At 42.4% G+C, this 72,089-nt stretch overlaps 1 protein-coding gene across 6 annotated transcripts; it reads left to right on the top strand.

Moving 5' to 3' along the window:
• Window positions 1-16,893: 16,893 nt before the first annotated feature.
• QDPR (quinoid dihydropteridine reductase) lies at window positions 16,894-48,933 on the top strand. 6 transcript variants are annotated; one of them, XM_083366952.1, is made up of 8 exons: window positions 16,894-17,039; window positions 17,421-17,513; window positions 20,189-20,285; window positions 21,890-22,030; window positions 38,849-38,957; window positions 40,194-40,277; window positions 41,553-41,592; window positions 48,774-48,933. In XM_083366952.1, the coding sequence occupies exons 1-8, from the start codon at window positions 16,947-16,949 to the stop codon at window positions 48,783-48,785; spliced, it is 669 nt and encodes a 222-aa protein (XP_083223078.1). In that variant the 5' UTR covers window positions 16,894-16,946; the 3' UTR covers window positions 48,786-48,933. The 6 variants fall into 6 exon arrangements, with proteins under 6 accessions (XP_083223078.1, XP_083223077.1, XP_083223076.1 ...); XM_083366951.1 differs by lacking the exon at window positions 48,774-48,933 and adding an exon at window positions 44,068-45,209; XM_083366950.1 differs by lacking the exon at window positions 41,553-41,592 and having other exon boundaries at window positions 21,890-22,000.
• The last annotated feature ends 23,156 nt before the right edge of the window (window positions 48,934-72,089 follow it).

The following is a 72,089-nucleotide window of genomic DNA, read 5'->3' as shown; positions in this document are numbered from 1 at the left end:
AAGAGAATAAAATATAGCAAATTGATTTAAAATAAACTGAGCATCTGCAAAAACTTGGTTTTTTGGATTAACATAAGCATAACTAGAACTTTACCGTGTAAGAGCATAAACTCCTTGACCTGCTAAGAAAAATCTAGGACTATGCATGTTTGAATAGCAAGTGGAGACATGGAGGAAACTCCAGTTTTGTAATCTGCTAATGACATCTACTATAACATTTGCATAAATTGCAAGCAATGCTGAAATATTTAAAAAAGAGCATATTTTAATTTAGCAACTCTTAATCCTGGCAAAAATCAAAGAAGGACATAATGGAAGAAGGACTTCCATTCAACAAAAGGTTTGCACAGAGTTCACGTAGCATAAAAAATTAGATTTTATTCTGAAACTAAGTTGAATAGGTATAACTAAAATTGCCAAGGTGCAAATACCAGACCATATGGAAGGCAAAATTGTATATGTCACAGTCCCATAAATCTAATACCAACCATCCTCAGGTATTATCTAGGGCAGGGCTTTTCAATCTTTTCACATATTGTACCATTTTTAGGACATGACAATATTTGAGTAACACCAATGATTAGCAAGGTGTCAAAAACTTGATGAATTTAAAAAGGGGGGATTTGGGGCTTTACTGATTAGATTCATTTGTTCTTATAGAAATGGCTTGTTTGTAATTCTTTAGAAAAGTAAAAAGTTGAGGTTCAGTGTTAATGCTTCATTATACTGCAACAAAGGAAGTCAGAAGTCAATGCCTTTTCTTTTTCCCTTCTCCCCCTCACTTTCTCATTTTTCTCTCATCCTTCACTCATAAAAGACCCCCTCTTACTCACCCTTTGCTCCCAAAAACTACTCACTCCCTCTTTCACTAGTAAACACTTTGCTAGCAAAAGCCTCTAGCTCACTCTGTCACTCACTCACACTTTGCTTGCAAAAGCTTGCTCACTCTCTCTCTCACACACACAGAGACACACTTTGCTCACAAAGCCTCTCTCTTTGACTCACTCACACTTTGCTTGCAAAAGCCTCTTGCTCATGCTCGCAAAAGCCTTTCGCTCTCTCACTCACCCACTTTGCTCGCAAGACTCTCTTTCTCACTCACACTTTGCTTGCAAAAGCCCCTCTTTGATTCTTTCACTCACTCACTTTGCTTGCACTCACTTTGCTTACACTTGCTCTATCATTCACTCACACTTTGCTCCAAAAAGCTTCTTGCTTGGTTGTTCTCTCACTCACTTTGCTTGCAAAAGCTTCCTACTCACTCTCTCACTCACATTTTGCTCACAAAAGCCTCTTGCACATGCTCACACACTCACAGTTTGCTCGCAAAAGCCTCTTGCTTGCTTTTACTCACACTTTGCTTGCAAAAGCCTCTCTCTCTCTCTCTCACTTTCACTCACTCACTTTCTTCCCAAAAGCCTCTTGTTCACTTGTTCTATCACTTACTTTGCTCACAAAAGCCTCTCACTTGTGCTCACTCAGTCACACTTTGCTAGCAAAAGCCTCTTGCTTGCTCTTTTACTCAGCCACACTTTGCTCGCAAAAGCCTCTTGCTCACTCTTTCACTGACACTTTGCTCACAAAAAGCCACTTGCTCATTCTTTCACTCACTCACTCACATTTTGCTCACAAAAGCCTTTCTCTCACTCATTCAGAATTTGCTTGCAATAGCCTCTCTTTCTCTCTTGTTCTTTCACTCACTGCTTGCGAAAGCCTTTTCCTCACTCTTTCACTCATATTGCTTGCAAAAACCTTTCGCTTGCACTCTTTTTCATTCACTCACACTTTGCTCAGAAAAGCCTTTTGCTCTCTCTCACTCATACTTTGCTCACAAGACACTCTCTCTCCTCACTCACACTTTGCTCACAAAAGCCTATCTCTCGCTCCTTCACTCACTCACATTTTGCTCACAAAAGCCCCTCTCTCTCTCGTTCTTTCAGTCACTCACTTTGCTTGCAAAAACATCTCATTCACTCTCTTGGTCTATCACTCACTCACACTTTACTCGAAAAAACCTCTCACTCGCTTGTTCTCTCACTCACTTTGTTCACAAAAGCCTCCTGCTCTCTCTGTCTCACACTTTGCTTTCAAAAGCCTCTTGCTTACACTTTTATTCACACTTTGCTTGCAAAAGCCTCTTTCTCTCTTTCACTCACTCAGTTTCCTCCCAAAAGCCTCTTGCTCACTTGTTCTCTCACACACTTTGCTCGCAAAAGCCTCTCGCTAATGCTCACTCATTCAAACTTTGCTCACAAAAGCCTCTTTTTCTCTCTGACTCACTCACTTTGCTTGCAAAGCCTCTTGCTTGCTGTTTCAGCCATTTTGCTCACAAAAGCCTCTCACTTGTGCTCACTCAGTCACACTTTGCTAGCAAAAGCCTCTTGCTTGCTCTTTTACTCAGCCACACTTTGCTCGCAAAAGCCTCTTGCTCATTCTTTCACTCACTCACTTTGTTCGCAAAAGCCTCTTGCTCACTCACTCACAATTTGCTCGCAAAAGCCTCTCTCTTTCATTCACTCACTATGCTCATAAAAACCTCTTGCTCCCTCTTTTAATAACTAATTTTGCAAGCCAAAGCCTTTTACTCGCACTTTCTCTTTCAGTCACTCACACTTTGCTCACAAGTCTTTCACTCACTCTTTCACTCATTTACACTTTGCTGACAAAAGCCTCTCACTCTCGCTCTCACTCACTTTGCTCACAAACATCTTTTGTTAGCTCTTTCACTCACATTTTGCTCAAGAAAGCCTCTCAGTCATGCTCACCCACTCATACTTTGCTCACAAAGCCTCTTGCTCACTATTTCACTCACTCACACTTTGCTCGCAAAAGCTCTTGCTCACTTTTTACTCACTTTGCTTGCAAAAGCCACTTGCTCGCCCTCTTACTCACTCACACTTTGTTCGCAAGCCTCTCACTTACTCATGTATTCTTTGTTCACAGAAACCTCTTGCTCAATCTTTCTTTTTTTATAATGTTTTACTGATTTTCTTATTTTACATTTAAGTATTTAAAAAGCAATGTGATGGCTGAATTAATAGATAATTCAATGACATACAAGTATCTTTAGTATAAGTGTCAGGACCCACCCCAATCCAGGTCTTAGGAAAGAAGAACTCTTGGAGACAGGATTGTCCAAGCAGGAACTTTTACAAAAACATGATTGTCAGTGGATAATCTAGACAGGATCTGGAAACTGTTGCAGATTGATACTTTTAAAGTGTCCCCAAGTAAAAACCCCTCCCCTCAGTCCATTTGGTCAGTCCCAAATCAATTAAGGTTCAGGTGTCAAAATCTTCCATGGGAAAAGGAATCTTCCATGCCTTTACAACATTTACTTCCTCCCCTTCAGATTCCAATCGGAGATACAAACCAGAATCTCTCCCCCCCCACCTCTTTCTTTGTTCTTCTCAGTTCAAAGGTTCTTTCCCTGGTCTTTGATGATGGCCTCCAGGCAGGCTGAATAAACAACCTTGCATCTAATGGATAGGGATGGCCAATTAACATCTTCTCTTCTCCTCCTTGGGAATGGCAGAATCCAGTGAGGGGTGAGATTTAGGGTTGCACAGATAGGGATTTAGGAATGGAATATAAATGGATTCTGACAACAAGACTTAAACTACCACATTAAATATTTCCTCTCTTTTCCCCTTAGTATTTACTCATGCTTAAACTAATACAATTCTTATTATATCAATTAAATAAAAATAACATTCTTACATTTATCAATAATTTTTAGCTTATATACACCCTGGTTATTTTAACATTCAGTCTTTATAGACAATCAATCTCCTAATTAGTTTTTCCTAATTTTTAGTTTCCCGTTAATATTCAAATTTAACATTTAATATTTGTAATTTCCAAGTTTTAAGTAACCAAATTTCCCTTTATCACAGTTCTTCACAAAGTCTAATATTCAGGATACACGTCTTATCTATTTGAATATATTCTATTTCTCATCATCTTACATCATCTAATTAATAATACAGTATAACATTCTTATTTTCTATTAATTTCCAAATGTCTTAAATTTAGTAACCAAAATTTCTTGTTTCAACATCAAATACTTCCTCTTTTTTCTCTTAATGTCTACTATCTCATATTTAAGCTAGTACAGTTCTTATTATATCAGCTAAGTAAAAACATATTTATTACATTTATCAATAGATTTTTAGCTTATATATATCTTAATTACTTTTACATCCAATCTTTAATCAATATTCAAATTTAACTTTTAATATTTATACTTCCAAGTTTTAAATGACCAAAGTTTTCTTTATCTCAGTTCATAACAGAATCTAGTATTCAAAGTACATATCTCGTTTATTTGAGTATATTCTATTTTAATCCTCACTAATAAGTTAAAACCCCAATTTTCTTTAGCCTTATTCTAGCTTTCTTTCTTTGCCAACTCACCTTCCATATCCATGCTTTTAAGTCATCAAATAGATCTCCCTCTGTTATTATATATATTGCTTGAGATAAAAGGCCCTCAAGTCGCCATTTTTTGGAAGGGTTAACAAATCATCTCTCTATTTTTTAGTTCTTCAGTGTCTGAATCTGTCAGTTGGTTTCTTCCTTTAGGTCCTCAATCTTTGGATCTGCTTCCTCTAGTTTTCCTTCTATTTTCTGGGTTGCTAGTTCCTTCTTTGTAGTCATATTCTGAGTTTGTAAATTTAGATTAGAAAATTGTTCTTTTATCTCCTTTGTGTTATTTTTAGTCTCATCACAAGCTAAAGTAATAGTCTTTTATATTTTCTTGGTAGTATGTCAAACTGAAGTCTTTGGGAACAGGTATTAGAGATAGTTTTTTACCATTTCAAGTTGAGTATGGGACATCCATTTCATTTTTTGTAGGTGGTCTTTATAATAAAAATTGTTCATCTATCAAGGATTTGTAATCCAAAATATTCCATCATCTTAAGCAATAAAGTGTATTTCTCCTGCAGGAAAATAGTTACACAACACAGCTCTGAAAGTCAGGTAATATTTATATTCATAGTTCAGGCAAGCCAGTTTCAAAATAGCTCATCATCTCTGCCACATTGATAAGCAGCCCAAATGTTCCTGTATTTTTCCCTTTTCCTAGCTGCAAACTTCAAAAGTGAAAGCTTCCAAGGTCAGCAAGAGTCTTATCTAAATCTAGGCTTCAAGCCAAGTTTCCTTTATATATAACAAATTGTAGTCCCGTAATTCACCACTAGATGTCATTAGTGCCGTTTTCCAGCTTTTTAAATCTCAACTTATAATGTAAGCTTTTCAAATCTCTTTTTTTAAAAAAAAAGTTTCAAAAGCACTTTTAGTCCCCAAATTTAAAGCCATAAATGTATATTAATTCCAAATTAATCTTGTAATTTTCTCTGTTTCTCCCAAGTAATTAATTCACCACTTTTCTTCTCCTGAGGAAATGGGGTGGAAATTCCCCTTCCCTCCTCATTGGGGTGGGTGCTTTGGGCAATTTTTTCCAGGAAGAAGTCTTAAAGTCTTAAAGAGAGGATAGAGTCTCACCCAGTTTCATCCACGTTGCTGTAACTTTGCTTATTGTCTTCCGTTTTCAGCAGCTTCTGACTGGCTATATGAATGTAGCCAGTCTTTCCCCCGCTGGTTTGGAGGGCTTTCTCAGATCAAATGGAAGGGCCGCTGCCCTCCTGCGATCAACGAGGGTCTCCTCCTTGCTTGTCGCCTCTACGGGGTAACTTTCTACCCTTTCCATGGTCCCCAGTGGGGCGAAACCAAACACAAAAGATGGAGCCCCGTCTTACTGTGTCTATTCCACCGCAACTGGAAGCCTCCACTGGTTCTTCTTCATTAGCTCTTTCCTCTGTTTCTTCCTCCAACACTGGGTGCCCCTTCAGCTGGGCTTTTAATTCCTCAAAGGACTTTCTCACATATTCCACAGTCTGCTTTTAAGACTGCTTCCACCAGCTTCAATTTGGGATTTGTTTTCTCCTTTTTGGGAGGGGTAGCTCTGGGTTTTTCTTTTTAGCTTTTTTCTTTTGTCCGCCTCATGTGATGGTCACTTTCTGAGCTCTTCCTTTCCAGTCTTCTTTCTTTCTGACCCCGCATGACCACCTAGCTCAGGGGTCCTCAAACTTTTTAAACAGGGGGCCAGTTCACGATCTTTCAGACCGTTGGAGGGCCGGACTATAGTTAAAAAAAACTATGAACAAATACCTATGCACACTGCATATATCTTATTTTGAAGTGAAGAAACAAAACGGGAATAAATACAATATTTAAAATGAAGAACAAGTAAAGTTAAATCAACAAACTTACCAGTATTTCAATGGGAACTATGGGCCTGCTTTTGGCTAATGCGATGGTCAATGTCCAGTTCCATATTTGTCACTGCTAGTCGTAACAAGTGATGCAAGTGTTCATCCGTTAGTCTAGATCTGGTTGGAGATTTCAGATGTTTCATTCTGGAAAAAGTCTGTTCACAGACATAAGTGCTGCCAAAGATGGTTGCCATTTTAAGTGCATGGTTCCTGAGATGAGGATATGTCTCAGAGGGGAGAGATGCATAGAAACTATGAAGGCTGCTTGACTTGAATGCGTCTTTCAGAGAGTCTTTCAGTGTCGACGCAAATTGTATTCTTTGAACACAGACACTATATTCTGGCATATCAGACACACAGCTCTTTCCTTGTACTGTATGAAAAAGTAATCATAAGTCCACTGTTCTTTGAATATCCTACACTCAGAGTCAATTTTTCTCTTTCTTGACATAATTGTTTCCTAGGGATTCCAAATTGCTATTAGTAAAATACTAATAAATATATACAGCGCTACAAAAACAATATACCAGCAACATTCCCCCCACATTAGGTGCAGTATAGTTCCCCACATTAGTTTGTAGTTCCCCTACATTAGGTTGTAGTTCCCCCACACATTAGGTACAGTATAGTTCTCCCACATTAGGTTGTAGTTCCCCCACATTAGGCTGGCAGTATGTTCCCCCCACATTAGGTGCAATATAGTCCCCCACATTAGGCTGGCAGTATGTTCCCCCACAGGCATACAGCCTCCAGCGATACAGTATGGCTGGAGGCTATATGCCTGTGTACTGCCCCATTTCAGGGTTCCGACCACCGCTCTGGCCATAGCAGGACCGGAGGATTGGTGGTCAGAACACCGAAGGAACGTGCCGCTGGTAAACACTTACCTACCAGCGCGTGTCCTTGCTTCTTCTCTTCTCCTCTCCTCCGCGCTCAGTTGCCATGGGTGCACGCATGGGACGTCAGTGATGTCGCTGCATGCTTCTGCTCCCGGCGGTCCCCGCTTGTGGCTGTAGTTTGAGGACCCCTGGCCTAAAACCACTGTCCTTCCCATGTTCCAGGAAGCCCCTTCTGTCCATATCCTATCTTTCACCATCTAATTTTCTGTTACCACAGTCCATCTCCTGTAGTTGTTTCGATATTTCCTCTTACAATTTGTAACTTCTGCTTTACACATTTGTACCTGTCAATACTTAGATAAAATATTATTTCTGATCTTCAGTTCAGTTCTGCTTCAACCTGTAGACACATTAGAAATTTCTGAATAATACTTTTATTCCTTTCAATCCACCCTTTCTTTTCTTTATCCTTTCAGAAATTTATAAACAAACAAAAAATACACTTTGCATATATGAGCTACGTTATATACTTATATGTTGGCAAGCAAGCTTAAGCTATAATGATCCCAGTTACAAAAGGGTCTGGGATGTTGTTCTTCCTCCTCATTATTCCTCAAACATATTTCCTCATTTTTATATGGTGTAGGGGAGGGGTTTCTCCTAAAGACATTCTTTTAGTAATGGCAGTTTCTATTAATCTCTGTACCATTCAACTTGTATGTTTGATTAGCTTGTATAGACCTTAAATCTATCCATTCTATATCCCGTAGAATTTGAATATCACTATCTCCCAATATAACTGAATTTAAGTTAGGTTGTGTTTCTGCTGCCTAAATTTCAATTTCTCCTATAATTGGGTATGTGGGCTAAAGAGTCTGTTTACGTCAGACCTTTACATATTTTTAACCATCCTCCTCTATTACTATGTCACATGTTTCTTCACAGGGACAGACTGTCCACAATCACAAAAGTGATAAGAACATTCGGTGACACCATTGCAATCACTGAACCAACACATTATGTAGAAGTTTGTAGAATGCAAAGGTCCACAGCTTCTTCTGGAATCCTTGGAATAACATAGGCCACCACTCAGATTGAAAAAGCCATAAAGCTGCTACTCCTGCAATGAGAAAAATCACAAACAAACCCAGGCTATTATTTCTTTACCTCACAATGACCACATCAGTTTTTGTAAATTTTTATTCAGAGCGGGTCTTCTCCAGTAATTATTTTCCACTTTTTTGGCTCCACCCTTTCTTTTCTTTCAAACTGCTGTTTCAGTTGTTAGGAGGACTTGGTAGGGACCACCCCAGGCTGAAGTAAGTTTTTCTTCACACCAGCTTTTTATCAGGACCCAATCACCAATCTGAAACCTGTGGTCAGCAAACTCCAATGGAGGTGTCTGGGCTAACAATCCTTGCTTGCTGAGAAAAGACAAAGCAGAAAACAGCCCCAGTATCTAATTCTTTATAAACATGTCATTAGTTTTATTATGTCGTGCGCTCTAATGAGCAGGAATGAACACACAGCTGAGTACAGAGAAACTCATTCTTTTATTAGCTGGAACTGTACTGAGGACTTGGGTGCACCCCGCCACAATATATAGCCAGACCCTCTGGAAGCAACCAATCGGATTGAACCCATGCTTGCCGCCCAAAGGTGACCAATTGCAGGACCAGAGACGTCCTGTCTGGGTTGCAAGTGGTGAGGTACCAAAAGCCCAGTACATAACAAGTTTCATATTGTGGAATTTCCCACTTAAGGTAATTTAAAATCATCTTGACTGCATTGAAATAGCCTCACCACTAGATATTATAGAGCATTTTATGTATTTATTTACATATCATACTTATCATATAACCAACCATATATTAACCATAGAAACGTATCAACCATCCCTCCGTTCAGTGGCTGCTTCAGTGTCCTAGCTATTGCTTTCTTCAACAATGCTAACCATCAAGACTTCCCCAAATGTCAATTTTAGACAAAAATACCATTGGTTGCCTTTTTCCCTCCACTTCTGCGTAAAAACCCCTTCCTCTAGCCATTCCTTTGTCCGTATTTACAAACAAATTGCTTAGAAAAGAGCCAACAAAGGAATGCTCACCAAACTCTGCTTGAGTTTGTTTGCACACAAATCTTTACTTAAAACAACATAGCTCATTTATAATCCCAATTTTTTTCTCAACTCCTTCGTTTTAAACAAGGGTTGAATTACAATTCCTTCAATTCTCTTAGGTATTATTTTCTATCAGTGTGTCCTGCACACAGACATAAAAACATTAAAAAATAAAATAAAATAAAATAAAATAAAATGACAACAACAAAAAGCAACTCCACAAAAAATAAATAAATAAACAAGCTTAATAAGATATTCTGAATTACTGAAATAGTTTTGTATCAAACTCTAGTATCAACTCTTTGTTTTTAATATAAATTTAGTCAAATTTCAATTTAATCAGATTCCATTCAGATGGAAACAAATTTCCATTAAGGAGGTTAAAACATTAAATTTCACATCCACCCAGCTTCCTCAAACCAGAATTCTAAACAGAGGGGGGGAAATAGTTTAAAAGATCAGATCCCCCCTTTTCCTTTCTCTCTCTCTTGCTCTTAAAGCAACACAACCAGAAAAGGGGGGGAGGAGACAGAAAAAGAAGAATTACACAAAAATCTCACCATTAACAAAATAGTTTTCTCTTCTTTACATGTATTTCCATGAATTCTCTCACACATCCTCCATGAGACTCTTCTCATGCAAATGCTTATATTGCTTTTTCATTTCACTTTTACAGTAACAATAGACAAACAAAAAAATTCTGCAGTTTACTGTTTATTTCACAGTCTGTGGTGGGGGAGAAACTCTCTCACACACACACAGACAGAGGGAAGCAGGGCTTTTTTGTCATAGAACGCTCAGAACGGAGTTCCGGCACCTTTTTTGGATGGAACCTTGTAGGGTAGGCAAGGTGGGTTGTATGACATGTGTGAGTTCCGGCACCTTTTTCTTTTACAAAAAAAGCACTGGAGGGAAGATTAGCATATCCACACATTCACTTCCATTCAAACTGCTTGCATAAACAATTTCACATACAGATATTTTATTTCATACTTTCTTCTGACAAATCAATAACTATTATTATAATTTCAAGGAGCTGTTCACAAGTCAATGAGGTCTTTCTTTTTTAAAAAAATCTCTTTCTTTGTTTGTAAATAAGGCCTTTTTATTAATTATTATTATTATTAGACACAACACAGACACACATACACTACCTCCACACTCCTCTAACAAAAATGTACTATATATTGCCTGGGATCCAACAGGCATATAAATTTCTTTTATTAACCTATACAGTATGTTTAGTGCTTGACATAGCTAATTTTTAAAACTTCCATATTTTGAGCAAAAATGCACTAGTGCTTTTAATAGGATTTCTTGGCCACTCAAAATAACAATATTGAGTCATGGTACCTTTACTCTTATCCCAGGTGTATTTTCCAGATGACTCCATCCCATCCTGCTAACATTTAAAACAGCAATACTTTATCATAATACTTTTACCTCAAGTATATAGTTTATTCTGCCAACCTTGCCTTCAAATGAAGTAATTAAAGCTACCTAATTGTGGCCACTGAGTTCCCTCATCTATTTGTTTCTGTCCCCAAATAAATCTGTCCCCAAGTATTGAATCATCAGGTCTTTATCTAAATCTTTTACCATTCTACTATAAGGAGGATGATTGCATCCAGCCAGGATCTTCCCCAGGGGACTGTGAGGAGGGATGAAAATATTATGTCCCTTTCCCACATCTTTATCTCCTTTTCCCTGACCTTGGGAGTCCCCTCTTTGATCCTTTTGTGGCCTCTTGGAAGGCCTCTTACCCATCAGTGGTTACCGTCTGGTTCTCTTATCCTTACCAACCTAGTGAGACCATCTCACTTCCTCCTTTTCGCTCAGGAGTCCACTCTCACTTCGTCTTGCCAGCCCTTATGGCTCTCGGGGTGTCTCAGTCACCTTCTCACAGGTCTCAGATTCACACCACCCTACCCACTCAGCCACCTAGGTAACTGTGAAAATGCCCTGATTTTCTCACCTGGGTCTGTGTACAGAGTTTCCCAGCAGTTGGTATTTGACCCACCTCCTTGCCTTGCCAGTCCTTCAGACCCTCAGGACATTCACACCTAGTGTATGTATGTCTTGCCAGTCTTCCAGGACCCTCGGGGCATCCCAAAAAAAAATTTGACCTGACTTCCTTTGTTCCTGGAATCCACTATTTAGTGTTTGGTTCTTCACGGGTACTGGGCCAGGGGTGGTCACCTTTCAGGAAACTGTGAAAATAGACATGGTGCCTGTCCCCTTAGGGGTGGCCACTCCCGGTGATCCAGGGACTGTTTAGATATCCCGGACAAGCCCCCAAGTTGTTTGGAATGTGGCTCAAGATCCAAAACAAATAAACTCACTTGGAATTCCAGCAACAAAGTTTTATTTCAAAAGAAGCGTTTGCAAAGGCTTGGTAGACTGAAACACACACAAGAGTTCAGCCACTCCTTACAGAGCTCTTTGACACATTTTTATAAACTATCCCCGACACAGATTGCCCCTCCCCTATTGCACTCAATGCCCCTTCCCTAATCATCCGATAAACTTTCTGGACCACCTAAAACCATTGTTGTTCCCATGTTCCAGGAAGCCCCTTTGTCCATATCCTATCTTTCACCATCTAACTTTTTGTTCCCACAGTCTGTCTCCTATAGTTGTTTCGATATCTCCTCTTACAATTTGTAACTTCTGCTTTTCATATTTGTACCTGTCAATACTTAGATAAAATATTATTTCTGATCTTCAGTTGGCTTCTGCTTCAACCTTGAGACTCATTAGAAATTTCTGAATAATAATTTTATTCCTTTCAATCTGAAGGTAGAACAAGAAGCAATGGATGGAATATCATTAAAGAGAGATCCAACCTAGAATTAATGAGAAATTTCCTAACAATGAGAACAATTAAATGGAATAGCTTGTTGTGTGGTGAGTTCTTTGGAGGCAGGAAGCAAGATGAGAGGTTGCAAACAGGAACATTGTTTTATTGAGACAAACAGAAACAGAACTGGAACAGAGGCTTCTGCACAGCTATTTATACAGTTGGCCACTAGGTGGTGGCCAATAGGTTTAAAGGAACCCATTCCCGCCCCAAATCATCCAATGATCTTTTTGGAGACCACATGTCTGGCTAATCAGTGACCATTACACAGACACCTCAATTGACCAACCTTAAGCAGCATTCAAAAGACATGTGGAAGCAGTTTAAGTAAAATCCCAATACATTACATAGCTTGTCTTCCAGAGTTGTGGGTACTCCAGTGCTGGAAGTTATAAAGAAAATACAGAATAACAAAGGGACTTTAGAGGTCTTCTAGTCCAACTCCCTACTCTAGCAGGATTACTGTACCATTTTGGACAAATGACTGTCCAGTCTCTTCTTGAAAACCTCCAGTGATGGAGCACTCCTACCTTCCAATGATTAATTGTTTGCACTGTTAGGAAATTTCTACTTAGTTCTAGGTTGGTTCTCTCCTTAATTAGTTTCCATCCATAGTTATTTTTCCAGAATGGTATAAGGACTCCTGCCTTGGAATGGGGGTTGAACTAGAAAGCCCTATGATTCTAAAGCGATATTGCTAAAGGGGTCAAAGGTCAGCTCTTCAAATGCCTCTTTTCTTTCTGGGAAAGATTGAACCTGTCTTGATTTTCTTTGAGTCATCACAGCTTCCTTAATTGAATTGAATTGAATTGGACTGAAACCTCAGTTAAGCTCCAGATAATTTGCCATATGTTGGTAACAATACAGAAATAATATAGTTTTGCTTTTGTTCTAGAATCTTTTAAAAAATGACCCTATACAAGAGGGATTCCCTATGGTCTTCCATCCCAGCACTAAGTATTGGATGCCCTATCCCAGGGCTTTTCAACCTTTTCACCCATTGGGAACATCCGAATACCACCAGTCACCTAGCAAGGTGTCAAAAACTTGATGACCGAAAAGAAAAGAAAAGAAAAGAAAAGAAAAGAAAAGAAAAGAAAAGAAACAAGTGATGAAGTACAGGTAGTCCTCAACTTACAACAGTTCACTTAGTGACTGTTCGAAGTTACAATGGCACTAAAAAAAGTGCCCTCCAAGCCACAGCCAAGCAAGACACCTGCCTGCCTGCCCAGCAGTGCTCTTCCTCCTGTCCGAGGTTTTCATTGTTGTGAGCATTTCTGTTGAGGATTGGCAGTGGGGGTGGGGTGGGGATGTGTTTGGTTTTTATTCCCCCTGTCTGCTGGGTGGTTGCAGCAGGTTTTGGTCACTTAACATGACCCTGGGACACTGTGACCATCATAAATATGAATCAGTTGCCAAGCATCTGAATGTAAATCACAAGACCATGGAGATGCTGCAACATTCCAGCTGATCGGTGCTTCTTCTGGGCTCAGCAGAAGTGCCAGGATTGGTGCCGAGCTCCAGCTGATCCTGGTGCTTCCCCCAAGCCCTGACAGCCCTGCAGTTCCAGCCATCTCTCGCTCAGGCTTGTGCAGTGCTGCCATTCCCCTCCACCGCTACCACTTTTCTAGGATGGTCGCGTACCACCTGCCAGGTGCCAATGTACCACAGGTGATACCCAGACCACTGGTTGAAAAGCCCTGCCCTATCCTACTTTCCTGAGGTCCTGTCAGATCCCCAAAGAAATGTATTGCTTCTCTTCCTATAGTTTACATGCTTCTGTAACCATTTTTTGGGGCCTGTCATTTTGTTGGGAGGGCAGATGCTTTGGGGATGCTTCGCACTTTCTTACCACTTTGCCCTTCCCCCAGAAGAAGGAATGCAGCCGAATAACATCACCCTTATCTAAGAGACGGTTTGCGCTTGGAGCCAGAGGGAAATGAAAGCAAGAGAGTACTTGAAGAGCATGCCAAAAGAGTCAGTTACCAAAACAATATGCCACCTGTAGATTGGCTGGGATTCAAATGGATACTGGGACCCCAGGGTTGGAGGAGTAACAAATATTGCTTTTGATATACTGCTTACATGGGCTATTTCCTCTGACCTCACTGTACATCCTTGCTATCACTAACTCCTTTCGAGACAATGCCTGGTTCAAGAGTTCTGCTTTCTTGGGAGACCTAGTTGTGGCAGGTTCTTACATAAAGTGAGGTCTGCATAGTGCCCAGCCCAGAGAGACAGCTACTCTACCAAGGTAGGTCGCAATCAATTTGCCCTTCCTACCAGCAAAATGGAAGAAGGTGAAGTAGAGACCTACAGCAAAGCCGTCACCCTGGCAGACCCTGGGGAAGGCACTTCCAGGGACCTGGAAGATGCTGGACCCTTGGCAGAAGGTGATCGAGCTAGGTCAGGGGTCCTCAAACTACGGCCCGGGGGCCACAAGCGGCCTGCGGAGCGCATTTACCCGGCCCGCCCGGTGTTTTTGTCTCAGGACATCCCTGCGGCCCGCGTTTACTTTAAAAACGCGGGGACCACTGGGAGTAGACGCATGCAGCGACATCACTGATGTCCCATGCATGCGCCCATGGCAACCGAGCGCGGAGGAGCAGAGAAGAAGGGAAGAAGCAAGGACGCGCACTGGTAGGTAACTGTTTACCAGCGGTGCGTCCCTTCGGTGTTCTGACCACCAATCCTCTGGTCCTGCTATGGCCAGAGCGGTGGTCGGAACCCTGAAATGGGGCAGTACACAGGCATATAGCCTCCAGCCATACTGTATCGCTGGAGGCTGTATGCCTGTGGGGGAACATACTGCCAGCCTAATGTGGGGGACTATATTGCACCTAATGTGGGGGGAACATACTGCCAGCCTAATGTGGGGGAACTACAACCTAATGTGGGAGAACTATACTGTACCTAATGTGTGGGGGAACTACAACCTAATGTAGGGGAACTACAAACTAATGTGGGGAACTATACTGCACCTAATGTGGGGGGAATGTTGCTGGTATATTGTTTTTGTAGCGCTGTATATATTTATTGGTATTTTACTAATAGCAATTTGGAATCCCTAGGAAACAATTATGTCAAGAAAGAGAAAAATTGACTCTGAGTGTAGGATATTCAAAGAACAGTGGACTTATGATTACTTTTTCATACAGTACAAGGAAAGAGCTGTGTGTCTGATATGCCAGAATATAGTGTCTGTGTTCAAAGAATACAATTTGCGTCGACACTATGAAACTCAACATAAAGATAAATATGATTGTTTGGTCGGAGAAGTGAGAAAAGATAAAATTTTAAAACTGAAAAATACATTGACAGCTCAGCAAAATACTTTTGTGAAGCAGAAGCAGCTAAATATTTCATCACTGAGAGCAAGTTTTCAAGTTGCCAAGCTAATAGCGTGCACTGGCAGACCATTCGTGGAGGGAGAATTTGTTAAAGAATGCCTTCTTTCTGTTGCCAAAGAGATGTGTCCAGAGCAGGCCGATTTATTTAGTACAGTGAGTCTTTCAGGACCTACAATTACACGGAGGATTGAAGAAATGGGAGACAATCTGTATCAGCATTTGCAAAACCTGACAAAAAAACTTTCCTATTTTTCCTTGGCACTTGACGAAAGCAATGATGTTCGTGATTCTGCACAACTTTAATTTTTATTCGTGGGACGAATGACAATTTTGAAGTCACAGAAGAGCTTGCTGCACTGCAAAGCATCAAAGGAACAACTACAGGAGAGGATATCTATGAAAAGGTTTGCCAAACTGTGAATGGTTTGGAGCTGGACTGGGCTAAACTAGCCAGTGTGACAACTGATGGTGCTCCTAGCATGGTGGGGTCTAAGAAAGGAGTAATTGCTCGCATTAACCAAGAGATGGACAAACATAATTATGCACTTAAAATGGCAACCATCTTTGGCAGCACTTATGTCTGTGAACAGACTTTTTCCAGAATGAAACATCTGAAATCTCCAACCAGATCTAGACTAACGGATGAACACTTGCATCACTTGTTACGACTAGCAGTGACAAATATGGAACCGGACATTGACCATCTCATTAGCCAAAAGCAGGCCCATAGTTCCCATTGAAATACTGGTAAGTTTGTTGATTTAACTTTACTTGTTCTTCATTTTAAATATTGTATTTATTCCCGTTTTGTTTCTTCACTTCAAAATAAGATATATGCAGTGTGCATAGGTATTTGTTCATAGTTTTTTTTTAATTATAGTCCGGCCCTCCAACGGTCTGAAAGATCGTGAACTGGCTCCGTTTAAAAAGTTTGAGGACCCCTGTTTTAGGCAGTCCAGAAAGTTTATCGGATGGTTAAGGAAGGGGTGTTGAGTGCGACAGGGGAGGGGGAATCTGTGTCGGGGATAGGATATAAAAATGTGTCAAACAGTTCTGTAAGGTGCGGCTGAACTGTGTTTCAGTCCACCAAGCCTTTGCAAACGCTTCTTTTGAAATAAAAACTTTGTTGCTGGGATTCCAAGTGAGTTTATTTGTTTTGGATCTTGAGCCACGTTCCAAATAAGATGAAACTCTTGCCAGGTTTACTCTCCCGCCTTTGGAGGATTTGTGCACATCTCCCTGCTAGATTCGCTGAAGCAGCATGCTGGCTGAGGGGATTCTGGGAGATGGCTCCCCGCCGCTTAAAGTTACCGAGACTGACAAGCACAGCTCTTGAAAGTCCGCCCTCCCTGTGCGGATGAGACAAACTAGGTTAGCCTAGCAGGGGGCGTGCCTCTTTTTCCGCCACTTAACCCACCCAGCGGGGGCGGAGAGCTCGGGTGCCCGCCTTCCGCTTTCCTTTCTCCGCAAGAGCTGCTGCTTGTCGTCGGAGTAGCGGTCATGGCAGCAGGGGAGGCCTCCCGGGCGTTGGTTTACGGCGGTAGAGGGGCGCTGGGCTCCGCCTGCGTGCGGCACCTACGGGCGAAAAACTGGGTAAAGACCTGGCGGGGTGCGGAAAGGTTGGCAAAAGCCGCTCTGCGAAGCTCCGGCCTTAATGCAATAAACCTTGGAGACAGCGACTTTCTTGCACCCTCGGATGCAAGGAAGGGGGGCGGCTCGGTGGTGGGGAGGCCGCTGTGCAAAGGAAGGAACGTACACGCAAAGGTGTTGCATGCTTCTGGCCCGGGAGAGAAGCTGCGTTGCCCTTAGCAAAAGACTGGCCGGGCGCGGAGAGGCGGTTGCAACGAAGCCCTTCGCTCTCTGCAGCGTAGCTTTGGGGCAAATGCTTGCCAACATATAAGTATATGTTACAAACCTCAAAACAAAATCTTGGTGTGTGTGTGTGTCTGTGTTTTTCCCCCCCTCCCCCCGCAGTGGGTGCTCAGCATTGATTTAGCAGAAAACCAAGAGGCGAGCGCCAACGTCGTGGTGCAAATGGGCGATTCGTTTGTGGAACAAGCAGAGCAGGTAAAAAAAGGGATTCAAGCTTTTAAGCATTTTGCGATTGGAAAAGAGCCCAGAGAAAACTGCGGAAATATTGACTTCAGTTTCCTACCCAAAGCTTGAAATATTTGCAAGTAGATTCCATTTCTTAGGGCCAGATTAGGAACACAAATGGCAGGTAATCAATCACTGTTCCTAATTGTCCTAAATCCCATTCTAGTTGGGAGATTCTGGGAATTGAAGTCCATGAATCTTAAAAATTGCTAAGGTTGGGAAATCCTGTTCTAAATCATTGCAAAATCAGGTGGAGTCTGGTGGCATCTTTTTCAGAGGAACAAATATGAAGGCATTGAAATGAAAAACCATTGTTCCAAAAATATGCTACTAGACTCCTCATTTTTGACTACCATATACTAACTGCTGTTCTCCCATAATATCCATAAAAATTAGGACGCACTGAAGGGTGGATACTATTCTGATTGAAGTTTTGCCTTTCAGGTGGCTGCTAAAACAAGAGTGCTGGTGTTGGAAACCCTGAAGAAACATTTCACAACTGTTTATTCCATTACAGGAGTTAGGCCTTTAGTAAACCTGAGGATTTTGTATTGATTAGTATATTGGAGAAAAAGGAAAATATCCTAGAGTCCAATTTGTAGACCTCCGTTAGATGTGTTATATAGGTAATCCTAGACTTTACAGCCATTTGTTTAGTGACCATATAATTACAGTGGTACTGAAAAACGGGGGAAATTTCTCATACTTATGACCATTGCTGCATACCCATGGTCATGTGATCAAAATTTGGGCGCTTGGGAACTGCTTTATATTGTATTTATGATGGTTGCAGTATCCCGGGGACATGGGATTCCCTTTTGTGACCTTCTGGCACTTAACAATCATGTTACTAACTTAACAATTGTGGCAAGAAAGATCGTAAAATGGGGTAAAACCTACTTAACTGTAAGTTTTTGGGGTTCAATTGTAATTTTGTTCAACTGTAATTTTGTGTTCAATTATGGTGTAAGTCAAGAACTACAGTAGCGGCCAAAATTATGGAAACCTTTTGGGAAAAGTGTACATTTGAGGTTTGATGGCTAATACCACTTTTTTTGTAGTAGTACATTAAAATTATATATCAATGGAAAGATAATTTAATCAATGCAACATTATTTGTTCAATTGTCTGCACTGTATTCTATGAAAAGTTATAGCCAAATAACCAGAAAAAGGAAGCACAACTTGCTTAAGTTTAGTGAGCTTGTAAAACGGAATAAAATTAAAGTAATGGTGCAAAGAGTTGACTGGTTGCCCAGAAAGTAAAGTAAAATAGTATTATTAAGTGAACAAGGCTACAGTTATAAAGAAATTAGAAGAAAAATTGGTGGAAACTTAACCAAAGGTGACATTTCTAAGTTTTTGAAGAAGTATAAGGAGACTCAGTCACTACAAAACCACACTGGTAAAGGCAGGAAAATGTGCACAACAGCAAGTGATGATAGAAGAATTAAAAGACTGTGCCTATGTGACAGAAGAAAATCATCTGGGTGTATACAAGATGAAACGGCACAATGCAATGTGAAGTTGAGTGCAAGGACTATTCGGCGTAGACTGCAGGAATTTGGCCTAAAATCTAGAATTCCACAAAAGCATTTTTATCTTTCAAATGTTGAAAAAAACTAAACTGGGCTGTACACTTTTCCCAAAAGGTTTCCACAATTTTGGCTACTACTGTATCTGTGTTTTCAGTGCATATTAAAAAAAAAGGATTTCCTGTGTTGCCATCAAAGTCGCCATCCTGACTTTTTTGACAGTCCTCTTGGGAGTAATATTTTTGGTGCATGCTGAGCCACTGTTTGTGAGAGATCCACAGCTGAGAATGGAAAAGAGGGCTAGACCAGCGTTACAAAGCATAGGCTTATATTAAGCATTATGCTTTGCATTCTTGCTCCTATTTAGCGGTAGGGATGTATGGTTCATGCATGTTAATGAGATGAAAATTCAGGGGAAAAGGACTACGAAAAGTTTTGCAAAATTCCCCATTCCATTAGTTACATTAGGGTCTGCTCTGCAGCTTTCTGTCATATTTCACTCCTGAAACAATCAGTCTTATATTTCCCAGTAGCTTTCCAAAACCTGTTTTGTAAGTCTTGCTCAGTCTTAACTCATCCAAACAAATTTTGATGCATTTTGATGTAGGAGGGCAGTGACATCCCTGCCTTCCTACCCCTCACCCCCAAGGAAAAGAAGCCACACTTTCCTCCCTTAGATCCCATTTTCTGTTATTTTCATGTCAGTTATTTTTCAAATTCCCAATGTTGTTAATAAAATGGTGAAAAGAATATGATGATTGCTTTGTCGCAGGTAAGGAAGGAGCTTGGAAAGTTCTCCTTGTTAACCAGGCAAGTAGAGCTCTTTCTACTCCTTTACATCTGAGTACGAGAAGTAAGAAAAAAACTGCAACCTGGCTACTTTAGTTTAATAAAATCTGTGCTAAAGCCGGATGATTTCAGATTACAGGTTACAATCTGCCAAAAGCTTAACACCAACAAAGCCAGGGTTCTAATGATTCCATATGCAGAAATATTTATCTCATTTTAGAGAGTCAGTATACCACTTTGGTGAGGGCTGGTTGAAATATTTACAAATCAAAGTTGCTGGTTCTTGTTCTGTAACTGCTCCCCCAACTCTGACTTTTGAAAGGTGACGGAAAATGTTAGAAAAGTCCTGGGTGAAAACAAGGTGGATGCAATCCTCTGTGTGGCTGGTGGATGGGCTGGAGGCAGTGCCAAGGCAAACTGTAAGTTCACAAAATGCTCTCTGCTTTCTCTTTCCCGTGGTCGTTCAGAATGGCCTCTTTCTGGTCTGTGATGGAGCTGCTCAGCAAAGAATGCTGGAGCTGCCCCATTTAATGCCTTCCTGATGTCTCCAGCTCTGAAATTCCATTGATACAATAGCAGCTGTGAGACAACATCTGTTTCCTGACTTCCAGCAGTGTCCTGGACTGGCTGGCATTGAAAACAAAGCCTGTTGGGAGAAAAATAGACCTCACAGCAGGTTTCTAATTTTCTAAGTTTAAATGCATTTCAGTAGGGCTGTGTTGCACAGTTGAGTCTGCCTTGAAGCTGTGTATGCTTGCCAAGATAGCGACTAGAAAGTATTTGGGATTTCTATTTTACTTATTTGATTTTTATCCCACCTTTATTACTTTATACAGTGCTTTCAGAAAATATTCAGATCCCCTTCACTTTTGTCAATTTTGTTATGCTGTAGTCTGATTCTGCAGTTGTTCGAATTTATTTTTATCATTAATCTACACTTAGTACCCCATAATGACAAAGTGAAAACAGAATTTTAGAAATGTCTAAATTTATTAAAAAGAAAAAAACTGTAAGTAACTCAAGGTGGTGAACATACATAATACACCTTCTTCCTCCTATTTTTCCCACAGTAACAACACTGTGAAGTGGGTTGGTTGAGAGAGAGTGATTGGCCCAAAATCACCCACCCAGCTTTCATGCCTAAAGTGGGACTAGAACTTATAGTCTTCTGATGATTGGCCCAAAGTCATGCAGCCAGTTTTCATGTATAAGGCGGCATTAGAACTCAGGCCTCCTGGTTCCTTGGCCAGCACTACTGGCTCTCAGATATGGATTATATTCCATACGCATAATATTTAACAAAAAGATTTGCATGGGCCATGTAGGGCAGCAATAGGTTAGTGTAGATCTTCCCTTTACATAACCTGATGTTAGTAGAAACAGTTCAGATTGTTCAAATGCATCTTTTGTGTAATGGTTGAACTGCAGACCTGGCATCGTGCTTCCTGCAAAATAAAATGGCCTCCTTTAACTTGCAATCCTAGTATGTAAGAAGATTTAAGTCCCAGTTTGTTGGTTATGGGAAATGGAGTTAGCAACCTATGAAGCTGATCAAAGGCATTGCTGTACATTTTCTGTTTTTCACTCCTGTCTGTCTAGAAACCAGATGGTTAATAGGGGAGTGTGAACTTGAAGCAGGATTGAGTCTCATTAAATTTAAAACAGATTTAAAAAAGTGTTGAGAAATGAGCACAAATATATTGCACTTGACAAATTATGTTTGAACTGGGAGAATGATCTAGATGTTCTGAAGACTTCCTTTGAATGTTACACGTGTCTGAATGCCATCAGTTGTTTTTTAATGTATGCCCATCCCATTGTTAAATCCACAAGTATCTGATTAGGCAGGCTGGAGTTAAATTCCTATTTCATGTCTGGCAGCTAAGCTAGGGAGCAGTTCTCAGGTGTCTTATGCAGAACAAGACCTCATTGGGCTAAGAGAACAGTTGGTGATGCTCTCTGCATAAGGTGAATATGTTTCATGATGTCTAATGTGTTCCATATCTTCTTGTCCATTCATTAGCTTTATACAAAAACAGTGACCTGATGTGGAAGCAAAGTGTTTGGACATCAACCATCTCTACTCACTTGGCTACAAAATACCTGAAGGAAGGGGGCTTATTAACTCTAACAGGTGCAAAAGCAGCATTAGTTGGAACGCCAGGTAAAATGGAAATGTTCCTGGGGTGTGCATGTTGGTTTGGTCAACATTTTCCTTGGCCTTTAATATTCAGACTGGAAATTTCAGTTGTAGAAATTCTGTCCTCCAGGGACAACTTTTAAAATTCTGTTATGATTGAATGTATAGGTTAGGAAGAATGTATGTATGTTTGTGGAAAGCTTTTAGCTTGTACAGAAAGTGCTTTAGCTTGAATATAAGTTGCAAAAAGGCTAAGACCTAAGCTTGTATTTTGTTCCCTAAGTAATAATGGTGATTCTGCTGGTTTACTTTGGATTAGACCTTTGTATTTTCTTGCTTCAAATGACCTTCAAAACTCTGACTCAATCCTTACAAAATAGGGCTGGCCCTATTAGTAGTTTTGTGTTTGTATAAAGTCTATAGAAATGTGCTTTCTGCTAAAAATTTAAATTCCCATTCTGCTATGGGAATCCATATTGAAACAGTGACTAATGTAATCAAATCAATGTTAATAACATTTGAAAAATTGCAAATGAAAAAAATCTGTCTTTGACCATTGAAATACTAACAGTTTTCACCAATCTTTTGCTGAATTGGCAGAGAGCTTCTAGTTCAAATCAGGGAATCTGCTTTTGTATATAAAACTCCAGCTCAAAGAAAAGGTGGAGGATTAAGGATTTCTATTTTCATTAACAGAGTAGTGTCTGAAATATATAGTAGGATATCATTAGTAGGATATCCACATTCAGATAAGGTCTTTGATTCTAAATGAATTTAGATGTCTTTTTTGGTTACAATTCACATTTTACCCTTCATTTAAGAAAAAAAGTACCCAGGGCAAGTAGCAGAATAAGCAGTTTTGTGGTAAGTAGGTAGAAAGGAAGGAAGGGACTTCCAATCTAAATTCATAAATATGGAATAGTTTAATAAATTCATTGGTTCATTTTATAATACAGATAGTCCTCAACTTACAACCATTCATTTAATGACCATTTGAAGTTACTATGGCAATGAAAAAAAAGACTCAGCAGTTCCAAGAAGGTTCTACACCCATTTGCACTATTCCGGACCCTGAAGACACAGACAAACCTCCAAGTGGCCTCAACGACTAAAAGAATGCAAATTACATTCCCCACCGCCCAATCAGAGCTGAAGAAGCTTCTTGGATGAGAAGCAAAACATCTTCAAAGAAAAACAAGAAAGTCCAGTTGCCTCTTGAAAAAAACAGACAAAGTGAGTGGGGAAGCTGGCAGGGGAGATCCCAACTTGCAGTTACATTATGTCTTGCTTAACAACTATTGCAAAAAAGGTTATAAAATAGGTGACATGATACTTCACTTAGTAACTAGATTGCTTAACAACAAATATTGTGGTTGTAAGTCAAAGGACTATCTGTAAAACAAAATTTCAAGCATTGGTATTTATTATTAAATACTAATTTTTAATGAGTTACAAAAAACCACTAAAACAGCAACTTGAAACAGTCCATAATATATTTTAAATTAAAATATATAGTTTAAATTAACATATTTGAAAGTCATTTTTTGAGCCTGCTTTTATATTCCCACGCTGATGCAATGAATGTGGGCTTCAAGAGGCCGATGTCAATGCTGCAAACATTGACATGTTTTGCACTATAAGAGACAGCCTGTTACTTTAATTGCTTCATTTGGGAGGGAGGATTCTACCCGGTTGTTGTGAGAAGATTAGAAAGCCCGTGTACGGAATGGGAAGTGAAACCTCATATGTAAAACTAATTGGATAATGTGATTTATGACGTGTAGATAAGGGCGGGGATTGTGTGTGTGTATGATGGGTTTGTGGGGAGGAGATTTCAGATTCTGGCATCCCTCCACGAGTGCCGATGTTTCGTTTCATTACTAAGACTTTTTAGATAATATGCCTGCAATTTATTTGAATTGTATCATTTAGTGGAACCATGACATCATGCCAGAATCTCTTTCCTTTCAAAGGGGGGTCCTGAACCACCATGGCTGTCTCTGATAAGAGAGATAAGCTGGCAAAGATTCAGGGAAGAATCCTCAGGTTGGAAAGGGAAAGCCTGGCTCCTGGCGAAACTTCTGAAGAGGAAATAATAGATAGTTTTCTGTGGGAAGATGAATTTGGGCCGATCTCCAAACCTCAGTAGATAATTGAGCTTATCTTGTCATCAACCTGGAACCACTCCAGTGCAGAATACGGAGGCCAAACTGTGCTGCAAGAGGCCCCAGAAGCAGAATGGGGGGGAGATGCCAGATCATCAGCCACTGAGAATCTGGGTGAGTGGAAAATCCTGTCTGCAGATCAGACTGCCTACCAGCCCCAGGACTCCCCTGCCAAGCCCTCCAGACCCATAGAAACAGAGGACCCCAGCCTGAGGCCTCTGCAACAATGGGAGGTTGGGAAACCCCACAAGTGATAGGCTAACAACCTCTGAGCTTGCCCCAGCTAATAGAAGCCTTGCACCAGCTGGGGGTGGTGCAGAAGCCTGGAGATCAAGAGCTGGTGGGAGGACAACAGCAAGGGTGACAGCAGCAAGACCCAAACGTGCAACCCCTGAACATACAGCAGGACCAGTGGGGCCAGCAGCAACTGGAGACACAACAACAGCAATGGGGCCCCCAGCAATCATTTAACCAACAACCAGGGTGGGGCCAGCAGCAATGGGGCCTCCAGCAACCAATGATGAGCCCACCCTTCAGAGCAACCTTCGATGGGCACTCAAAGAAACTGATTTTTTCCTCAACCAAGTTCGTTCTCACTTGAATTGCTGGGGTCACCTTTACCCAGAACAAGGTGCGATGGTCGATGTGATTGCATCCAGCTTAGAGGGAGAAGCATCTGAATGGTTGAACAATTTATATAACGAGCAGGCTCCTGAATTGGAGGACCCCCACCTGTTCCTCCTGGGGCTGAGGAAAAGATTTGAAGACCCATCCATTGCCCTCAAAGCAGAAGAACAAATCCATAAGATAAAGCAAGCTGGCTGGCCTGCCCTAGAGTATGTGCGGAGGTTCAAAAGATGGCAGGTCAGATAGAGAGATGGCCTGAGCAATCCATAATTCATCTTTTCAGAGAAGGATTAGACGACCACCTTTCTATGGCATGCATCTACCGAGCTGTACCTGACCAACTGCATGAATGGTACCAGGTAGCAATGAAATTAGACGTTCAGCTTGCCTGCTATAAGAAGCCTCACCAGCTTAACTTGAGCCAAGGTCAGAACAACCTGAATGGCAATCCCCCCCTGAAGATCTCCTACTACTGTGAGGGCTGAAAGACCCAAGCCACCTGTAGACCCGGCAATTAAGTGTTTCCAATGCGGACAGCAGGGACATCAAGCAGCGAAATGCCCGGTCCCCTTCCCCCAATGGCAGAACAGACCAGGACCAGCAGTGAGAGAGACCTGCACAGCGGCTAAATGGAGAGAAATCCAACCAGATGACACAGGAACCTTTTGTCCAGGTCACATCCCCCACACGGGAGGACACCAGAACTCAAACTGGATCCACCCCCATTCTACCCTCTTTGGACAGCGACAATGAAGGGGAGAACGACCCGATGGTGAGTCGACGCATCCTACCCTTTTTATTGCCTGCTAAACTCATAATCCCTAAGTCAGGGGCACAAGTAGACCTGAAAGTGCTAGTCGATACTGGCTGCTCCCGCTACATCATTAGCCTGTCATGTGCCCTGAGACTGGGCATACGGGCTAAGCCGCTCTCCAAACCTGTGAGGTTTGAGCGAACCGATGGCTCCCTAATGGGAGGGACTTTAGTCACGCAATTAACGGAGCCCTTATGCCTGGAAATAGGCGAGCACTGGGAGTTTATTCGCTTCCTGGTAGCTCCAAAGATGTCTGAGATTGTGATCCTAGGACTAGCCTGGCTAGACAAATGAAAGCCATTTATCTGGTGGGGAAAAAGGAATGAGAACTGTGAGATTACCCATAGGGCCCAATCCCCCCATTGATTCAACAGATGTTACAGAGGATTTTAGCCCACCAATGAGCAAGCGCGCATGGCTACGTTATGGCCACCTGGCAAGCTGCTCATTCCCAGCGAGTACCAGGACCTAGCGGAGGCGTTTAGTGAGAAAGAATGCAATACCTTGTCTCCTCACCATCCCAATGTTCTATTGAACTGTTACCAGGGGCCAAACTCCCCCGACCAAGAATGTACGCTATGTCCCCCCTTGAAATGAAGGAGATGCAGCGGTATGTCGATACAAACCTAGCGAGGGGATTCATTGAATGGGCCAAGTCTACTGTGGGAGCCCCTCTGTTATTCAAAGAGAAAAAAAGATAGGTCTTTTCGTCTCTGCGTTGACTATAAAGGCCTGAGTGCTGTGAGTGTCGAAAATAAATACCCTATCCCCCTCCTGAAAGACTTACCCACCTGGCAAAGGGGAGCGTCTTCACCAAGTTAGACCTGAGAGAAGCGTATTAGCGGGTAAGAATAAGGGAGGGGGACGTGTGGAAAACGGCCTTCAATTGCCCCTTAGGAAGCTACCAATTCAAAGTCATGCCATTTGGACTGAAGGGGGCCCCAGCCATGTTTATGCAGTTGATTAATGAGGTCCTACATGATCAATTATACAAAGGGGTTCTGGTGTATCTTGATGACATTCTGATATACAGTACGAATATGACTGATCACATAAGACTGGTCAGAGAAGTGTTAAAGAAATTATTGAATGCCAAAATTTATGTCAAATTATCGAAATGTGAATTGCACCAGATTATCTCAGCTATAGAATTTCTGACGAGGGCATCGAAATGGACCCAGCCAAAGTGAAAAGTATAATTGAATGGCAGCCCCCACAGACTCAGCTCCAAAGCTTCCTAGGGTTTACCAATTTCTACCATCAATTCATTCCCTCTTTTGCTGAGATTTCTCTACCCCTTACAGAACTACTCAAAACAGGCAAGGGAGGGGGAAAACCGTGACCTGGCCAGCCACTAGCATGGACTATGAGTTGTCAGAAACCTTTTGAGAATTTAAAAAGACTATTTGCGGCTGAACTGGTCCTAAAGCACCCCTGCCCCAGGGAGCCCTTTGTAATTCAAGCGGATGCCAGCGACGTGGCAGTTGGAGCTGTGTTACTACAAAAGAATAAAAGTGGAGTCCTACAACTTTGTGACTACACCTCCAAGAAATTCACGGAAGGTGAAAGGAGATGGACAGTCTGAGAGAAGGAGGCCTTCGCAATTAGGTGGGGGCTATTAAACTGGCGACACTATTTAGAAGGGAGCAAGGTGCCTTTTGAAGTATGGACAGATCACAAAAATTTAGAGGCACTAAAAACTCCCTGCAAATTGTCCCCAAAGCAGGTGAGATGGGCACAGTACTTTAACCGTTTTACCTTTACTTTAGAGTACATACCAGGAAGAAAAAATGTCCTAGCTGATGCGCTATCCTGACTGCCACAGTATAAAAGTGAACGCAAAGAGGTCTACGAGGCAATTATCCCCAGTGCGCAACCTGCTGCACAGCTCATGCCACGCAGAAACCCTAATCCTAATGACCCGGGAGTGAAGAAGATAAAACGAGAGCTCCTTACAGATCAATGGTTCAAAGATAATCAAACCTCCCTAACAGGCAAGGATGGTTTGGCATACATGGGGGGAAAATTGTATCTACCTGAAACCCTCCATCTCAATGTTCTCAGATATACCATCATGTAAAACAGGCTGGACACTTCGGATATTTAAAAACTCTACACCTCATCTGCTGGCAATTTTGATGGCCAGGGCTAAAACGAGATGTGGAAAATATGTCAAGAGTTGTACCGTATGTGCTACCATGAAAAGAATTCCAGGGAAAACCCCTGGGCTACTGTAGTCGGTGGCAGACCCTTCTCAACCATGGGAAGAAATAGCTATGGACTTTATTGTAGACCTACCCAACAGTAGAGGAAATAATGTCATATGGACTGTGATAGATCTGTTTTTGAAGCAGGCTTACATTGTCTCCTGTAAAGGACTCCAATCTGCACAACCACTGACTAAATTGTTCCTGAAACATATCTACTGACTGCATGGTGCCCCTAAGTGAATAATTTCAGATAGAGGAGTGCAGTTCATGGCGAAAATTTGGAGGAATTTCCTTAAATTAATTGGATCATCTCAAGGCTTATCTGCTCTTCATCCAGCTACCAATCGGGCTGCAGAATCTGCTAACAAAATGGTGGAGCAATATCTCAGATGCTGTGTTTCCTATCAACAGACAAACTGGACTAACCTCCTCCCCTTCGCCTAGGAGGCCTACAATAATTCTGTTCACAGCAGCACAGGCTACACGCCTTTCAGAGTAGCCACAGGAAAAGATGCCTGACTATCCTCAGGTGCCCTCTGATTCCCAGACACTTGATCAGTGGGTGAGGGGGTGGGAAGAGGTTTGGAGAAAGATGAAAATGGCGTTAAAAAAGACTTCTGAGACTTATAAAAAACAAGGTGATAAAAAGAGGGCTCCCCAAAGAACATTCCAAGTTGGGGAAAAGGTCTGTTTGTTGACCAAATACTTACTCCTTAAACTACCCAATAAGAAATTGGGACCGAAACTCTTGGGGCCTTTCCCCTTTGTGAAAATCATCAACCCGGTCACAGTAAAATTGAAACTACCCAGACTTTTGGGGAAAATTCACCCGTTGTTCCATTGTAGCTTACTGAAACCTTTTCAAGCCTGCGCTTTAAGACCTCCCCCTAAGAAAGCACCTGGACCCCTCATAGTAGTGGGTTAGACCCATTATGAAGTGAAACCTATTCTTGACTCTAGAATCTTTAAGGGAAAATTGCAGTACCTAATACAATGGAGGGGATACCCATTGTCTGAAACCATTTGGGTGAAATCTAGTGATGTGAAAGCTGACAGACTTATCAAAACCTTTTATGAGAAACACCCCAACAAACCAAAAACCAGCTCCTAACTTGTGTTTACATTACAGGATCTGTTCTTTTGTAAAGGGGCCGGATGTCAATGCTGCAAACATTGACATGTTTTTGCACTGACAATATAAGAGACAGCCTGTTACTTTAATTTTTTTTATTTCGGAGGGAGGAATCTACCCGGATGTTGTGAGAAGATTAGAAAGCCCATGAACAGAATGGGAAGTAAAACTTCATATGTAAAACTAATTGGATAATGTGATTTATGATGTGTAGATAAGGGCGGGGATTGTGTGTGTATGATGGGTTTGGGAGGAGGAGATTTCACATTCTGGCATCCCTCCATGAGTGCCAACGTTTCGTTTCATTACTAAGATTTTTTAGATTAATATGCCTGCAATTTGTTTGATTAGTATGATTTATCAAAACCATGACAGCTGATGTGGTAAGCTTCCAGGTAGTGCCTTATATCCACTAAGGTGCATTTCATAACAGGCTTCAGCTGAAAATCAAACTTTATTCTTAACCATGAGATGACTGAGGAAGATACGGTTGCCGTCAAGTCTATTTCTGTGGAAAACAAAACAATCCAATGTCATGGGGTTCAGTTGTTAGGAAATACACAGGTAGTCCTCAACTTACAACACTGTTGAGTCCAAAATTTATGTTGCTAAGTGAAACAAATTTTAAGTGAGTTTTGTTCCATTGTTAAGTAAATTATTATGGTTAAGTTTGTGTCTGTAGGAAGAGAGGGAGAAAGCTAACCATCAGATTACAAGAAAAGCAAGCAGTCAGTTTAGGAGACCTGAACTCATTGGTAACCTCATACTATAATGAACAAGGACACACATTCAATTCTGCAGCTATTAAGTTTGTTGGATGAGCAGGCATAAAACAGCCAGGGAAGTGACTGAAGCCTGCAAAACAGGCCCCTTGTCGGTCAACAGCAGTGCTGGTTTACCACCAATCTATCAAGTACTTAGAAGGCAAGGGCTGGGCAGCACAAGCAAATGACAGCCAATGACTTAAAAGCCATCCATCAACACACCCCAATCAATATCTAAAAAGCCACATACAACAGGCATTATAAATACCACATACAGAACAGCATACATTCTACTAGAGAGAGGTTCCCTGAAGATGGGCTTCAGCATGACTGTCATGGTTCTGAGGAATGAGTCAAATTAAACAAATTGCAGGCATATTATTTATCTAAAAAGTCTTAGTAATGAAATGAAACATCAGCACTCATGGAAGGATGCCAGAATCTGAAATCTACACCCAAACCCATCATAACACACACACAATCCCCGCCCTTATCTACACATCATAAATCACATTATCCAATTAGTTTTACACATGAGGTTTCACTTCCCATTCTGTACGCAGGCTTGCAATCTTATCACAATTTCTGGGTGATTCTTCCCTCCCAAATGAAGCAATTAAAATAACAGGCTGTCTGTTATATTGTCAGTGCAAAAACATGTCAATGTTTGCAGCATTGACATCCGGCCCCACTTACAAAAGAACAGATCCTGTAATGCAAACAAACACAAGTTAGGAGCTGGGGTCCCCATTGCTGAGGCCCCCACTGCTGTTGTTCTGTCTCCAGTCACTGCTGCCCCACTCTAGTTGCTGATTTAATGGCTGCCAGGGCCCCCACTGCTGCTGGCCCCACTGGTCCTTCTGTATGTTCAGGGGTTGCATGTTTGGGTCCTGCTGCTGCCACCCTTGCTGTTGTCCTCCCACCAGCTCCTGGTCTCCAGGCTTCTGCACCATCCCAGCTGTTTGTTTGTTTGTTTGTTTATTTGTTTGTTTATTTATTTGATTTATATACCGCCCTTCTCCTGGAGGACTCAGGGCGGTGTACAGGGCAATAAAATTAAGAATACATTAGATAAATAATTTAAAACCCAAATCCATCAGGCCAGGCCTGCTTGTTCGAATAGATAGGTTTTTAGATCACGCCGGAAGGAGCGAAGGTCAGGGGCCATCCGGAGTTCAGCTGGTAAGCGGTTCCAAAGGATTGGTGCACCCACCGAGAATGCTCTCCCCCTGGGGGTCACCAGCCGACATTCTCTGACCGGTGGTACCCTGAGGAGGCCCTCTCTGTGGGAACGTACAGGACGGAGGGACGTTGACGCCGGCAGTAGGTGCTCCCATAGGTAATCCGGACCCACGCCATGTAGGGCTTTGTATGTCATCACCAGCACCTTGAATTTCACTCGGAAGGCAACTGGAAGCCAGTGCAGCTCACGGAGCAGAGGTGTAATATGGGAGTATCGGGAGACCCCCAAAAGAACTCGTGCAGCTGCACTCTGTACCAGCTGAAGCTTCCGAGTGGTTCTCAAGGGCAGCCCCATGTAAAGAGCGTTGCAGTAGTCTAGACGAGAGGTCACAAGTGCATGGGTGACAGTACGTAAGGCATCCAGGTCCAGATAGGGTCGCAACTGGTGCACCAGACGAACCTGGGCGAAGGCCCCTCTAGTCACAGCTCCTATATGATCTTCTAAGGAGAGCTGTGAATCTAAGAGGACACCCAGATTGCGAGCCTTATCTACGGTGGGTAATAACTCGCCCCCAATATTAAGAGATGGAATAATCTGAATTTCCTGACCTGCCGGTATGTACAGCCAATCAGTCTTGTCCGGGTTGAGTTGAAGCCTGTTCCTCCCCATCCATTCCCGGACCGCTTCCAGGCAACGGGACATCACGTCGAGGGCATCACTGGTGTGGTTTGGGGTCGAGATGAAAAGCTGGGTGTCATCAGCATACTGATGATATCCCACTCCAAAACCACGGATGATCTCACCTAGCAGCTTCATATAGATGTTAAACAGAGGACTGACCCCTGAGGAACTCCATAACTGAGAGGCCTCGGGGTCGATCTCTGCCCACCCGCCAACACTCACTGTGAACGTTCCAGAAGGTAGGAGAAGAACCACTGAAGAACAGTGCCTCCCACTCCCAATCTCCTGAGACGCCGCAGTAAGATACCATGGTCAATGATATCAAAAGCCGCAGAGAGGTCTAATAGGACCAAGACAGAGGAATAACCCCTGTCCCGAGCTCGCCAGAGATCATTCATCAGAGTGACCAATGCCGTCTCAGTGCTGTGTCCGGGCCTGAAACCCGATTGGTACGAGTCTAGATAATCAGTATCTTCAAGGAACAGAGGAAGCTGATGCGCCACTACGCTCTCAACAACCTTCGCAAGAAAGCGAAGGTTGGAGACCGGGCAAAAGTTGTTTAAAATAGCTGGGTCCAGGGAAGGCTTTTTGAGGAGGGGTCTCACCACCGCTTCTTTCAAGGCTGAGGGGAAACTGCCCTCTTTCAATGAAGCAGTTATCACTGCATGGATCCAGCCTCGTGTCCCATCCCGAGCCGCATAAACCAGCCAGGAGGGGCACGGGTCCATTAAGGATGTAGTGGAGCTCAGCTTCCTCATGATCTTGTCTACCTCGTCCAGAGTCACAGGATCGAACTCTTCCCAGATAACATCAACAAGACTGTCCATGTTCTCATCATCAGATTCTGCCCAGTCGGAATCCAGACTGGTCCGGATCTGAGCGATTTTGTCCAGCAGATGTTGGCTAAATTCCTCAGCACGACCCTGCAAGGGATCCTCCTTCACCTCTAGATTAAGGAGGGAGCGGGTCACCCTAAACAGGGCGGTCGGGCGATTATCTGCGGATGCGATAAGGGTAGCAAAGTAATTAGACCTTGCCCTCCTCAGCACCGCAAGATAAGACCTCGTAAAGGACCTTAGTCGCGATTGGTCGGATTCGGATCGGCTGGATCTCCAACAGCTCTCTAGGCCCCGTCTCTGACCTTTCATCTCCCGGAGCTCCGTAGAAAACCATGGAGCCCACTGGGATCTGCACCGGGTCAGGGGCCGCATGGGTACAACTCGGTCGAGTGCTTCTGTGGCTGCCTTTTCCCAGGCTTCCACCATGGCATTGGCCGAGCTATGAGCAAAGGAGGCAGGAGGGGACCAAGCGCAGTTTGGAACCGCCCAGGGTCCATTAGCCGCCTGGGGCAGTACCATTTCGTTGGTTCAGCAACCCCACGACGGGGAGTGGCAAAGCGGAAGGTCAACCGCAGGAGATGATGATCTGTCCATGACAGGGGTGTAACAATTGGGGAACCCCCACCCAGATCATCTAACCACTGTCCAGATAGGAAAATTAAATCGAGCATGTGACTTCCTACATGAGTCGGGCCCTGGATTACCTGCGTCAGGTCCATGGCCGTCATGGAAGCCATGAACTCCCGAGCCAACTCAGATGATCCCCCCAGGGATGGTAGGTTGAAGTCACCCAAGATCATAATTTTGGGGAACTCAATCACCAGTCCCGAGAGGATGACAAGAAGCTCGGGCAGGGCTGCCGCTATGCGTCTAGGTGAAAGGTACACTAGCAGCAAGCCCAACTGAGCCTTAGGGCCACATCTTAGGAGGAGAGACTCACACCCGGCTATTTGGACAACAGTGGCCTCCTGCGGATATAGGCTCTCCCTCACCGCTACCGCCACTCCCCCGCCTCTTCCCTGAGCCCGGGGCCTGTGTAGCACCCGGAAACCTGGTGGGCAAAGATCCACCAAAGGGACACCACCCTCAGGTCCTAACCAGGTCTCCGTAATGCAAGCCAGATCCGCATGTTCACTCTCAACCAAATCTCGGATGAGAGGAGCTTTATTGACTCTGGATCTGGCATTAAGATATACAAGCCTGAGCTCAGGTGGTTGTTTATCTTCGCTCCCGGAACCACGGGCCAAAACCAGAGGGTCGGAGCGCATCACCGCTTGAAGATAGCGGGGACGCACTCCCGGATGTTGATGCGGTCCTCTGTTCGTACAGCTACTGCCATTCCCTACCGTCATTGGAATAGGTAATCCCACACTCCGCTTCGGGGCCCCGGGTGTAGCTAGTCCAAGCTCCCTTTCAGCGTGATCAATCTCAGGCCTGGCCTGAGTAGCGGTTGGTGGATACCTCCCAGTATCTGACCGAAACTCTAATCCCTTCCCTCTCCCTAACCCCACAAAAAATTTAGCCAAAAAATTAACCAGGGACCTCTTATTAGGCTTGTAACCGAGGCCCCTATCCCTGCCCAGCCATCTCTCAGGGTCCCAACAATTGGGCCCTTCATCAAGAGGTAGACTGGTAAGTGAGGTGGGTTGCAACCAGGAAGAGGGGGAACCCCTAAGGGCGAATAAGGCAGTGATGGAGTAGTTGAGACGAGTCATTGATTAAAGAAGTGACTTCGTAGCTAATAATCATGTCCGTGAAAGCCATTATTTACAAGTGGGGATAGATGTTAGTAAGATGTTAAAGTAATAAGGGACTCAATATTAATTAATGTTAGGTATTAATTAGGTAATAGGTATTAGACCCGGGCATTGCTGCCGTTGCCGCCGCCGCTGCTCTGCACCAGAGGGGGGAGGCAAGGCTTCACACCGAAAAACGTTGCAAGTCTGTTGTTTTTGCTCTCCCCCTCCGAGTATGCACATCGGGTGAAGTTGTTCTAGTCCGTATGTAAGGCAGCGGGGATTGATTGAGGCTTGAACGGCGTTTGGTAGTTGATTCTGGTGCCAGCTGATCAGCGGTAGACCCGGTCATTGCTGCCGTTGCCGCCGCCACTGCTCTGCTCCGGAGGGGGGAGGCAAGGCTTCACACCGCAAAACGGTGCTAGCCTGCTGTTTTTGCTCTCCCCTTCCGAGTATGCACATCGGCCGAAGTTGATTTAGTCCTATGTATAAGGCAGCAGGAATCGATTGGGGCTGGTAAAGGCGTTTCATAGTTGCTTCTGGTGCCAGCTGATCAGCGGTAGACTCGGTCATTGCTGCTGTTACCGCTGCCCTGCTCCGGAGGGGGGAGGCAAGGCTTCACACCGCAAAACGGTGCTAGCCTGTTGTTTTGGTACTCCCCCTCTGAGTATGCACCTCGGCTGGGTCCCAGTGAGCCCTTTGGTCACCCATTGTATTGGCTTATCGCGGAGCTCAACAACCGCCGTTCATGGTCGCCGCCATCTTGGGCAAAAAAAAAGGCTTCTATTAGCTGTGCAAGCTCAGAGGTTGTTAGCCTTTCACTTGTGAGGGCTTCTCAACCTCCCATTGGTGCAGAGGCCCCAGGCTGGGGTCCTCTGTCTCTATGGGTCTGGAGGGCTTGTCAGGGGACTGCTGGGTCTGGCAGGCAGTCTGATCTACAGACAGGATCTTCCACTCACCCAGATTCTCACTGGTTGATGATCTGACATCTCCTCCCCATTCTGCTTCTGGGGCCTCTTGCACAGTCTGGCCTCCATTTTCTCTACTGGAGTGATTCCAGCTTGACGACGAGATAAGCTCAGTTATCTGCTGAGGTTTGGATATCAGCCCAAATCCATCTTCCCACAGAAAACTATTTATTATTTCCTCTTCAGAAGGTTCGCCAGCAATCAGGCCTTCCCTCTCCATCTTGAGGATTCTTCCCTGAATCTTTGGCAGCTTATCTCTCTTACTGGAGCCAGTGGCGAGGGTTCAGGACCACCCTTTGAAAGAAAGGTGATTCTGGCATGATGTCATGGTTCCAAGGAATGAGACAATTCAAATAAATTGCAGGCATATTATTTATCTAAAAAGTCTTAGTAATAAAACAAAACATCGGCACTCATGGAGGGATGCCAGAATCTGAAATCTCCTCCCACCCAAACCCATCATAAAGTAAAGGTTTCCCCGCACATGCGTGCTAGTCGTTTCCAACTCTAGGGGCTGTTGCTCATCTCCTTTTCAAAGACGAAGAGCCAGCGCTTGTCTGAGGACATCTCCATGGTCATGTGGCCGGCATGACTAGATGCTAAAGGCGCCCGGAACTCTGTTACCTTTCCACCATAGTGGTCCCTATTTTTCTACTTGCATTTTTACGTGCTTTCGAACTGCTAGGTTGGCAGAAGCTGGGACGAGTAACAGGCGTTCACTCTGTTACATGGCACTCAGGATTTGACCCCGCCAAACTGCCGACCTGATTGACAAGCTCAGCGTCCTAACCCACTGAGCCACCGCGTCCCTTAACCCATCAGTGTTAACACACACAATTCCCGCCCTTATCTACACGTCATAAATCACATTATCCAATTAGTTTTACATATGAGGTTTCACTTCTCATTCTGTACACGGGCTTGCAATCTTATCACAACTTCCGGGTGATTCCTGCCTCCCAAATGAAGCAATTAAAATAACAGGCTTTCTCTTATATTGTCAGTGCAAAAACATGTCAATGTTTGCAGCATTGACAACGAGTTTGAACGCTCGGAAGACAAAACCTCCTGGTGACCGACCTAGATTGGATCCTGCAACATTATATTGGCACACATATATTCGCCTTCATTTGTGGATACAAACTATTCAAAAGAAACAGACCTAATTAAAGAGGAGGTGGAATTGCAATATATGTAAGACATCATTTTTGTATAGAAATGCACAAAACCAAGAATGAAAACCACCTAGAATGCGTATGGGTCAATATAAAAGGAAAAAAGAATGCTATTATATAATACACCCCCCCCAACTAAGCAGAAGAAATAGATGAACTTTTTGCTAGCCAGTTAACAGTAGTAATTAGGTACTTTAACTGCCCTGATACCAGCTAGGAGACAAACTGCATCAAGTGGGAGTTCAAACTGGTTCCTAATCAATCTAGTTGACTACTTTGTAACCAAAAGTTAAGAGGAGGGAACTAGAGGGACAGTTATACTGGACCTAATTCTTACTAACAGAGAAGACATTATAGAGGGGGCTGAAGTTTCCAGAACTTTGGGGGAGAGTGACCATGTTATATTGGAATTCAATATAATGGAAGCACAAACAATAGAACATAATCTCAATGTCTTAGATTTTAAAAGAACTAATTTTAATATACTTAGAGCTTGGGAAGGATTCCATGGATGAAAATCTTAAACGTCAAAACAACTCAAGAAACTTGGGAAATTCTAAAAAATATCATAAAAGCTCAGTGGGTACAATAACACTAAAAAAGAAAAACAAGAAATCAGAGAAGAAACAAGCATGGTTGCACAAACTCTCTCTGATAAAACTAAAAAATAAAAAGGATAAATACAAAAAATACAAAGACGGACACATAATTAAGGTAGAATACCAACAAATTTCCCAAACTTGCAAACATGAACTCAGGAAAGCTGAAGCTCAGAATGAAGTAAGACTTGCAACAAATGTCAAAAACAGTAAAAAGTTTCTTTCAACATATAAAAAACAAGGAAAAAGTCAAGGCAAATGGTCCACTAATGGGAGAAGATTGTAAGGAAGTTAGCGGGCGGTAGAGAAAAAGCATAGCTGCTTAATTCATTCTTTGCATCTGTCTTCACACACACACACAAAATATAGCCCAGCCTACCAAAAACATAAATGTAAAAGACAGACTAGAAATAAAAATTAAAATAAGCAAGCAAGTGGTGAAAGAACACCTGTCCCTTCTAGTCAGGGTCAAATCACAGGACCTGACAGATTACATCCCAGAGTTCTGAAGGAGTTGGCAGATGTGGTCTAAGAACTATTGAACCATATCTTTCAAAGATCCTGGTGAACTGAACTGGAAAAAAATCTGATATGGTTCCATCTTCAAAAAAGGGGAAAAAACAGGTACAGGGAATTACAGATCAATCAGCCTGACATCAATACTTGAAAAGATAATCAAGCAACAGCAAACACCTAGAAACAAGCAAAGTTATAACCAGAATCTACCATGGATTTGTTTAAAACAGATCTTGTCAAGCAAATCTTATTTCATTATTTGATCAAGTGATCACATTACTGGACCAGCAAAATGCTGTGGACATAGTATATTTGGATTTCAGTGAAGCATTCAACAAAGTAGACCATAACCTACTTCTTGATAAGCTAGAAAAATGTAGGATAGACATCACCAGTAGATGGATTTGTAACTGGCAGACAAACCACACACAATGTTTAGTCCTTAATGGAACGACATATACCTGGAGGGAAGTAAACAGTGGGATACCCCAAGGTTCTGTCTTAGGTCCCATACTATTCAATATCTTTATTAACAATTAAGATGATGTAGTAGAAGGGGAACTCAGCAGCAGCAATAGACAACACTAAGCTGGCAGGAATAGTCAACACAGATGATAAGCTCAAGATCCAGATGAATTTTGGCAGACTTGAACACTGGCCCTATCCAACAAAATGAAATTCAGTATAGAGAAAAGTAAGGGAACTTACACTTGGAAAACAAAACCAAGTGTACAGATTAGGCGCAGTAACTGTGAGAGGATCTTGGAGTCCTAGTGGACAGCCACTTAAATATGAGCCAGTAGTGTGTGTGGCAGTAAAAAAGGCAATGCAATCTTTAGTTGTATAAACAGGCATAGACTCAAGATCACATCAAGTATTACTGCTTTATAAAACCTTAGAATACTACATTTTAGAATACTTATGAAACCTGGAATATTGGATCCAGTTTTTAGCACCACGTTATAAAAAAGATGTGGAGACTCTGGAACTAGTGCAGAAAAGAGCAACTAAAAAGATTAGGGGGCTGGTAGATAAAATACATGAAGACAGTCACAGTGGGTATGCCCAGTCAAGTGAAAAGATGGACTAGGAGCCACATGACAGCAGTGTTCCAATATTTGAAGGGCTGCCACAAAGAAGAGGGGTTAACCTATTTTCCAAAGCACCAGAAGGCAAAAGAAGAAACAATGGACGAGAACTAATTAAGGTGAGAAGCAGCCTAGAACTAAGGAGAAATTACCTAACTGAGAACAAATAATCAGTAGAATGGCTTGCTTTCAGGAATTGTAGATGCTTCTTCACTGGAGGCTTTTAAGAAGAGACTGGACAGTTACTTGTCTAAAATGGTATATGCTCTTCTGCTTGAGCAGGGGGGGTGGACTAGGTCCTCCAAGGTTCCTTCCAACTCTGTTATTTTGTATTCTGTATTTTAGGAATGATTGCATATGGCATGGCCAAAGGAGCTGTCCATCAACTCTGCCAGAGCTTATCTGGTTCAAATAGTGGCCTCCCCGCTGGTGCTGCAGCTGTTGCGATCCTCCCGTAAGTCATTCTAGAATCACATGGGAGTTACGTGGTTCAAGGGATGGCCTGAAGTTCACTGGGTGCCAAACTCCTGCATAGTTGAATGAATCTCATAGAGAAGTGGCTTGAACATTGGGCATGGATCCAGTGGCCTGTGCCACACATACAAAAAGAGGGTGGGACTTTGATAGTGTGGTCTCTGCTGCAATCTTGACATTTTTAATCTGATCAGGACTTGTAAATCCAAAGATGTGAAAGGACATTTAATTAACTTTCCAATTTTATTTGTCTAAAACAGTGTTTCTCAAACTTAACAATTTTAAGATGTGTGGACTTCGACTCTCAGAATTCCCCCACCAGTCATGCTGTCTTGGGAATTCTGGGAAATTAAGCCCATATATCTTAAAGTTGCCAAGGTTGAGAAACAGTGATCTAAACACTTTGATGATTAACATTTGAGCACATAAGTAACCTCTCTTTATCTCCAGTTCACTCCACATTCAGAACATTGTTAATCAGTGAAACAGCTTGCCACTCAGAGTTGTGAGTATTTCATTGCTGGAGGTTTTCAAGAAAAGATTGAACAGCCATTTGTCTGGGATAATATAAGGCAGGCATGTCATGCTGGCCCGCAGGGTGGATAAGGTAAAGGTTCCCCCGCACATGCGTGCTAGTCGTTTCCGATTCTAGGGGCCGGTGCTCATCTCCGTTTCAAAGCCGAAGAGCCAGTGCTTGTTCGAGGACGTCTCCGTGGTCATGTGGCTGGCATAACTGGACGCCAAAAAGGCGCACGGAACGCTGTTACCTTCCCACCGTAGTGGTCCCGCAGGGTGGATGGGTCATGCCAAAACCGCGCCCACCCCATTGCTGACAATGGGGAAAAAGTTGTGATATGTCACGCCTGATATAAGGTCTGCTGCTTTGGGTTGGAGTTTGGATTAGAAGATCTCCAAGGTCCCTTCCAGTCCTATGATTCTTTGTAAAACTATATTTTCTATATCTGGGGGGAAAAACTATTGGATCTTTGGTGAATTTTGGATGAAATATTTTATTCTGGGTAACATGTTTGCTTTAATCAAGAAGTTTGTAATGAATGAAAGTGCTTTTTCCTGGAAACTGGATTGGAAGAAAAAGTGCTCTTATTCTGGGTTGAGCCTGGTGCTTTTGTTAGAGCACAGAAGAAACACAGACAGGATTGATTAGATGAACCAGACAGCAAGCAAAGGAGCTTATCTCTCTCTCTCTCTGTTCCAGGGTTACCTTGGATACGCCGATGAATAGGAAGTCCATGCCAGATGCTGACTTCAGCTCCTGGACGCCCCTAGATTTCATCGCAGGGTGAGTAAACAAGACTGTGTTGAGGAAACTGTTTTCTAGCTCCCAGTGGTGCCTTGAACATCTGTTGCATGCATTTTGGTTCAGAGTTTTGTGGAATGATAAAATCTGTTTTTTTGTAAATCTGCAAATTGATGCTGGGAGTCTTGGATGTTCACAGTGAGGGGGGGAAAGCCATTATGGTGGCCGTGATTGCAGAAGAAAAACAGAATAACAGACTGAGTTGGAAGGACCCTTGGAGATCTATTTCAACTCCCTGCTCAAGCAGGAAACCCTGTATCATTCCAGACAAGTGGCTGTCCAGTCTTTTCTTAAAAGCCTCCAGTGATGGAGCACCCACAACTTCTAAAGACAAGCCGTTCCACTGGTTAATTGTTCTCACTGTTAGAAAATTTCTGCTTAGTTCTAGGCTGCTTCTCTTTATTAGTTTCCATCCATTGTTTCTTCTCTTGCCTTCTGGTGCTTTGGAAAATAGACTGACCTCTTCTTTGTGGCAGTGCTTCAGATACTGGAACACTCCTTATCATGTCATCCTTGATCCTTCTTTTAACTAGACTAGAGAAACCCAATTCCTGTAACTGTTCTTAATAGATTTTAGCTCCAGTCCCCAAATCATCTTTGTTCCTCTTTTCTGCACTCTTTCCAGAGTCTCTACATCTTTTTTAATATGTTGATCAAAACTGGATACAATATTCTGCATGTGGTCTTACTAAGGCTTTGATCGTGATTATATTCTGCTATTAATGTAACATAGGATTGTGTTGGCTTTTTTGGCTGCTGCTGCACACTGCTGGCTCATATTTAAGTGATTTCCACTAGCACTCCAAGATCCTTCCACAGTTACTGCTATTGAGCCAGGTTTCACCTAATCTCTATATGTACATTTTATTTTTCTTGCCTAAGTATAAAACTTTACTTTTCTCTATCTTGAATTTCATTTTATTAGATAGGGCCCTGTGTTCAAGTCTGTCAAGATCCATCTGGGTCTTGAGCCTATCTTTTGGGCTGTTGGCTATTCCTGCCAGTTTAGTGTCATCTGAAAATTTGATGAGTTCCCCTTCTCACTTAAATCGTTTATAAAGATGTTGAAGAGTACTGAGCCTGAAACAGAAACTATTTCTTCTTCTTGGTTGGGGGGCCTGTGTTCCGGTGGTGGCAGAAAGGAATTAGGCGGGGAGGAGCAGGAGACAGGCACCACATACAGTTTTCACGCAGAGTATGAAAGTTTCTGAGGTTCATGCCTATCCATTTTCTGCTTCCATTGACTCTCCCTCAAAGGCAAAGAAACCGTGGCAGAGAGGAGACAGATCTTTGCAAGGTAAGTGAGTCTGGAGTGGCAGGATGGGAGGGGGAAGCAGTTCTGGGAAGGTGGGGAATAGGGTGAATGTTGCAGAGCCTCTGCAGAACAACTGCTATGGTGCTGCAACATTTGTAATTTCAGGACTTGCTCGCAAATACTAGGGGGTGCCTATCATGTAACTTTGGGTGCTAAGTGAACGCTTGTAATTCGGGGATTTCCTGTACTTGCTCTTGTGCACTAGGACTTCACGTTCACCTTGTTTGTTTCCCAAACGTTGAGTTTTTGTGTGTAGACATTTGTGTGTATGGCTGATCCTGGGTTTACTTCCTTTATTTCCTATTTTATTTCTGAGTTTTTCTTCTTTTCCGTCATTCCCTATCTCATTGTTTAATTGGTTTATGGTTGGGATTAGGTCCTAAAGATCCTAAGGATTGGTCAACCTCCTCCCTCAATTTTAGTTTAAAGCCTTTCTGATAAATTGAACCAGTCATTTTCCGAATTCATTCTTCCTGATTCTTGTGAGGTGCAGCCCTTCCCTTGCCAGAAGGGCTGCACCTTACATGTAGGTAATGCAGACCATGGTGTAGGAATCTGAAGTTCTCTTGGTGACAACAACTCTTAAATTGTTAAGCCAGTGGTTCATTTCTAAAAAAAATTGTTCCCTCACTAACTCCTAACTTCTTAACTTTCTTGCCTAGCTGCTCATAATTTCTTGATATTGTTTTCCAATTTATTGTCTTGTCATTTAGCCCTGTGTGAAGGAGAAGAAAGGGCTAGTAATCTACAGGTTTGATTATTTTAGTAAGGTTCTCAGCCACATTTTTTATTTTTGCTCCAGGGAGACAACATATCTCCAAAGATTGAATGTCTGGTTTACAGATAGCTGGTTCTGGCCTCTGAGAATTGAATCTCCCACCACCAACACCTACCTTTTTTTCCCCCCCCGAGCTACTTTTTCTCCTTTCACGGGAGTACTTGATGCCTCTTTTCTAGGTGTCTACATGATTTGTTCCAGGGGGTGGCTGTGAAATCAAGTGTTCAGTTCCAGAGGGCCTGGACTTGACAGCAGGGCCATTGAGAAGACCTGCCTCTTTTTTAATATAAAGAGCAAGGCTTTTTATGTAACAAAGGCACAAGCCCTCATTAAAGAGAAACGAGACAATACACAACAAAATTCTCACTTTAGGATCCAGAGGTTTATTTAAACTTGACACACAATTTCAACAACTTATTGCAATAAGGACCAAATGGACAGCAGTCATGAAGTATGATGGCTGGGCCAGGTAGCAACACCCAGATCTTTGAGGCAGACTTTATACCTTAGCATGTGCCCACCCCTTGACATTCTGGTGCCACCCAATAGCCATCCCATTTCCCTCTTGTTAAACTTATCATCATATGATTTTCTGAAACGCTTTCTTTGCTACTTCCCTTTCTTGGGACTGACCTTCAGGTCAGCTTCCTATTCCTGGAACTGACCACCGCTTTAGTTCCTTATTCTTATTCCGTTGTCCTGGCTACCAAGCCAGTTTCCTGTTCTTCCTTGTCCTTGCTCTAACCACTACGTTCCTCACCACCGTTCTACATGTGCCGTTGACCCACGAACAAGGCTCAGTTCCTTAATTTTTATGCTATCTGGTTCCGTACTCTGTTCCTCTGGAGAAATGTGTGCCAACCACAATCTTTCACCGTCTACTGCAAAGCTCACAATTCTGTCTTTTACTAAATATTTCTCAGCAGACACCGGCCTTTATTTTAATTGACTATCAAAGTAATATGTTTGATTTATACAGAAAGAATTATTAAGATATTTTTTCTTTTCACATGTGGTTCAAGTATGCCTCAGATGTTGCTCAGCTCCCTTATATGGTTTTTTTTATATTTGATTAAAAATCAATAATGTTACATCTTAATAAATCTTTGGATTTAGGAGGTTTGTCTTTCCAGGAAAATAAAGAATTAAATAAATAGACCTTAGGCAGGAAAAACCAAAGGTAGACATACAGATTAATTGAAATCTGGCTCAAAAACAGTAATTGTGAGAGGAACCTTGGAGTCCTATTGGACTATCATATAAATATGAGCAAGCAGTGTGCGGCAGCAGCCAAAAAAGCTAATACAATCCTTAGTTGTATAAACAAAGGCATAGAATCAAAATCACCTGAAGTATTAGTACTGCTTTATAAAGCCTTAGTAAGATCACACCTGGAATACTGCATCCAGTTTTGGTCACTCCCAGTGCTTTTTTTCTAAAAAAAAAAAAAAAAAAAGGTGCCGGAACTCAGAAGTGCTGTCACTGGGAGCGATGCCGGTGTCTGTAAGAATCCCCTCTTGCTACGGCATTGCTGCCCGTCCTTTGCACCCCTGCCCCTGTGGCTTGGAGCCACAGGCTGTGGGGATTCCCTTCCCTGCAGTTGCCATGCCACAGCCCATGCTGAGCCCCCACCCGGAGCTGCTCCGAGCCCTGACCCAGAGCTGTGTTCCTCGTGGCAGCGGTCTCCAGTGCTGAACAGCTGATGGCCTCCAGCACCATCCCTGACACCATCTGAAGATCGCCCGGCCATGGAGTGCTGCATTGGGCCTCCCGGCGTCTCCAGCGCCAAACAGCTGATGGCCTCCGGCCCTGGCCCCGACACTCGTTCACTTACTGCCCCATCGCTTCCAAACGCAGTAAGTGAGCGAGTGAGCAAGTGGTTTAGAAGCGATGGGGCAGTGAGTGAGTGAATGAGCAAATGGCATTTGGAAGCGCTTAGAAGCAACGGGGAAGTAAGTGAATGAGCAAATGGCGTTTGGAAGCATTGGAGCAGTAAGTGAGTGTGTGAACGAGCAAATGGCATTTGGAAGTGACGGGGCAGTAAGTGAGCAAGCGAGCAAAGAGGCCTTTGAAAGAGACGGAGGGAGTGGAGGAGAGCGACTGGAGGCTTTTGTGAGCAAAGTGTGAGTGAGTGGGGGGGCTTTTGCAAGCAAAGGGTGAGAGAAAAAGGGAAAAGTGAGGGAGAGAAGGGAAAAAGAAAAGGCACTGACTTCAGACTTCCTCTGTTACAGGACTAGAAGGAAGCATTAACATTGAACCTCAACTTTTTACGTTTCTATAACATTATAAACTAGCCATTTCTATAACAATAAATGAATCTAACCAATGAAACCCAAAATACCCCATCCTATTTGCAAATAATATCTTACTTACCTAGTTGAGATGGTGTACAGTAGTTGGGCAGCAGGGAGGGGTGCAAAGTTCCTGCCTTCGCTGCAGACAACTTGCCTGTGCAATGTTTGCTGGCCGGGTATTTTGGCATACTCAGCAGCAATTCCTATTGGCTTTCAAAAGCCAGTAGGTCAGGGGTAGACAACCTTGGCTCTTTTATGACTCGTGGACTTTCAAAAGCCAATAGAGGGAGCAGGACAGCTTGTGCAAAAGCTTTTTTTTTTGCAAAAAAAAGGTGCCGGAATGCCGTTCTGAGCGTTCTATGAGAAAAAAGCCCTGCTGATAACCATCTATTTGAAGGGCCCAATATTCATCATAATTTTGTCAGTCACAATAGCAGAGTGCAGGGTTTTTTTAGGTAAAACAGAGGAGCAGTTTGCCACTGTCTTCTCCTATAGAGTGTGAATTGATGTCTTTGCTATTGTCACTAAAGTGACCATCTACCTCCAACATCTTTCTGTATCTCTGCTATGCAGTATAGGTACCTGTTTGCTTTAGCTGGGCTTCAAAGAGTATAAACAGTCTTGATGTACTCTCACAACATTTTTGATCCATCCCTTACATAAACATCAATCTCCAGTATAATAAGGCTTGAGGGGACTCCTAGTAGTAAGCTACCCCAATAAAATTACCCCTTAATTTGTTCAATGTTTGCAGCTTCCTCAATTTCGTATACTCCAAGTATGTTGGGACTGCAAATCCTAGAATTCCCAGGTATCTGGGAACACATTTTCAAATTCCACATTTGAAAAGCCTGTTTACGGCATTATAAATTAAGTGCCTTAAATTTAAGGTAGACAATTGGATAAGCATGAAGGATTTTAGACATTCAGCTATAAATGGCATTTTCTTGCTTAGCAGCCAGAGATGCAAGATTCTAAAACTAGATCATTTTCTTCTGTGATCTCTGTGTGCTATCCCTTTATAAGTTCTAAGAATATACATCTGTATAAACATCTGACAGCCTATCCTCTAGAATATCCATTTCTCTTTTTATTTTAATTCATTAGACAACTAACTTTATCTACCTGACATTGACTTTTTTATGCTTGTAGAGGTTTGCTTCTTCAGAAAAAGTGAAAACGTTGATTATTTTTTATAAAAAGTTGGAATTGTAATTGAGCTGATATAATACGATATAGCAGGGTTGATAAAGCAGTGTAAATTGATTATATAATTGAAGAGAAGCTGAACATTTCTTGCCAGAGTTGTTATCAGGCTTAATACACAAGTGCACAGGTCTGCAACCCGTGGCTCCAAAGCCGCATGCGGCTCTTTCAGCCGTCTCCTGCGGCTCCCAGTCCTCTGCCATGTGCAGTCCAAAAAAAAAAAAAAGTGGGACTAAAAAAGTTCAAACAATCAATTCAAATATGCAGGGTAGGTGCATATCTCGCCTTGGCTCCACTCTTCAGTCAAACCCTGTTCTGCGCATGCGCGCATGTACACACATGTGCACACATTTTTTGCAGCTCCCAGTTTTTCCTTTTGTGAGGGAACCGGTTCCAAGTGGCTCTTTCACTGTTTCAGGCTGCTGACCCCTGCACAAGTGCATACACACCCACAACTACATGTATGTGCATGTATGTGTGGCCATGAATGGTTCCAGCATTTTCAAAATAGAAGATATTGTGGGAAAAGTGAGTGAGTGAGAGAGAGAAAGAGATGAGATTCTTAACTGAAATGTACAAAGAATATGGAAGATCTATGCAAGGACTTAATGTGGTTTTCGGAACACTTCCTGACACATAACATCAGCTGACATTTAGGGCTGGTGTCTTTCTTTTTTTAAAATGTGGCTTGTTTGAACCTGGAACAAATCTGTTCTTTGTTGTTTTTGTTTCCAAAACTATTTCTTCTGAGCTAATGTATGATTCACTTTTCCATTGGATGAACCATTTCTGTTTCTTGGACTTTTCCTTCTGTTATTTTTCTTTGTGAGGTTTTTGTTTTTGGTGTTTCTTTTTGGAGATATCAACTTTTAAATGCAGTGTGTTAAAGCAATTCAACACGGATTTTTCCTTTTTTTCACAATACAATAGCCTCTCATAATAATTGAGAGAGCCAGGGTTGCTAGCAATTGTAAGGGCTGAAGATAATTTAAAGGGATTTGATAAAGTAAATCATAGTCTTTTTGATAAAGTGGAAAAAATGGGCTTAATGGCCCCACTGTGCATGGATTCACAGTTGACTTCAGAGTCATCCTGGTGAGATAGTCAGCATACAAATTTAATAAATAACTTTTTTTTTCAAATGCCCCTATCAGGAATTGAATTTGAATGAAGTTTCAGAAAAGCAAATGTTCTGTGCTGGTGGTACTAAGCTCCCAAAGATCTAGCATGGGATAAATGAATTCTTCCTAATACAAATAACTTCCTGCCTTTTTCTAATCATTTTTTCCCTACAGCAATTTGAAAAGTAAAACAAAGTGAAACAAACCACTACTCCCTCCATGCAGGGAAAATTTCCTTGAGTCATACTTGGATATCCTATTTGCAAATAATAACTTACTTACCTAGTTGAGATGGTGTAGTTAGGGAGCAGGGAGGAGTGCAAAGTTCCTGCCTTCGCTGCAACTTGCCTGTGTAACATTTGCCGGCCAGGTCTCTTGGTGCACTCAGCAGCAATTCCTATTGGCTTTTGAAAGCCAATAGGCCAGGGGCAGGCAACCTTGGCTCTTTTATGACTCGTGGACTTCAACTCCCAGAATTCCAGCTGACTCAGGAATTCTGGGAGTTGAAGTCCACGAGTCATAAAAGAGCCAAGGTTGCCTACCCCTGCAATAGGCTTTTGAAAGCCAATAGTAGCACAGCTTGTGCAAAAACGTTTTTTTTTTTGCAAAACAAAAAACAAAACCCGGTGCTGGAACGCTGTTCTGAGCGTTCTATGAGAAAAAAAAGCCCTGGTCACTACATTACAAAAAAGATGTTGGAAAAAATGCAAAGAAGAGTAACTAAGATGATTAAAGGCCTGGAGACTAAAACATATGAAGAACAGTTGCAGGATTTGGTTTTCACTAGTCTAGAGAAAAGAAGGACTAGAGGTGACATGATAGCAGTGTTCCAGTATTTGAGAGATTGCCACAAAGAGGAAGGGGTCATCTTATTTACCAACGCACCTGTAAGCATGACAAAAAACAATGTATGGAAATTAATCAAGGAGAGAAGCAACCTGGAACTAAGGAGAAACTTCCTAACAGTGAGGACAATTAACCAGTAGAACAGCTTGCTGTCAGAAGTTGTGGGTGCTTGATCACTGGAGGTTTTTAAGAAGAGACTGGACAGTCACTTGTCTGAAATGGTATAGGGTCTCCTGCTTGAGCAGGGGCTGGACTAGAAGGCCTTCAAGGTCCCTTCCAGCTCTATTCTGATTGACATGTTCTCAAAATCTTACACTATGGAGTATGGATGGATAAACAGACGGATGGATTGACAAGCAGACAGACAGATTAATTTCTTTTCTTGGAAAGAAGACTGTCTTGCATAAGTTCCTTCCTGTTCCTTTATGTATCTGATCTATTTATTTATACTTTTTGCCTAGTCCAAGCAGGATAATCTGACCTACAGAAGGGATTTCCTTTAGCTGAGATGTCCTGTACCAACTTCAACTTCATAGCGCCTCTTTTAAATTGTAGATTGGGAATAATGATGGTTTATCTCCTTGAATTAGGAGGTGGTTTAGCTTCTTTTATTAGTAGCCCTGATGAAGCTGAGAATGTTGTTGTGCATGATAAAAATAATGTTACATCTTAACAAATCTTTGGACTTAGGAGGTTTATCTTTCCAGGAAAATAAAGAGATGTATCTCAAGCCCATTAAAATGGAAACTTCTGCACTGCAATCTTTTACAAGGTCCTCTGAATTGCTTTTTAGCTTGTTATCTCAGAACTTTATTAATAGTGATGTTATGGAATAACTATGGAAGCTCAATGAGCATTTGGAATGTGAAACTTTCCAATGAAATTAACTCATGCAGTTGTTTCCATCTGTTCTGCCAGAACTTTTTATGACTGGATCATCGGTAAAAACCGGCCAGATTCCGGAAGTTTGATCGAAGTGGCAACAACTGGAGGAAAATCTGAACTTTCACCAGCCCATTTCTGACCCAGGAGTGACATTTGTACAAACAGGAGTGAAGTCATAAAGATATAAAATCTGTCTAGTGTGTTTGATCACCTTCTGTTCCTGCCCATTATCTGGCCTTATTTGTGGAACCAGATCTGCAGTTGTGTTGTGTTGCTAAATGTTACCCAATGAGACTTAATTATTCAAAGGTGCAAGGCATCTTGCATTTAATTAGAGAAATGATTCAAAATGGATTAATGGGTTAATTTTGCAGAATGAAAACTAGGGAGGGAGAGCAAGTAGGAAGCAAGTGACAAAACATGGCTTGTGAGGCAAATCCCACAACTTACGTATTTGCATCTAATGTTGGTGTGCAAGTACAGAAGAATGAAGCTTGTATTGGGACATCTCTGCTCTCATTTATAGGTGAGGATGCTATGAATGGAAAATTGTCCTCTTGTAAGAATAGTTGTATTTCTGTGAGTGGCCATCTTGAATGTTATCCAAGTAGATATTGTGCTCAGTTGTCATATATTAACTTTGACCAAAGATGCAATACTGTTACTCTCCTTGACTAACTATGACTATGTCAAGGGGTTCCACAAAGACCAAGACCAAAACTGGGATATGTATTCTGCCTTCCCCCTTCACAAAAAATACCCTAAAGAATGTGAGTGCTTGCACTTAATTCTTCATTCCTGAATACTTTCTGAATTTTCTTTATAAATACAGAAAGAAGAGTTCATTTAACATGGACGTTATTGTTGCTGTCATTTGCCTTAAAAACAACAAAAATTGTCAGCAGAGTGCCAATTCTCAGGGCTGGTATATTTGGTGTATTCCTGCTACCATGTCCAAAAGAAAGCTGTTTACCTTATTTTTTTTCAGGAGAGTAATCCTTTCTTCAATCCATACCAGTGATGTTGCTAAGTTGTAGCTAAGAGTTTCAAAGTCTACAAGTTCCCTACCACTCCTGACCCAGGGCAGAAGGTTTAACCTTTGATATGTTTGATTTGTGCATCTGGAGGAAAAATGATGGTTTTCCTAGTAACCAACAGGAAGAGATGGTGTCATATACACACATGGGTTGCAGATTGACTTACAACTGCTTGGTGTTGGAAGCATTTGATGTACAGAATGTTTAGATTTTGGCCCCAAAATGTGTCATTCTGAAGATGATCTGAAGTTTTTCAGAAGTAAATCTGAACAAAAAATGCTTGGAATGTAAAAGATTCACTTTCAGAAAACTACTGGATCTCCTGATGTGTTTCTAGAAAAATCAGCTGTGAAGTGGTTTTTATCTACCTGAAACTGAGATACATAACAACTATCTCACCTTAGAAGAAATGCAGTTCTTCATTCTTGATCCAGCAATTTCTACTTTTACCTCCCTGGGCAGCTGTAAGAATCAGTTGGGCCTACCCATCCACAAACAACTTAATGAATACTCTCCACATATAACTTCTTAAAGCTGAGCTTTAAAGCAGTGAAATAGCCAAAATGATGTTATTGCCATATAGAATGTGTACTTAATAAATGTGCTTAATAGGAGAAAGTGTAAGTGTCTTTCATGGTCTTTTATGAGCCCTACTGGTGCAGTGGTTAGAATGCAATATTGCAGGTTAACTCTGCCCATAGCCTGGAGTTAGATCATAACGGGGCTTGAGATTGAGGATCCGGATTGCTGGGTGCAATACATTGACATTGTAAACTGCCCAGAGAGTGCTGTAAAGCACTATGGGGCAGTATATAAGTCTAAGCGCTATTGCTGTTTGGTGCTTTGCCTCAAATGCTCCTTGAAAATTTATCTTCATATTGGATAAACTCTTTGTAATGATTTACAGTCTGCAAAATGATGGACATATAAGTATATTAAATAAATTTATTTAATGAATAAATAAATATTCTAAGACTGCACAATTGATATAAGAGGCAGTATACTATAAGCATTGTGAATATCCCTATATATAATAAAATGTGTTTCAACATTTTCTGTTCAACACAAACATGTTCTTCAAATAGGATTTCAGACAATTTTCTGTATAAGTGATGCTGAAGGCAAAATAGAAAAAAAAATCCTTAGTTTGAGAATGCAAGTAAGGAGATATAATTGGTCATCCAAATCCTATTTCTTTGTGATAAGCTATTTACCTCTCCCTGCATACTTAAGCAATGTATAGAAAAGGATTTAATGCAGCTATCTTAAAATACAAATCAAATTATTTCACCAGTTAAAACATATCTGAAATGTCTGCATTCCTATGCATATGTCAGACTCTGCCTGGACTGGAAGCAACCGAGGCCTGAAATCCTGACAAAGCACGAAGCATTTTAAAAATTGATTATTTCCAGAGCAACCCTGTAAACCAGAAGTTCATTGGCAGGTGATGAGGCCAGCAAGTCTCTGAAGAACTTAATGGGGAAAGCAATTCACCAAGATGTTGGGACCTTTATTTACCAACTGTATTACCTTAGCTTGGGAGCTATGAGGCAGTCTTTCAGGCCCCTCACTTCCTTATCAGGATGCTGCCATTCTGTTGAGAGGGGGGAATGTGTGGGCTCTTTTGCTTTGTTCTACATTTTGATGTATCTCTTTGTCTGTGAAGGGGGGAAGAATGTGCCTAGAGCCATCTGCCTTATCTCTGGTCTGCTGGGAAATTTGGGAGCACCAAATTTCTTGGTGTTCACTTGGCGGAGAATCTCACTTGGTCCCTCAACACCTGTTCCATAACAAGGAAGGCCCACCAGCATCTTTACTTTCTGAGGAAACTGAGGAAGTCACAGCTTCCACCACACATCCTCACAATCTTCTACAGAGGGGCTATTGAGAGCACCCTGAGCAGTTGCATTACTGCCTGGTTTGGAAACTGCACCATTTCGGATCGCAAAACCCTACAGCAAATAGTGAGGATGGCAGAGAAGATATTTACATCACACGTTGAATCTGTAAATCCAGAAACATTGTGGCTGATTACACACACCCCTCATACACTCTTCACTCTTTTGCCATCTGAAAAGAGGTACAGGAGCATTCGGGCTCATCTAGATTGTGTAACAGTTTATTCCTACAAGCCATTAGAATTCTCAACACGAAGAAACTGGAACTATAAATACTTGTATTTGTAGTGTTTTTTAAAAGTTTTTAGTTTAGAGTTATGTGTAGTTTGTGTTCTATTCTTTTTTTTTATTTGTGTTGTCTGGTGTAGCACCTTGGTCCTGGGGAAATGTTTCATTTCACTGGGTATTGTATTGTAAATTGTTCAAATGACAATAAAGTCTACTATTACTACTACTACTACTACTACTACTACTACTACTACTACTAAGAAGATGCAATGCCTGGGAACAGTGCTTTATCACACTTTTACCTTCCAGTTCCCATAAAAACTTTGCACCTGTGGATTGGGTGGAAATGGACTAGGCAGTTGGGCACTTGGGAGGGATTCTGAAGAGAGGGGTTTCATGTTATGTTTCATGTGGAAAATATTCAGATCTTGCCTTGCCTTTCTGCTTCCAGTATCTCAATGAAAGTTCCTTTTGAAACAATGCCAATTTCAAGAGTTCTGTTTTCTTGAGAGCACTAGCTGAGGCAGGACCTTATATTAGGCAAGATCTGCAAAGTGGTCAACCTGGAGGGATAGCACCCTACTGTGCACATGATGTCCCACCATGGCAGTGAGCAGGAGGAGGCTAACTGCTGGGCAGAAACCTCCATGAAGACTCACCCTGATGAATGGATGGAGGAAGCTGCCACCATGAAAGAACCCCCAAAACTAAGATGGTCTGTTGGCATGGGGAAAAGACTGGGAAAGGAGGACACAGAGGTTCACCCATGGTAGCAGGAAGCTGGGCTGGAAGCATGAGATGAAACTACAGTACTATGACAATGAGCAAGGAACAGGTAGAAGAAATGGCATGCTTGGGGAGTCAGTCCCCTACCCCAGAGACATCAGCAGGCACCATTGCTTCTGCAGAAGGTGCGATGGCTGCTCTGGCTACTCTACCTCGCGTCATTCCAATCAGGGTAAATGCCCAGAGAACTGGCGGAAGGGGAACCCAGCGACTGGATCAAAAGGCATCCCCCCTTGGTGTTAGGTTTGATGTGCATCCTCAGCAGTTGGGGCTTTTCCTCACCCATGTCCTCAAGTGCATGCAAGTATATGGGCAAGACCTCCCCAGCGAAGGAGCCAGGATTAGGCTCATCATCTTGGTCTTGGAAGGTGCTGTGGCCAGATGGATGGTGACCCTGCATAACACTAATGCACCAGAGCTCTGGAACTTCAACCGCTTCATGACAGCATTGAGGTGCCATTTTGAACACTCCCTGCCCGATTGGAAGGCATGAGACTGCATTAAGATGGTGAGGCAAGACTGCCGCTCGGTAGCCAAGTATACTGAAGAATTTCAGGACCTGGTTTGCTGCTTCAACTGGTCAGAAGACATCCTGGTGAACTGCTTTAAAGATGGGCTTAACAATGACTTATCCCATGCCTGCATCGCCCAAGAAGCCCTTGCCTGCCTCCTTGGCTGGTGCATCTTGGCCAAAGAAGTGGAAATCGACCAGGCACAGAACCAGTACTGCTCAGGTAGAGTGTGGAGGCGATCCCCACCTGAGAGGAAAAGGGAGGCAGCAAGGCCCTTGGCAGCACTACTATGCTCAACTGCCTGCTTCAAATGTGGCAAGGAAGGCCATTGGGCTGTGGAAGGCTGCATAAAAATCCCTGTGAAGAAAGGGACTTGGAGGAAAACCAAGTCAAATGCCCCAAAATGCCCCAAAACATGGCCCTAAAGAGTGCTGAGGTTGTACAGTTCCATCCCTCCCCAAAACTGGGAGGGGGGAATTCCAACCCCACCAGAGAAAGCATCAAGGATGTCTGACATTGGACTTCCGGGTGGCAAGGCTCCATTGCCGGCAGACATTTAGGCTGTCAGCCCTGTCATTCCGTAGAACCGCCGAAAACAGCGCCGATCAGCTGTTTTGGCGGCTCAGAAGCCCGCTCCTCGGGAGAAGAGGGGGTGAGCGCCCAGGCAGGGGTAGGGCTCTCCCAGACCGCCAGAGCTGACACTCTGGTGGTTGAAGGATTGAGCCCCCCTGAAGCCTGAGTTTGCTCCGGACCTCGGGACGCCTCTGCTCCAGGGCTTTGGAGCAGAGCAGGACGCAGCAACCATCCCTGCCAGCGAGAGTGAACTTTGGATTACTTGGATGCAGGCAGAGCTGTACAGGAGAATCATGTCAGAGCAAGTATATGATCTTTAACTCAGTGGATTTCGTGGAGATTTTTAAAAAGTGAAAGTGCGCAAAAGAATTGAGTGGGTGAAAATGGCTGCCAAATCATCTAAAGTTCCTAGAAGTGCGGGGGCTTCCCCGGTGCAGCAATCCTCGTTACAGGCTTTAATGCCCCCTCTCCCTGCACCTGCACCTGCACCAGCTTTGACAGTAAAAGATTTGCAGGATGTTTTGCAAGAGGCTATGAAAAAGCAATCCCAACAATTAGTTGAACTTACGGATGAGAAGCTTACAGAACTTATGGATGAGAAGCTTACAGAAATGAGGGCAGACATCTTACTTGCATTTCAAGGCATGGCCGTTTGCATTGAACGTTTGGACAAGAGAGTGGAAGAACTTAGTCAAAATAATATCAGATTAGATGCTAAAATGATGGATGCTGAAACTGTGATGGATAAGATTGATGACGATTTAACCATGGTGCAGTACCATGAGATGGAGTTTGCTGTGAGAATTAGGGGCTTAAAAGAGGATTCTAAGGAAAATTTGAAAAAAGTAGTTTCAGAAGCCCTGGAAGGCGTTTTGGGGCGTTCAGCAGAAGATATGGTGGATATAGACAAAATATTTCATGTTAATTCATGGATTGCAAGACAAAGGAAATTACCTAGAGATGTGGTGGTTTATTTTACAAAGAGAGCAATTAGAAACGAGGTTATTCAAGCTTTTTATAATAGTAAATTTGCAATTTCAGAGCAAGAAATTTTGATTTTAAAAGAGATCCCTCCAAAAATTTTAAGAAGAAAGGAGTTTGCTTTTTTGACAGAAGAATTAAGAAGACGGGATATCCAGTTCAGATGGGAGATTCCAGTGGGTATGGTGGTGATGTATGCAGGCACGAGACATCGTCTTCTTACAGTGTTACAGGCACATGACTTCTACGCCAATGTTTTAAAGGCAGTCCCTATACCACTTTTGGAATCTAAAAAGAAGAATGGTGAGGGAGAGCGTCAATCACAAAGTAAGAATGCACAAAGTGCTGAAGGAGTTATGCAGTTGAAAGATGGAGAATCCCAGAAAGTTACAGGAGTGGATCAAATTTCAGTATCATCGGAGGAGGTTAGAGACCAAAGAAAGACACGTGCTGCTGCTAGACGAATGAGACAAGAGCAAGAACAGCAGAGAGTTATGACGGCGCCTCAAAAACTTACTTACAGTGAAGCAGTGGGAGGAGCGCGACCAAAGAGAGTGCAGGTGATTTTGGAAGAGGCGCTCCAAAAGCTTCAGGTCGCAAAAGATGGCGACAAAGCTTCTAACCTGGAATGTTAATGGTCTAAATTCACATAAGAGAAAGAAAGTATTTCAATATCTAAAGCAATTTAAGAACGATGTTATTTGTCTACAAGAAACACATATTACAGCTACGGATCAAGAGTATTTGTTAAACTCGAGGTTGGGTACTCAGTTTATTGCTTCTGCGACTGATAAGAAAAATGGAGTGGTTATTTATGTTAAGAATACTTTGACAGCGACTTTAATTGAAGCAGATAAACAAGGAAGATATGTTATGATTGAACTATTAATAAAGGCAAGAAAACGCTTTTGGTTGGATTATATGCTCCTAATCAACAACAAGGAGATTTTTACAGTTTATTACATAGCAAGATCATCCAGTGGGATTATAAATCTTGTATTTTTATGGGAGATTGGAATGGTGTTTTGAATGTACAAATGGACAAGGGAGGTCTTTTTAAAAGCATCCCAAGTCATGCTAAACTGCCTAAATATTTTTTTGAAATGAAGGATGACCTGGAACTGAGAGATGTTTGGAGAGAAAGGAATTTGCAAGAAAAAGATTTACTTTTTTTCTGATTAATTACTAATGTTTTTTTTTCTAGGATTAAGAAGATCAAGATTTGTCCAAGAACTATATCTGATCATAGCCCAGTATGGTTAGAGATAGAAAAGGATAATAGGGATAGACGGTCTTGGCGTTTAAATGAAAATTTGTCTAGATACCAGGAAAATGTGGAAGAATGTAAAAAACAGATGAAGGAATTTTTTAAAATTAACATGCATAAAGGTAATTCTATTGAGATGGTTTGGGATGCAAGTAAAACTTATATGAGAGGTGTATTAATAAACAATAAATATAGACGTAAATTGGAATTTAGGAGGAAAGAATTAGAGGATGAAATTAAGGAAAAAGAAAAGGCTTTAATTCTGAATCCATCTGATGGGAAGATTAAAGAGGTAATTACTTTATTAAGGGGTCAGTTTGATAATGGCAGATCAAGTGGCAACTAATTTACGGTATGCTAGACATAATACTTTTTGTAATGCTAATAAACCAGGTAGATGGCTAGCTTATTTGTTAAGAAGCAAAGGGCTTCTAATATAGATAGAATAGAGTATAAGGGTAAAGTAGTGTACCAGCAGAGTCTTATTAAAAAGACTTTTGCTGATTTTTATTCTAAGTTGTATGCTAGAGATAAGATTAGAGATGTAGATATAGATGACTATTTGATAAAAGCTAAGATTCCTGTTCTTACGCAAGAACAAAAAGAAGGGATGAATCAATTGATAACTGATGAAAAAATTCTTTTAGCAATCAAACAATTAAAATGGGTAAATCCCCGGGTACTGACGGTTTGACTGCCGTGTATTATAAAAATTTACAGTTAGAAATGGTGAAACCTTTAAGACAATTCAAATGGGAGGAGGGGTACCTCCATCTTGGAAGACTGCTTTTATTTCATTGATTCCGAAGGAAGATCAGGATGCTACTCAAGCTAAAAATTATAGGCCAATATCACTTTTGAATACTGATTACAAGATATTTGCAAAAACTTTAGCTAATAGATTAATGAGGGTATTACAACAAGTGATTCATGGTGATCAAACTGGATTTATAAGTGGTAGACAAATGAAGAATAACGTGAGACATATTGTAGATTTATTGGAATTTTTGGAAAGAAACAATCAGATCCCCGCAGCTTTGATCTTTTTGGATGCTGAAAAAGCCTTTGATGAATTGGATTTGCAATTTTTGATCAAAGTACTAGAGAAAATGGAATTTGGGGACAAATTTCTACAACCAATTAGGGCAATATATCAAAAGCAAACAGCCCGTATAATAGTGAATAATAGTTTGACTGAACTATGTAATATTGAAAAGGGCACAAGGCAGGGGTGCCCGTTGTCACCTGTATTATTTGTTTTAACATTGGAAATATTACTGATTAAAATACGTGACTCGGGGGAAAATTAGGGGAATTCAAATAAGAGATCAGGATTATAGATTGAGGGCGTTTGCAGATGATTTGGTTGTTACAGTAACTCAGCCGGATTATTCAGTTGTAGAATTTTTTTTTTATTGAAAAGTTTTAAGATACAATTTTCCTTTAAAAAACCCCCCTTCCCCCTCTCTCCTCCCCCCCTACCTCCCCCCCTCCCCCCCTACCTCCTCCCCCCCTACCTCCCCCCCTCCCCCCCGACTTCCCAGAGCTAAATACAAGGTATATATATAAAAAAGCAAACATAAACAACCATATACTAACAACTATAAATTCTAAAATCCATCACTCTCTAGCTTATATAGGATAAAACAAACCTTAGCAATATTAAATATATATAAAAAACTAAAATAAAAAAAGAAACACTCTCTAGCTTATATAGGATAAAACAAACCTTAATAGTATTAAATATATATTAAAAACAAAAAAAGGAAAAAAAACCCCAAGATAGAAAGAGAAAAAGAAAAAGAAAAAAAAGGAAAAAAGAGTTATTCAAATACTACATAATACTTCCCAACCCTATACTTATCCTAAATAGACTCCATCCATTTTGTCCATTCCATGATATAACGTTCTTACAGATAATCTTTCAAATTAACCAAAATCTTCACCATCTCAACCAAATCAGAAAACTTTAAAGTCAACTCTTCTATAATCGGCCGTTCCTCTTCCAGTGCCACATCTATAATTATTCCAAAAAAAAAAAAAATTGCGAACAAAACTTTAACCTCCATTTGAGAATCTTCTGTATATTCCACCAAACTTTAATCCAAAAAACCTCACCCTTTCCACAAAACCACCACATATAAAAATATATTGCGTCTACACCCAAACCTTTTCCCACCTCCCATACTTGACTATAAATACGTCATAGAAATTCCATAGACTTCTGCAAATTCTGCTATTTTCTCTTCTTAGATCGTTTTGCAGCAGCACGCGTCACCCTCTGTTCTATAGGATCATCCAACGAGGTTATATCTTGATCTCCTCCAACACCGTTGTCTTCTATCTGACCATCTTCAGCCTCTTGATGCACTCCTTCTCCAGATCCCTTTTCAGCTTCCAGAAGTGTTAATGGCGTTGCATTTAAAACATTATTGTAGAAATCACGCGCTTGCATCACAGTAACCAGACGGTACCTTTTACCTTCGTGCGTCACCATCAACCCAACTGGGATCTCCCATCTGAACCTTATATCTCGTTGCTTGAGCTCTTGCACAAGAAATGTAAAATCCTTCCTTCTCCTTAAAATCTTTGGAGGAATTTCTTTTAAGACCAAAACTTCTTGATTAGCAATCACAACTTTAGTATCATAAGCAGCTCGTATAACTTCATCTCTAGTTTCCCTTTTTGCAAAATATACCACCACATCTCTAGGCAACTTTCTCTCTCCAGCAATCCATGAATTCACACGAAACACTTTATCCATGCCTCCTTTTATTTCAGATGCTGGCTGTTTCAATACTACTTCGAAAGCCTCAGAAACCAGCTGCTTTAGATCTTCCTTAATATTCTCCTTTAAGCCTCTAATTCTAATGGCAAACTGCATCTGGTAATATTGAGCAAGACTCAGTTCCTTTTCCATTTTATCTTCATTCTCCAATACTTTTGCTTCTAATATAGCATTCTTTTGAGTCAAATCTTCTAGCTTTTCCTCCAATTCTTCCACACAACGAGCCACTTTACACACTGAAGACAAGATGTCTACCTTCATCACTCTAAACTTCTGTTCCATCCTCTCCTCCATTCTCTCCTCCAATTTCTCCAATTTCTCCTCCATCTGTGCAAATCTATCATTAATTGATTCCAAAATTACCTGGGTGTGTTTTTCAAGAGCATCTTGTAAGTCCTTTGATGTCAATACATCAGGAGGATGCAGCGCCTGCAGTAATGATTGTTGCACCGGCGAAGTTCCAGCACTCCGAAGAGTTTTAGGGGGTGGTTTAGCCGCCATCTTTTACCAATTGTGACGCACTTTCACTTCAGATTTATAATCCAAAAAAGTCCATCAAGCTGGAGAGTAAAATATAATAATCCTCTTCACCTTTTCCTCTTGTATCGCTTTGCCTGCTCCTTTAATCCATAGTCATTCCTTCAGGCAGGGGTGGTCGCAGACGCCTGGCTCTGCTCCAAGAAATCAGGAGCAGAGGCGCTGGCCAGCTGGGAGCAGCCCAGGCTACGGGGGAGTTCAATCCTTCAGCCGCCCGAGCCATAAGCTCAGGCGGCCCTGGAGAACTCTACCCCTACCTGGGAGTTCACCCCCTCCTCTTCTCCCGAGGAGGGGGCTTCAAATTTGCCCGAACAGCTGATCGGCGCTGTTTCGGGCGAAAATAACTCAGCTGAGCCGCAGGCAGCCCGGAGAGGCTGTCTTCGGCGCCGCACCGCCACCGGAAGTCTTCAGTTGTAGAATTGATGGAGATAATAATGCTATATGGGAAAGTTTCGGGATTTAAGATCAACATACAAAAAACTAAAATATTGTCTAAAAATATGACAGTATCACAAAAGGCTGTTTTAGAAGAGCTAACGGGATTTGAAATAGTTAAAAAGATTAAATATTTGGGGATATATTTGTCAGCCTCAAATGTGAAGTTATATAAAAATAATTATGAAATGTTATGGGGAAAAATACAAAAAGAATTAGATAGTTGGAAAAAATTACAATTATCCTTATTGGGAAGAATTGCAGCAGTGAAAATGAATGTTTTGCCAAAATTTCTATTTTTATTTCAAATGATACCTATACTCAAAAAGGACTTACATCTGGAGGAATGGCAAAAAGGAATTAATAAATTTGGGCAGGGAAAAAGCCACGAGTTAAATTTAAGATAATGCAAGATACACGTGAAAGAGGTGATCTTAAAATGCCTAATTTTAAATTATATTATGAGGCTGCTGCTTTGTCATGGATAAGTGACTGAGGGTCATGATTTGTTATTTGGTTGGCATGCATATTTATTGTATGATAAGAAGGTGGATAATGTGTTTAAGATACATATTTTAAGGTATGCTCTGTTGTGGGTTTGGAAAAAGTATAGACATTAGTTAAATTATAAGATACCTAAACATGCAATAGAAAATATAAATGTTGGATTTAAACATGATGTGACTACATATAAGGAAATTTTAAGTTTAGAGAGGAATGTATGGAAACTAAAGTCATATAAAATTTTAAAAGAAGAAAAAATTGTACAAACTTGGTTTCAGTATGGGCAATTACAGGCTAGATGGAAAGAGGACCAGAAAGTTGGTTTTTCGATGACTGATGAAAATTTGGTAAAACAAATTAGAGATCAAGGTCAAGCACATATAAAAAGGATATATAATGCATTGATAGAAATTGATTCAGAAACGGAACTTGTCAAAGACTGTACGATAAAGTGGGCTCAGAATTTTCAAGAAGTTATAACAATGGATATTTGGGAAAAGATCTGGGTTAGAAATGTAAAATTTACACAAGCCTAAAATTTAAGAGAGAATTTTTATAAAATGTTTTATAGGTGGCACCTAGACCCTAAAAAATTAGCAAGTATGTATCCGAATTGCCAGCCCAAATGTTGGAGGTATGGTTGTGAGGATGCAACGTATTTTCATATATGGTGGACTTGTAAAAAGGTTAAAGCTTTTTGGATTAAAATTTGGTGGAATATGCAAAAGATATTTAAGAAAAGGATAAAGTTTTCTCCGCAATTGTTTTTATTGGGTATTATTACAGATACTACTGTTATAAATGTTAAGTTGATGTTGAATTTAATTACGGCAGCGAGACTTTTAGTAGCTCAATATTGGAAGAAGGAAGAACTGCTGACTATAGAAGAATGGACTTTAAAAGTTTCTAACTTGGCAGAAATGGCAAAGATTTCAGCGTATTTGAAAGACCAATCGCTGTTCTGTACCAGCCTGCTACCGGCCCTGCAGAAAAGGCAGGGACAACCCCCTTTACAAACGGCAAGAGGCTGGAATTAAGCCTGCCAAATTTATTAAGATAAAACAGAGCAAAACAAGACACCAACCATGAAACAGGAGCTATGAAACAGGAACTATTCAAACGGTTGCCTTCAGCAAACCAGCCCTCCCACGCATTCCCCTTTTATACAGTTCAGGTCGTGGCTTCTCTCTGCCTCCTTCCGAGGTGCCCCGTTGCCTTCCTCTGTTTACTCCTGATTGACTGCCTCCTGCATCGGGCGTCCTTGAACAGGGCCAGCTGTGGGTCATCTTCATCCATGCTGTCAGGCTCACACAGCTGGGTCTCTGTCATGACCAAGTGGGAGGGGCCTGGCTGTGGGCTCTCATCAGCAAGATCTTCAACCCCCTCAGCAAGCTCTTCAACACCCCCCTCCTCCTCTGAGTCGTCCGACCCAACTGCCGAACCCACAGGCTGACCCTGAATCACAACAATCGCAACAGAGATACATTGTGGAATGGAGGAGATGGATTGAATATATTCAGAATAAATATGGGACTAAAATGTTTCATTTAGCATTTGAATAAGTAGTAGATCTATATGATGTATAATTAGCTAATAGTTATTTTATTAATAATTTGATGATGGAGAGTTAAAGTGCGATAGAACTTAATGTTTTATTGTTGTTAGCATATTTTAGATTATGTTTGTTTGTATTTTTATACCCTGTATTCAGCTCTGGGAAGTCGGGGAGGGGGGAGGGGAGGGTAGGGAGGGGTTGGGGAGAGGGGAGGGGGAGCTTTTTGTATCTAAAAATGTATTGTAAAACTTTTCAATAAAAAAAAAGGATGTCCGACATCGACTATGATGACGACCCCCTAGTAAGTGGGCTGATCGCGTCATTAACTATTCCCATAGAACTGTTAATCCTAGGCATAGGGAAGAAAGTGTTCCTAAAGGCCCTACTAGATGCAGGGTACACCAGATGCTTAATAAGCCCCACCATAGTGGAAGACTGGGATTCCATCTTAGGAGACTAAAGAACCCAATTGCGTTCTGCCAACTAGACTGGGATGGCAGATTAAAGTCCCCCAAAATCATAAGCTTGGGGAACTCAATCACCAACCCTGAGAGGATGTCGAGAAGTTTAGGCAGGGCTGCTGCTACGCAACTAGGCGAAAGGTACACCAGCAGCAAGCCCAACTGAGCCCTAGGGCCACATCTCAGGAGGAGTGACTCACACCCGAGTATCTGGACAACGGTGGCCTCCCGTTTGTGATTGTGATTTTAGGATTAGCCTGGTTGGACAAATGGAAGCCATTTATCTGGTGGGAGAAAGGAATGAGAACTGTGAGACTACCTATAGGGCCTGATCCCCCCATTGATTTAACAGATGTTACAGAGGATTTTAGCCCACCAATGAGCAAGCGCACATGGCTGCCTTACGGCCACCAGGTGAGCCACTCATCCCCAGCAAATACCAGGACCTAGCGGAGGCATTTAGTGAGAAAGAATGCAATACCTTGCCTCCTCACTGACCCAATGATTGTTCCATTGAACTGTTGCCGGGGGGCAAACTTCCACAACCAACAATGAACGCTATGTCCCTCCTTGAAATAGTGAACATGCAGCGATATGTGGATACAAACCTAGCAAGGGGATTCATTGAACGAGCCAAGTCTACTGTGAGAACCCCTGTGTTCAAAGAAAAAAAAGATGGGTCTCTTCATCTCTGCGTGGACTAAAAGGGCCTTAACACTGTGAGTGTGGAAAATAAATACCCTCTCCCCCTACTGAAAGGCTTACTAACCCACCTGGTGAAGGGGAGTGTCTTCACTAAGTTAGATTGGAGAGAAGCATATTACTGGGTGAGAATTAATGGGGACGAGTGGAAAACGGCCTTCAACTGCCCCTTGGGAAGCTACCAATTCAAAGTCATGCCATTTGGACTGCAGAGGCCCCCAGCCGTATTTATGCAGTTGATTAATGAGGTCCTATATGATCATTTATACAAAGGGGTTCTGGTGTATCTTGATGACATTCTGATATACAGTACGAATATGACTGACCACATAAGACTGGTGTCAACGCTGCTAACATTGAATGTTATTGACAACAGATGAAGAACTAGCCATTTCATATGTTAAACTTGTGTATTGCTTTAAGAGATTGAGTTTAAAGTTGGGAGGGGGGATGAGTAGGATTGTACCTTCAAGGCCATCTGATATAAAGAAGATAAGACCTTGGCGGGTTTTCTAACAGAAGGGAAACTGATTCTTTAAATTAATTGGAGAATATGATTAATGACAAAATTACAAAGGTGGAGAACTGTGTTATAATATATTGTGCAAGGGACGGAGATTTCAGATTCCAGCTTCTTTTGAGCAAGCATTTGCTGGTGTATTGGGCTGAAAAAAGGACTTTTAAGTTAAACAATGCCTCACAGTCACTTGAAAAGCCCATACGTCAGAAACTTGACATCAAGCTGGAATCCACACTACTTTTTAAACTAATTAGGGAGTCCCAACCTCCCGTCACTGTCACCACGTTTGGGAGGCAGTCTGGCAAAGAGATGGGGAAGATCCCATAATGGAGGGAGAAAAATTGCCTGAAGCCAGCTCCCGGCACCAGCAGCCAACCCAGTGGGGGAAGGGCCAGTGAAGAAGCCGGCAGGGAAAGAGTTTCAGGAATCCTCCCAGCTGGGAGCTAGACCCAAACAACCAGGAGAATTGGTCTGGTTGTCAGAGTGGATTAAGCCCAGTGGAGACTCCAGGCGCCTCGGAGCAGTCTTGCCATCCCCAAGGGCTTCAAAGGCAGAGGAGGTGGGATGACAACAAAGAGAATCCTGCACATCGTAGTCCCTAGACCGGTGGGGAGCAGCCAGGCCAGCTGAGATTAAATACTCGGGTGAGTGGAAAATCCTGCCTGCAGATCAGACTGCCTGCCAGACCCAGGAGTCCACTGCCAAGCCCTCCAGACCTATAGAGACAGAGGACACCAGCCTGGGGCCTCTGCAGCAATGGGACGTTGGGAGGTCCGCACAAATGGAAAGGCCAACAACCTCTGAGTTTGTTGTTGGAAAGGCCAACAACCTCTATTAGCAGGGGCAAACACCCCCAGCTGTTGCAAGGGGCTGTTGCCCCTTGCAACAGCTGGGGGTGGTGCAGAAGCCTGGAGATCAGGAGCTGGTGGGGGAAAAACAGCAAGGGTGGCAGCAGCAGGACCCAAACATGCAACCCCTGAATGTACAGCAAGACCAATGGGGCCAGCAGAAGAGGGGGCCCTGGCAGCCATTAAATCAGCAACCAGAGTCGGGCAGCAGCAACTGGAGACACAAAAGCAATGGGGGCCCTGGCAGCCAGTGAATCTACAACCAGGAGGGGGCCAGCAGCAACTGGAGACACAACAACAGCAGTGGGGGGCCCAGCAACCATTGATCCAACAACCAAGGGGGGGACAGCAGCAATGGGGGCACAGCAAGCAATGATGAGCCCACCCTTCAGAGCAACCTTCAATGGGGACCCAGAGAAACTGATTTTTTTCCTCAACCAAGTACACTTTCACTTGAATTGCTGGGGTCACATTTACCTGGACCCGGGTGCGATGGTCAATGTGATTGCATCCAACCTAGACGGAGAAGCATCTGAATGGTTGAACAATTTGTATAATGAGCAGGTCCCTGAATGGGAGGACCCCCAACTTTTCTTCCTGGGACTGAGGGAAAGATTTGAGGACCCATCCATTGCCCTCAAAGCAGAAGAACAAATCTACAAGATAAAACAATCTGACTGGCCTGCCCTGGAGTATGTGTGGGAGTTTCGAAAGATGGCCAGTCAGATAGAGAGATGGCCTGAGCAATCCATAATTCATCTTTTCAGAGAAGGGTTAGACGACCACCTTTCTCTGGCATGTATCTACTGAGCTGTACCCGACCAGCTGCATGAATGGTACCAGGCAGCAGTGAAATTAGATGTCCAGCTCGCCCGCTATAAAAAGCCTCCCCCACCTGAAGCTGCACCAAAACCAGGATCCAGATGGCTACCACTCCCCTGAAAACCCCCAATGACTGCTACTTCCAAAAGACCTAGACCACCTACAGGTCCGCCAATCGAGTGCTTTCAATGTGGACAGCAGGGACATCGAGCAGCAAACTGCCCAGTTCCTTACTCGCAACAGCCGAGTAGACCAGATCCAAAAACGAGGAAGAAACCTGCACAGCAGCCATTGAGAGGAAAGTCCAACTGGTCTACCCAGGAGCCTGTTACCTAGGTTACGTCCCCGACCCAGGTGGACGCTGGCCCACCGACAGGACCCACCCTCACTTTACTCAGTTTTGACAGCGACGATGAAGGGAAGAATGACCCAATGGTGAGTCAACGCATCCTACCTTTTTTATTGCCTGCTAAACTCATAATCCCTATGTCAGGGGCACAAGTAGACCTGAAAGTGCTACTCGATACCGGCTCCTCCCGATGTATCATTAGCCTGTCATGTGCCTTGAGACTGGGCATACGGGCTAAGCTGCTCTCCAAACCTGTGAGGTTTGAGCAAGTCGATGGCTCCCTAATGGGAGGGACTTTAGTCAGGCAAATAACGGAGCCCTTACACCTGGAAATAGGTGAGGACTGAGAGTTTATTCGTTTCCCGGTAGCTCCAAAGATGTCTGAAACTGTGATTCTTGGACTAGGCTGACAAATGTGCAAGGGGCAGAGATTTCAGATTCCAGTTTCCTTCGAGCAAGTATTAGGCTGAATAAAGAAGTTTTAAGGTAAAAAATGCCTCAGAGTCACTTGAAAAGCCCATACATCAGAAACTTGACAACTGGTCAGAGAAGTGTTAAAGAAACTGTTGAATGCCAAACTTTATGTCAAATTGTCAAAATGTGAATTTCATCAAACCCGAATTAGATTATCTTGGCTATAGAATCTCCAATGAGGGCATTGAAATGGACACAGCCAAAGTAAAAACCATAATTGAATGGCAGCCCACCAAAACCCGCAAACAGCTCCAGTGTCAACGCTGCTAACATTGAATGTTATTGCTTGACAAGAGATGAAGAAGTAACTTCCTAGGGTTTGCCAATTTTACCGTCAATTTATTCCCTCTTTTGCCGAGATTGCTGTACCTCTTACAGAACTACTCAAAATGGGCAAGGGAGGGGGAAAACCACAGCCTGGCCAGCCACTAGCATGGTTGTCAGAAAGCTTTTGAGAATTTAAAAAGACTATTTGCAGCTGAACCGGTTCTAAAGCACCCCTGCCCAGGGGAGCCCATCGTAATTCAAACAGACACCAGCGACATGGCAGTCGGAGCTGTGTTACTGCAAAAGAATAAAAGTGGGGTTCTGCAACCTTGTACCTACACCTATAAGAAATTTACTGAAGGCGAGAGGAGATGGACAGTCTGAGAAAAGGAGGCCTTCGCAATTAGCTGGGGGCTATTAAACTGGTGACACTATTTAGAAGGGAGCAAGGAGCGTTTTGTAGTACGGACAGATCACAAAAATTTAGAGGCACTAAAAACTCCCTGCAAATTGTCCCCAAAACAAGTGTGCTGGGCACAGTACTTTAATCATTTTAATTTTACTCTAAAGTACATACAGGAAGAAAAAAACTTCCTAGCTGATGCGCTATTCCAATTGCCACAGTACAAAAGCGAACGCGAAGAGGTCTACGAGGCAACTATCCCCATTTCACAACCTGTGGTCCAACTCACACTTCGCAGAAGCCCTAATCCTGATGACCCGGGAGCAAAGAAGATAAAACGAGAGCTCCTCGCCGATCAATGCTTCAAAGATAATCAAACCTCTCTAACATGCAGGGATGGTTTGGCATACAAGGTGTGGGGGGGAATTGACCAGTTCAACTATGTGTATTGGAAATAAACAGAATAACCCCATACCAGTCTCCGTGCCATTCTATTTGGAGGGGGGATGTGTGGGCCCTGGGATGCGTTACTTTTGTTTTGTTCATCTACATTTTGATGTATTTCTTTGCTGTGAAAGGGAGGGAGGAATGTGCCTGGGGCCATCTGCCTTTGCTCTCCTCTGCTGGGAAGAGGATGCAATGCCTGGGAACAGTGTTTTATCGCTCTTTCACCTTCCAGTTCCCACAACAACTTCACACCTGTGGATTGGCTGGAAACAGACTGGGCATTTGGGCATTTGGGAGGGGCTCTGAAGAGGGGTTTAATGTAACATTTCATGCGGGAAATATTCAGATCTTATCTTGCTTTTCTGCTTTCACTATCTCTCAATAAAATTTCCTTTTGAAACAATGCCAGTTTCAAGAGTTCTTTCTTGGGAGCAGTAGCTGAGGCAGGACCTTACACAGTCTGTGTACCTGCCTTCCCCTTTGCAGAATGCATGCCAAACTATTTGTCCAAACATCTGCATCCTGGCTGTTAAGATTTTGCACTACCTTTTATTTCCTTTTATTTCCAGGCTTAGTCAAAGAAGAATCCCTTTGATGTACGAAATTTGGGAAACAAGTACTGTTTTTGGATTTTTATTGCTAGTTGGATATTGTTGCAGAAACCTGATAGTCTTAACTGTTTTTTAGTCCGTTTTACATTCTTCCTCCCTCCTTTGGACCTAGTTGTCTCTTGCAAGGGTCCCATTTGCTCTTGCAGAATTTGCCAGACATTTCATTTCCCTACAAGATGCCCTTAAGTTGAGATGACTTCATGCAATTTTTCTGCAGGATCATGAAGTGGTTTTATATGGTCTCCAAGAGTGCCACAGTCTAGCCAATATCTTCAATTTCTCAGATAGTTCCCCCCAACTTTGTGCAAATTATGCATAATTTCTTACGTAAACAAAAATTATTCTAGAATAAATGTGGAGGTGTAAAAGTAGGAAATAATAGTTTCTCCTTCAGATTTCATCAAATAATGTTAAATTGTGTGAATCTTAAACACCTTGGCAGCCTATTTCTTCTCAAATAAGAACAACTTTGAACTTGGTATTGAAGCATGCAACATTTATGTTGTAACTGTTGTAACTGTAAACTACCCAGAGTTAACCTATGGTCAGATGTACAGCCAATAAATTTTATAGATAAGTAAATAAAATTAATAATTGTAACTATGATTTATAACCTATCACTTTGCTGTTTGTATGTACAATGAGATTTATTTTATTTATTTTCCTCCTTCTCTGCTATTCTGCTCTTTTTCCAAAAGACTCAAGATCAACAGAAATAAGGCAAACCCTGACAACAATTTTTGTATAACCAATCAAACACCTTTTGTCCTCAACTTTTGTCATTGATAGTAATCTCTTAACCATTACACTGCTGAATAGAATAGAATAGAATAGAATAGAATAGAATAGAATAGAATAGAATAGAATAGAATAGAATAGAATAGAATAGAATAGAATAGAATAGAATAGAATAGAATAATAGAATATTGATCAAGTATGAATGGATAAACAAGCTCTCATTGTACATACAAACAGCAAAGTGATAGGTTATAAATCATAAATAATAGTTACAATTATTAATTTTATTTACTTATCTATAAAATTTATTGGCTGTACATCTGACCATAGGTTAACTCTGGGTAGTTTACAGTTATATATACAGTTACAACATAAAAAGTTAAAATCAAACATTAAAACTAAAGACATATGGGGAAGGCAGGGACAGAGTTGGGGAGAGATGGGCTCTATTATTAATGAACCACCTCCATTGTGCTATTCCTCCACTGGGACCCCAAGCTGACTGGCAGAGCTACATTTTTAGGCCCTTACAAAAAGATAGGAGGGTTGGGGTAAACCTCACATTGGGGGGCAAGATGTTCCAGAGGGCAGGAGCAACAATAGAGAAGGCCCTCCTCCTAGAACCCACCAGCAGGAATAATTGGGTTGACAGGACCTGCAGCATGTCTTCTCTGCCAGCATGAATGGTATGGGCCAATCGCAGTGGGGTGAGATGGTCCCTCAAATAACCTGGACCATGAAGAGCATTAAAGATGATCACCAACACCTTGAATTTCACCTGGAAGCAGATAGGTAACTAATGTAGCTTGCAAAGCTAACATCAAATGTTATTGCTTGACAGATGAAGAAGTAGCTATTTCATATGTTAAACTTGTGTATTGCTTTAAGACTTGTGTATTGCTTTAGTTTAAGGTTAGGAGGGGGGATGAGTACGATTGTACCTTTCAAGGCCATCTCTAACTAAGAAGATAAGACGTTGGCGGATTTTCTAATGGAAGGGAAACTGATTCTTCAGATTAATTGGAGAATATGATTAATGACAAAATTAGAAAGGTAGAGAATTGTGTTTTAATATATTGTGCAAGGGGCGGAGATTTCAGATTCCAGCTTCCTTCGAGCAAGCATTTGCCGGTGTATTAGGCTAATAAAGGACTTTTAAGGTAAACAGTGCTTCAGAGTCACTTGAAAAGCCCATACGTCGGAAACTTGACATCAAGCTGGAATCCACACTACTTTTTAAACTAATTAGGGAGTCCTGACCTCCCATCGCTGTCTACAAGTTTGGGAGGCAGTCTGGCAAAGAGATGGGGAAGACCCCATAATGGAGGGAGTAAAATTGCCTGAAGCCAGCTCCCCTGTACCAGCAGCCACCCCAGTGAGGGAAGGGCCAGCGAAGAAGCTGGCAGGGAAACAGTTTCAGCAATCCTCCCAGATGACAGCTAGACCCAAACAACCAGGAGAATTGGTCTGGTCATCAGAGTGGATTAAGCCCAGTAGAGACTCCAGGAGCCTCAGAGCAGCCAGGCCAGCTGAGATTGAATACTCGGGTGAGTGGAAAATCCTGTCTGCAGATCAGACTGCTTGCCAGACCTAGGAGTCCACTGCCAAGCCCTCCAGACCTATAGAGACAGAGGACCCCAGCCTGGGGCCTCTGCAGCAATGGGAAGTTGGGGAGCCCCACAAGTGAAAGGCCAACAACCTCTGAGCTTGCCCCAGCTAATAGAAGCCTTGCAACAGCTGGGGGTGATGCAGAAACCTGGAGATCAGGAGCTGGTGAGACGACAACAGCAAGGGTGGCAGCAGCAGGACCCAAACGTGCAACCCCTGAATGTACAGCAGGACCAGTGGGGCCAGCAGAAGAGGGGGACCTGGCAGCCATTAAATCAGCAACCAGAGTGGGACCAGCAGCAACTGGAGACACAACAACAGCAGTGGGGGCCCTGGCAGCTGGTGAATCAACAACTAGGGTGGGGCCAGCAGCAATGGGGGGCACAGCAAGCAATGATGAGCCCACCCTTCAGAGTAACCTTTGAAGGGGATCCAGAGAAATTGATTTTTTTCCTCAACCAAGTACACTCTCACTTGAATTGCTGGGATCATATTTACCCAGACAGGGGTGCGATGGTCGATGTGATTGCATCCAACCTAGACAGAGAAGCATCTGAATGGTTGAACAATTTATATAATGATCAGGCCCCTGAATTGGAGGACCCCCACCTTTTCCTCCTGGGACTGAGAGAAAGATTTGAGGACCCATCCATTGCCCTCAAAGCAGAAGAACAAATCCATAAGATAAAGAAAGCTGGCCGGCCTGCCCTAGAGTACGTGTGGGAGTTTTGAAAGATGGCCAGTCGGATAGAGAGATGACCTGAGCAATCCATAATTCATCTTTTCAGAGAAGGGTTAGACGATCACCTTTCTCTGGCATGTATCTACTGAACTGTACCCGACCATCTGCATGAAATTAAATGTCCAGCTCAGCCTCTATAAAAAGCCTTCCCCACCTGAAGCTGTGCCAAAACCAGGATCCAGATGGCTACCACTCCCCCAAAAAACCCCAATGCCTGCTACTGCCGAAAGACCTAGACCACCTACAGGTCCGCCAATCAAGTGCTTTCGATGTGTACAGGAGGGACATCGAGCAGCAAACTGCTCAGTTCCTTACCCGCAACAGCAGAGTAGACCAGATTCAACAACGAGGAAGAAACCCACACAGCAGCCATCGAGAGAAAAATCCAACTGGTCTACCCAGGAGCCCATTACCCAGATTACGTACCCCACCCAGGAGGACGCTGGCCCACCAACTGGACCCACCCCCACTTTACCCGGTTTTGACAGCGACGATGAAGGAGAGAACGACCTGATGGTGAATCGACGCATCCTACCTTTTTTATTGCCTGCTAAACTCATAATCCCTATGTTAGGGGCATAAGTAGACCTGAAAGTGCTACTCGATAACGACTGCTCCCGATGCATCATTACCCTGTCATGTGCCTTGAGACTGGGCATACGGGCTAAGCTGCTCTCCAAACCTGTGAGGTTCGAGCAAGTCGATGGCTCCCTAATGGGAGGGACTTTAGTTACACAATCAACGGAGCCCTTACGCCTGGAAATAGGTGAGGACTGGGAGTTTATTCACTTCCTGGTAGCTCCAAAGATGCCTGAGACTGTGATCCTAGGAGTAGCCTGGCTAGACAAATGGAAGCCATTGATCTGGAAGGAAAAAGGAATGAGAACTGTGAGATTACCCATAGAGACTGATCCCCCCATTGATTCAACAGATGTTACGGGATTTTAGCCCACCCAATGAGCAAGTGCACATGGCTGCCTTACGGCCACCTGGCGAGCCGCTCATCCCCAGTGAGTACCCCTGAATGCTTAGGCGAGAAAGAATGCGATACCTTGCCTCCTCACCGTCCCAATGATTGTTCCATTGAACTGTTTCCAGGGGCCAAACTCCCCCGACCAAGAATGTATGCTATGTCCCCCCTTGAAATGTAGGAGATGCAGTGATATGTGGATACAAACCTAGCAAGGGGGTTCATTGAATGGGCCAAGTCTACTATGGGAGCCCCTGTGTTGTTCAAGAAGAAAAAAGATCTC

The sequence above is a fragment of the Vipera ursinii genome (genome assembly GCF_947247035.1).
Source record: "Vipera ursinii genome assembly, chromosome: 7".
Classification (NCBI taxonomy): Eukaryota; Metazoa; Chordata; class Lepidosauria; order Squamata; family Viperidae; genus Vipera; species Vipera ursinii.
This window is presented reverse-complemented; position numbering and strand designations above follow the sequence as displayed.

What these genes read in the sequence shown, in the direction of transcription:
- QDPR (XM_083366949.1), top strand. Translation starts at nt 16,947, where the DNA reads ATGGCAGCAGGGGAGGCCTCCCGGGCGTTGGTTTACGGCGGTAGAGGG. An exon ending in TTGTGGAACAAGCAGAGCAG is followed by an intron (nt 17,514 to 20,188) that starts GTAAAAAAAGGG and finishes GACTTTTGAAAG; the next exon opens with GTGACGGAAAATGTTAGAAA. An exon ending in AGCATTAGTTGGAACGCCAG is followed by an intron (nt 22,031 to 38,848) that starts GTAAAATGGAAA and finishes TCTGTATTTTAG; the next exon opens with GAATGATTGCATATGGCATG.